This window comes from Mesoplodon mirus (genome assembly GCF_964341445.2).
Source record: "Mesoplodon mirus genome assembly, chromosome: 14".
In the NCBI taxonomy this organism is placed as follows: domain Eukaryota; kingdom Metazoa; phylum Chordata; class Mammalia; order Artiodactyla; family Ziphiidae; genus Mesoplodon; species Mesoplodon mirus.
Window position 1 is genome coordinate 12,516,657 of NC_138990.1, and position 53,063 is coordinate 12,569,719.

Consider the following 53,063-nt stretch of genomic DNA (forward strand, 5'->3'; position numbering starts at 1 on the left):
CACTCCTTTCACCGCTGAAGAAGAATCCATTGCATGGATACATATTTTGTTTATCTATTCACCGGTTGATGGACATTTCGGTTGTTTCCACCTTTGGCTATTATGAGTAATGCTGCTAGAAATATCCATGCACAAGTTTTTGTATGGACATATGTTTTCAATTCTCTTAGGTAGTACAGCTAGGAGTGGAATTTCTGGGACATATGGTAACTCCATGTTTAACTTCTTGAGGTACTGCCAAATTTTTCCAAAAGCAGCTGTACAAGTTTACATTCCCTCTAGCAATGTATGAGGATTCCAGTTTCTCCATGTCCTCACTAGTATTTGTTATCCTCTGTTTTTAAAAAATTATATCCACCCTAGTACATGTGAAGTAGTATCTAATTGTGATTTCTGTATTTCTCTAATGACTAGTGATATTGAGAATATTCTCATGTGTTTATTGACCATTTGTATATTTTCAATGGAGAAATGTCTATTTAGATACTTGGTCCATTTTAAAATTGGGTCATCTTTTTTTTTTTTTTTTTTTTTGCGGTACACAGGCCTCTCACTGCTGTGGCCTCTCCCGTTGCGGAGCACAGGCTCCGGACGCGCAGGCTCAGCAGCCATGGCTCACAGGCCCAGCCGCTCTGTGGCATGTGGGATCTTCCCGGACCGGGGTATGAACCTGTGTCCCCTGCATCGGCAGGCGGACTCTCAACCACTGCCCACCAGGGAAGCCCTGGGTCATCTTTTTTATTGTTGAGTTGTCATACTTCTTTGTATTATTTCTATACTACTTATCAGATATATGATTTGCAAATATTTTTTCCCATTTTGTGGGTTATCTTTTACTTCCCTGGTTGTGTCCTTTGAAACACAAAAGTTTTTAATATTGATGAAGTCTAGTTTATTTTTTTCCTTTTGTTGCTTGTGCTTTTGATGTCATATCTAAGAAATCATTGCCTAATCCAAGATCATGAAGGTTTACAGCTATGATGTCTTCTGAGTTGTGTTTTTTTTTGTTTGTTTGTTTTTTTAGCTGCAACTCTTACATTTAGGCCTTTGACCCATCTTGAGTTAATTTTTGTATGTGGTGTGAGAAAGACATCCAACTTCATTCCTTTGCATGTGAATATTTAGTTCTAGCACCATTCGTTGAAAAGACTATTCTTTCTCCCATTGAACTGTCTTAGCACCTTGTCAAAAATCAATTGATCATAAATATGATGGTTCATTTCTGGAGTCTCAGTTCTATTGCCTTGATGTGTATGTCTATTCTTATACCAATGCCATACAATCTTGGTTAATATAGCTTTGTAATAAATTTTGAAAACAGGAAGTGTAAGTCCTCCAACTCTGTTCTTTTTCTAGGTTGCTTTGGCTATTCCTGATCCTTTGTATTTCCATATGAATTTTAGGTTTGGCTTGTCAATTTCTGCAAAAAAGGCAGCTGAGCTATTTGATAGGGATTATATTCAATCTGTAGATCAATCTAGGGTCTATATTCATCTTAACAATAATTATCTTCCAACCTATGAACATGGGACGTCTTGCCATTTATTTGGGTGTTAATTTCTTTCAGATGTTTGGTAGTTTTTGGTGTACAAATGAACTTCTCTTGTTGAATTTACTCCTAAGTATTTAATTCTTTTTGATGTTGATGTAAATGGAATTATTTTCTTCATTTAATTTTCAAATTGCTCATTTGTAGGGTCTAGAAATACAATTGAGTTTTGTATATGGATCTTGTTTCTGGCAATCTTGTGTGAACTCATGTATTAGATCTAATAGGTTTTGTGGATTTCTTAGGATTTTCTGTATGTTAGGTCTTGTCATATGCAAAAAGAGATAGTTATATTTCTTCCTTTCCAATCTAGATGCCCTTCCTTCTTTCCTTCCTCCCTCCCTTCCTTCCTTCCTTCCTTCCTTTTGACCCCTTAATCCAATGTTGAATAGAAGTGGCAAGATTAGATCTTTGTTTTATGCTTGATTTTAGGGAGAAAGCTTTCAGTCTTCCACCACTAAATATGATGTAGGCTGTGGGTTTTTCCAAAGATGCCTTTTATCAAATTGAGGAAGTTCCCATTTCATTCGTAGTTTTTTGAGTGTTTTTACAAAGAAAGTGTTGTTTTGTCAAATGCTTTTTCTGTGTATATTGATATGATCATGTGGCTTTTATCTTTTGTTCCATAAAAAATGATTATATTGGGCTTCCCTGGTGGCGCAGTGGTTGAGAGTCCGTCTGCCGATGCAGGGAACACGGGTTTGTGCCCCGGCCCAGAAAGATCCCACATGCCGCAGAGCGGCTAGGCCCGTGAGCCACGGCCACTGAGCCTGTGCGTCCGGAGCCTGTGCTCTGCAACGGGAGAGGCCACAACAGTGAGAGGCCCGCATACCGCAAAGAAAAAAAAAATGATTATATTGATTGAATTTTGTGTGTTAAATGAATGTAGACTTTTTAGGATAGATCCTACTTGATCATGGTGTATACAATAGTATATACAGACAGTCCCCAACTTACAATGGTTCGACTTATGATTTTTCAACTTTACAGTGGTGCAAAAGCGATACACATTCATTAGAAAACTTACTTCAAATTTTGAATTTTGATCTTTTCTCAGGATAGGGATATGAAGTATGGTAGTCGCTCATGATACCGGGGAGCAGTAGTGAGCTGACGCTCTCAGTCAGCCAAGCGATCACAAGGGTAAACAACCAGTACTCTTATAACCATTCTATACCCAGGCAGCCATTCCATTTTTCACTCTCACTACAGTATTGAATAAATTACATGAAATAGTCAGCACTGTATTATAAAATAGGCTTTGTGTTAGATGATTTTGCCCAACTGTAGGCCAACGTAAGTGTTCTGAGCGCATTTAAAGTAGACTAGGCTAAGCTATGGTGTTTGGTAGGTAAGGTGTATTAAATGCATTTTTTTTTTTTTTTTTTTTTTTTTTTTTTTGCAGTACGCGGGCCTCTCACTGTTGTGGCCTCTCCCATTGCGGAGCACAGGCTCCGGACACGCAGGCTCAGCAGCCATGGCTCACGGGCCCAGCCGCTCCGCGGCACGTGGGATCTTCCCGGACCGGGGCACGAACCCGTGTCCCCTGCATCGGCAGGCGGACTCTCAACCACTGCGCCACCAGGGAAGCCCCATTAAATGCATTTTTGACTTATGGTGTTTTCAACTTACAGTGGGTTTACTGGGACATAACCCATCATAAGTCAAGGAAGATCTATAATCCTTTTTATATGTTGCTGGATTTGGTTTGTTAGTATTTTGTTGAAGATTTTTTCATTTCTATTCCTAAGAGATATTGGTCTGTTGCTTGCTTTTCTTGTGATGTCTTTGTCTGGTTTTGGTATTAAAGTATTAATAGTGACCTTATAGGATGAGTTGGAAAGTGTCCCCTCCTCTTCTATATTTTGGAAGAGTTTGTGAACGATTGGTGTTAATTCCTCTTTAAACATTTGGTAGAATTTACCAGTGAAGCTATCTGGTCCTGGGCTTTTCCCTGTGAAAATATTATTTATTATTAATTCAATCTCCTGTTAGATCTATTCAGAATTTATCTTCTTGAGTTAGTTTCATCAGTTTTGTGTCTTTCTAGGAATGTGCCCATTTCATATAAGTTATCTAATTTGTTGGCATATTATTGTTCATCAGGTTCCCCCATAATCCTTTCTATTTGTGCTATAGTAATGTCCCTCTTTCGTTCCTTATTTTTTCTTGATCAGTCTAGCTAAACGTTAGTCAATTTTGTTGATCTTTCAAAGCGCCAACTTTTGGTCTCATTGATCTTATCTATTGTTTTTCTATTCTCTACTTCATTTATTTCCACTCTAATCTGTATTATTTCTTTCTACTTACTTTGGATTTAGCTTGTTCTTCTTTTCTAGTTTCTTAAGGTGGAAGGTTAGGTTACTGATTTGAGATCTTTTCACAATATAGTCATTTAAAGATACAAATTTTCCTTTAGGCATGACTTTAACTGCTTTCCATAAGTTTTGGTAAATTGTGTTTTCTTTCTTTCTTTATTTATTTATTTATTTATTGGCTGTGTTAGGTCTTCGTTGCTGCATGCAGGCTTTCTCTATTTGTGGTGAGCGGGGGCTACTCTTCGTTGCAGTGGGCGGGCTTCTCATTGCAGTGTCTTCTCTTGTTGCGGAGCACGGGCTCTAGGCACACGGGCTTTAGTAGTTGCAGCATGCGGGCTCAGTAGTTTTGGGTTGCGGGCTCTAGAGCACAGGCTCAGTAGTTGTGGCGCACGGGCTTAGTTGCTCCATGGCATGTGGGATCTTCCCGGACCAGGGCTCGAACCCGTGTCCCCTGCATTGGCTGATGGATTCTTAACCACTGTGCCACCAGGGAAGCCCTGTTGTGTTTTCATTTTCATCTCTCTCAAAGTACTTTCTAATTTCCCTTGTGGCTTCTTTCCTTTGGCATTTTTAACTTCCACATACTTGTGATTTTCCCTGATTTGTTAATGATTTCTCGTTTTATTTCATTGTGTTCACAGAACATCTGTAGTTTGATTCCAATCATTTTTAATTCACTGAGGCTTTATGGTGTAACATATGGTTTATTCCTGAGAAAGTTCCATGTGCACTCCAGGAAAATGTATATTTTGCTATTGTTGGGTGGCGTGTTCTATAGATATTTGTTAGATCTAGTTGGTTTCCATTGTTTTCTATGTTCTTGTTGATCATCTATCCATTATTGAAAATGGAAAGTTGAAAGCTCCAATTCTTACTGTAGAATTGTCTATTTCTCTCTTTAGTTCTGCCAGTTTTTGCTTCATGTATCTTGGGACTCTGTTGCTAGGTGCATTTGTTTGTAATTGTTATATCTCCTGATGGATTGATCTTTTTAGCATTATATAGTGTCTTTCTTTGCCTGTAATAATTTTTTTTCTTAAAGCCTATTTTGTCTAATATTAGTATGGCCACCTAAGCTCTCTTTGAGTTACTGCTTGCATGGTATGTTTTTTCCCCATCCTTTTACTTTCACCTGTTTGTGTCTTTGAATCAAAGTGTGTCTCTTGTAGATAGTATAGAGTTTGATCATGGTTGTTTTTTTTTTTTTTTGATCCATGTTGCCAATCTCTGCCTTTTGATTGGAGTGTTTAATTCATTTACATTTAAATGAAATTACTGATAAGGTAGGATTTGTGTCTGCATTGTGCTACTTGCTTTGTAAATGCCTTATTACCTCCCCATCCCTTCACTACTGCCTTTTCTTGTTAAATATATATTTCCTAGTGTACCGTTTTAGTTCCCTTGTCCTTTTTACTACATATTTAAAGTTATTTTCTTAGTGGTTAATGTGTCTTGGTGCGGATCTCTTTGAATGTATCCTACTTAGTTTATTGAACCTCTTGGATGCATTTTAATGGTTTTCATCAAAGTGGGAAAGTTTTTGACCACTACTCCTTCCAACGTGTTTTCTGCCCCCTTCTCTCTCCCTCCTTTCTTTTAGGATTCCTGTTACGTATATGTTGGTGTACATACATGTTTCTGGAGTTCTGTTCATTTTTTTCATTCATTTTTCTTTCTGTTCCTCAGACTGGATGATCTCAATTGAATTCAGATTCACTGATTCCTTCTTTTGCCAGCTCCAACCTGCTTTTCAACACCTCTACTGAATTCTTCATTTGCATTATCATACTTTTCAATGCCAAAATTTCTTTGTTCTATTTAAAAAACAATTTCTCTCTTTAATGATGTTGTCCCTCTGGTGACACATCGTTCTGTTGTCTCCTTTAGTTCTTTAAACATATTTTAAGTAGCTGAATTAAAGTTTTTATGTAGTAAGTCCAATGCCTGGGCTTCTTCAGGTATGGTTTCTATTGACTGTTCCTTCTATGGGCCATACTTTCTTTTTTCTTTGCATGTCCCGAAAATTTGTGTTGAAAATTGGAAATTTTTAATAATATGATGGGACTTTGGAAACCAGACACTCTTCCCTCTCCAGGGTTTCTTGTTGTTGTTCTTTATTTAGTGACTTTTCTGAACTAATTCTGTAAAGCCTGTATTCTTTAGTGTGTGGCCACTGAAGTCTCTGCTCAGTTAGCTTAGTGGTCAACTAATGATTGAACAGAGATTTCCTCAAATGCTTAGAACGAGTACATCTCCCAGTCTTTGTCACAGGACTGTGTGTGTGTCTGTCTGTGTGTGTGTTGGGCATGCCTTCATGCTCAGGCAGTTTACAGCTCTGCCTTAGTCTTCACTTCCTGCTTGTGCAGATCGTCCTAATCAGACAGAGGTGAAAGCTGAGGGAATTCAGGTCTCCCCTGGGCATGTGCACAGCCCTACACCTGTGTGTGGCCTTCCATAGTTTTAGGAATATGTTGAAACTTTTCAAAACGTTTTATGGACATCTCATTCCCCATCTTTCCCTTCTAAATTTTTTGGTCAGCAGCTTCTTTGTTCCAGCTGCTAAAGCCATCTCAGTAAGTTGAGATGTTAAACAATTGCTGCTGATTATTTTTAACAAATGCACCCAGGGAAAAGGCTGCTCACACTGGGCACACTCTGAGATAGGTCACATAAAATAAGCCCTAAGATGGGGACTTACACAGAAGTCCTTAGTGAAGTCTTAGTAAGGACTTCTTGAACTTCTAGCTATTTGGGGAAGGAACCTCACTTCAGAAGTCCCTCTACCTCCATGTTTAAAGCACACATAACTCCTTCACAACCAGGGGTCTCACCTCAAAATCTGCAGAATGATTCAGACAATACACATGACATGTGAGACATGATGGACTGGATTTTGGCAGCTGAGATTATTTCAATGCTTCACCCTGGAGCAGCTCATCACAGTTTCAAAGGACAATCTGTTGGCTTATGCATTGAGTAGCATTCTGGGGTCAGCAAACAATGGCCACATATGTGCTTGTTTTTGTATGGCCTGTGTGCTAAGTTTTTTTGGCTTTGTTTTAATATTTTTTAAGAGTTGGGGAAAAGAAAGAAGAATATGCAAAGGAGAACCAGTTTAGCTTGCAACGCCTAGAATATTTACTACCTGGCCCTTTATAGAAAAAGTATGCCTACCTCTGGGTAACAGAATCATGCATTCAAATAACCAGTGATATCCTAGGACAGTCAACACTCATAATAAGGTGACAGAACCAAAAGGCAAAGAAATGCTTGAAATATGATTCCTTTAATGCTCCAGGCATTTTAAACATTCATAAAATCGCCTTGTTTCAGAAGTCATTTCCTCTTAGGTACAGATTCTGTGTCCAGGATCAGAGACAGTTTTCTCCATGGCACCCATGTGCTGTGGGGACCCACTCTGGCATCTAGTCTTCTCTGGCAGAGACCCCACCACCCACAGCAGGGCTGGATGCACCCCTGCTTGACACGACCTCCGTTCTTAACGGCAACACCCTCTGCAGCATGACTGCTGCTTGCGGGTCCTGCGATCCCATCCATTTCCAGCACTACCAGATGTCCCAAGTCTGGGATGATCACCCTGAGGCACTCGTGAAACATCACGTCAGCTGGTAAGTCCACCAGCACCTGCTCCACTGCATCAGACAGACACCGAGGTACTTCCAGGTCCTGGGGCAGTGGAGTTGATAGTTACCAAGGGAGTCCAGAGGGAGGAAGGGGATTCTCTCTCAATAATTTGTTTATAATCTTAACACGTATTTAGCAGATTTATAAATTCATGTCTGTTTATATTTGCTGACAAGGCTTCACAAACTGTTTAAGTAGATGAAAGCACAGCTGAGTTTCCAAAGGCTGTGACGGGGACGGCACTTGCTGTATCACGTCAGCATCCGGTCATTCTTAAAGGAATGCCTAGCCTTCTAAAAGGAATTTTTTTTTAAAGCCCTAAACCTTATCTGATTCTTCCAAGGTAATAATGTGTTTGTCCTTCCTTCTCAATCAGTGGTTCAAGGCATCTCAAAGCATGCTGATGCCTGAGGTTCTGACTTAATGGGTCAGGGGTGAGGGAGGGGGAAGGTGTGGACACCAACATTCTTTAAAAGCTTCCCAAGTGATTCCAGCAAATAGCCAGCATTGAGAACCTTGGTTCTAGAGGTTCTCCAGCCTTCCTAATCGCATGTGTCCTCACTAAATGCCCTTGAAGTAGTCCCTGGGTCAGGCAACAAGCTCTTCCATGAGATAAGAAACTAAGGCACAGAGAGGTTCACGGGCTCCTCTGATGCTGTGCAGCCAACGACAGAGTCAAGATCAGAATCGACACCTCCAGAAAACACCACCTCCTTCCCCAGCAACTGGAGACACGAACACAGACTACAGGTATGAAGACTGACTGGGGGCGAGGCATGACCACCTGTGTCAAGGATATCATGGAAGGATATGGAACAGTTCTGAGCCAACCATTCCACCTGATCAGAAATAAATGCATAAAATAGATACTTATTTGAAACCATGCGAGGAATGAAGCAGAATTTTCTCTTTAAAGCCTTCCTTCCCTCACATATATTGCTATTGATTCAGGTTTCTTAGAAAATCCATCAAGATCCACAGACTGCCTACCTGGATTCTTAGCTCTGTCACCGTAAGAGACAATTCTCGAATGTCCCTGCAATTCAGGTCCAAAAGATCATCACAAATCTGCGTTCGCGTGTGATAGCACTACAGAAACCTCCACGCTTTCCCCATCACCCTACACTTTCCACGTAGGTGTGCACCTCACCATGACCTGCTCAGAAGCCCGCAGCACTAACCCATCAGCTGTGCTGGGTCTTCACAGTTCCCTTAACAGGGTCTTATTTTGCTCTGGATGGAAACTTCATTATCTATATATTCTGGGTAACCGCCCACACGTTTATTTTGTAATTCCAAACACCCGGGAGGGCCGAGCCAGCTGGCCCCTCCTCCACTTCAGCCTGGACATCACTCTTTCACATCCCACACGCACTGCTGCATCCACTGAATCATTTCCATCATGATTCCTTTTTTCACTGTAAGCTCCCACATCTCATCATGTGTGAGGTGTTGCTTTTTCTCCTCTTTGTAAAAAAAGTCTCCCCTGGCTGCAGAACTGTTTTCTCGTGCCACGTAGAGACGAATAACGGAGCACACACGTGCCAGAGGGAAGACCCCGCCGCGCCCTGGGGAGGAGGGAGCCTCTTCAGTGGGTCTGCTGTGATTCCCAACGCACCGTTCACTCATCTTACAGTGGACACAGATGGCATACGGGGCTTCCTCTCGCTAGTGACATGGCCTCCTGGAAAGTCTGCAGAAAATTCGTCCATCCTGTGAGTAGAAACTACATCTAACGGGACACCCGTTAACCTCTGCTGACTTAAGAGATGCTGAGTGCGGCTCTGAAACCACATCTTCCCCATTTTAAGAGACTCTCCCACTCAGGCGAGACACACACTGATTCAGAGCCTCTCCGTGATGTCGAGAGAGGCGCAGCAGACGGAGAATCTTCCCTGGAACACAACCTGCCTGTCCAGCTCCCACAGAAGGTGCTAGAAGAGCAAGAAAAACAAAATGGGGAGGAGCCCCCTGGGGTGGAGGGGAGGGGAATTCTACCCTCTCCTGACCCCTAGAAGGGTTTTTACAAAAGTTAAATCCCCCCCCAGAAAAACAGAACGAAAGGGAACTTGGCCAAAGGGCATGTAGAATTCTGGTTAAAACAAAGAGAACTGAGAATCATATTTCAAAGACTCCCCCCCACGCAACTATTAAGTGAAGCAGGACGTTGTGTTTTTTCCTCTCTCATGCTTTTTGGATGCTTACGGATTTGCAGCAAACTTGCTGCTTGGTTTCTAAAACATGCAGAGAGCAGGCTGAGGGCAGCGTTTGCTGTTTGGTGCCCAGCCTACGCCAACCCTGGCCAGTGACCAGCCAGATGCCATCAGGACCAAGAGGAGCAAGCCCCCCGATGGCAAGGCAGCGTCCGCAGAGCCCAGCACCCAGGACAATCGGTGCGCGCTTGTCCAGATGCCTGTGGGACTAGCGGGGGACACGTTGGCAACCTCCCAAGTGCTCTCACATCCCGCCCCTGCCCCAGACAGGAGGCTGTAGCTGGGCACAGAGCTAAGGCACTAATGCAGCAGGTGGACAGACACCAACCAGATCCAACGGCTGCCACCCCGGGCAGGAGAGGCGCTGCTCACAGCACTACGTTAGGATAAAAATCAGATTTTTCAAAGGCTGAGAACGTAAAATAAGCACATCCCTGTTTTTGCCCCTCAGAAGAATATCCTGCTCTCCCATTGGCGAAATTTGCTGCAGTTTTCGAATCTCAGTAGCAGTGCCAAGAGCTCCACCTGGGAACCCCTGGGCAAACAACCACTCCTCGGGGAAGCTGCCTTTTCTTCTTCCAGCGCGTCTCTGCGGGTTGTCTCTCTTCCTCCTGTTTGGCTTGATGATGAGCGACTCGGACACTTCTCCTTCCCCCGGGGCAGCGCCCCCTCGTGCTTCTTCCGAGGCAGCTTCGAGCACCTCCCTCGGTCACAGCTTGATGAAGGCGGCCGGCTGGGACGGCTGCTGCGCCGAGCCGGGGGGCGGGAAGAGGCTGGCGATGGCTATGTCCACAATGCCTTGGCACAGCTCCGCATAGAGCTTCCTGAAACGGGTTCAAAGAGCTATTACTGAGGATGCTTATCAAAGCGCAAGCGAACAGTCAACGCTTTTTTCACCAGGATCTGCCCTAGAAATTCCACCTCACGTTTCTAAGACTGGTGTCTGCTGACCATACAGATCCTGCAGGAGGTACTGCAGGAAGAGAAAGCAGCCACTCAACAGGTATTTCTGGAAGGTCTTGCAGGTGAACAGACAAGACGACTCCTGCTCTGACTTGAACTGCAGGGGAGACAGGCGATTCCAAAGAGAACGGGGGCTGTCTTGCCTGTCTGGGGTGGGGGGACACCTGGAGGCACAGGCTCTCCCCAGGGAAAGTGCCCACGTGGTGTGGCTGAGGGGCCTTCAGGAAAGACTCCCCGGAGTGACAGCTCAGCCGAGACCCCGAGAGGAAATCACGTCGGACAGAGAATGGATGATGGGATAGGAAACAGGATGAAGGAGGGGGAGCCAGACACAAAGAACGGGGGAGAGATGCGGAGAGAAAGGAGGGGGGTGGGGAGAAGGAGAGACCTGGGCGAGAGAGAAGAGGCGCAGTGCAGATGGAAGGAGTGGTACCCACTGAGGAGAGAGAACTCAGGGCATCTGGGGAACTGGACCATCGCGGTGCGAGGCTAGGGGCCAGGCAGGGGCCAGGCTGTGCAGGGTTCTGATGCCACGTGCAGGGGTCTGGACTTCAGCCAGAGGCAATGGAACCACCATAGCAGAAAAGCTAAGGAGGAAAACCTCCCATCCAGTCTCTTCAGAGAAGCGATGAGGCCCTCTAGCTCCCCACTCACTGCCTATAGGATTTTCGCCTGTTTCACATGGCAGCACATGAGGCCCCCAGAGCCAGCTCGCTCAGGACTGTCTCTAACACAGGGAAAAACCAGAGACATACGGTCCAAAGAGAAAACCCACATTTGGGATGATGCTCCAGGCCTGATGTGCCTTCCCAACTGACTCAAGACACATTTGGAATCCAGGTGGCTGGAGCCAAGGGTAGGAGCCCAGGCCAGCTCAACCTAGAGGAACAGAGGTCTTTACTGCCCTGATTTCCAGAAGATGCTATGTCCCAATCTCCATCAGGTAGGACATCTTCACAAGCGAATTCCCATCCCTCCTGATGCAATGGCAAATCTCTGCTGTCATCCTCCCCAACACAGAAACTTTCTCCCACCCCCCCCATCCCCTTCTACTGCCCTTGAAGCTGGAACCTGTATGTTCTAACCTCTCGTAAGGCCCTCTGGGAAGAACGCTCATGCAAAGCCATGCTTCCACTGTGTGTCTCAGGAAGTCCTAACTGCCAGCTGACCTTCATCTTTCCTGCTGGATGTCTGTTCTCCCCTCTCCCCTCTCCCCAGTCCCCCAGTCTCTGCCCCTCTGTCTGTGAATCAAGTCCCATTTTCAACAGTTTGGTGTGGCCACACCACTCAACCTCCCACTTCTGAAGGGATAGTGACCAGGAGGTCTGCAAGGGAGTGATAGCGGCTACTAAACTTGGGACTTGGCAAGTCACCAAGAGCCACAACCGTCAAAATACACCGTGTTTGGTGTTTCGTGATGCTTGTCATTAGCCACCTCGGGAAGGCATTTTCCAAAGGGGATGCTGGGGGGAGGGGAGGATGCAGCTTCAACCTGGTCAACTCATATCTTCAATATTTCTGGTGTAGGAGGTACCTGACATACAGGCAAGAGTGGGCCTTTGAACGTCCTGCTCGTTTCCATACAGCAAGATGAGTAAGTCCTATTTTAACATGTACACAACAATGGAAACTGTGGTTCCTGAATAAAGACTTCCCGGGACTTCCCTGGTGGCGCAGTGGTTAAGAATCCGCCTGCCAGTGCAGGGGACACGGGTTTGAGCCCTGGTCCAGGAGGATCCCACATGCCGCAGAGCAACTAAGCCCGTGCACCACAACTACTGAGCCCGTGCACCACAACTACTGAGCCTGCGCTCTAGAGCCCGCGAGCCACAACTACTGAGCACGTGTGCCACAACTACTGAAGTCTGTGCACCAAGAGCCCATGCTCTGCAACAAGAGAAGCCACTGCAATGAGAAGCCCGCGCAACGCAACGAAGACCCAACGCAGCCAAAAATAAATAAATAAATAAATACATTTATTTTTTAAAAAAGGCTTTCCTTTGACTACGCCATCATGCCATCATCTCCATCGACCCTCTCCCCACCGTTCGTCCTTTAGGAAGCAAGGACCCAAGAACACTCCCCACTCAAAATCATGCACCTAAAAGATAGAATCTGAGGGACTTTCCCAGTGGTCCAGTGGTTGGGACTCCTCGCTTTCACTGCCAAGGGCCTGGGTTCAACCCCTGGTCGGGGAACTAAGATCCCACAATCTATGAGGCTTGGCCAAAAACAAAAAAAGAAGGAATGTGTTTCTTTTCTATTGCAGTACCTGTAACGGTATGATTCATAGAATAATTAACTGGGCGGGGTCTGTCTCCCTCCTCCAGCCGACTCCTTGAGGACACTCATGTTTACATGCTCCTAAAATCCCCGCTGTCTCCCTGGACCCCACTGCTCGCATCAGGACTCTGAACGAAGGGAATCCAACAGACAGTGAGTGACTGTGTGGGAGCCGCTGAGATGGAGCCCAGAGCAGACAGTGAACCCTGATGCCCAGGGGTTTATCACCAGAGGCCTCTGCTGGGCTCCAGCATGACCTGATCCTGCAAAGCACCTCAGAGAGCAGGTGAGTTTCCACCAGGTGGGTGGGTGCTACTGTTGGGGAAAGAGGTCAAAGCCACTACCCGACGCTCCAGATGAACTAAGAAGTTGCTGTTTCTTTGACCTCCCCAGCCTTCAATCCTTACACGGAACTAAAGAGGCACATTCACCTTTTCCAGTCCAGAGACTGGAGGTCCACCCTTGAGCCAAAGCCCTGAAGAGCAATGGTAAACAAAGGGTCCAACCTCTACGGAAAGTGTTCAGTTATGAGGGCCTGCACCAGATTATCTGTATCTTGACCTAGGATAATTTACGCTTGGAATCAAAGAGCTACCCTGGAGGGCTTCCCTGGTGGCGCAGTGGTTGAGAGTCTGCCTGCCAATGCAGGGGACGCGGGTTCGAGCCCTGGCCTGGGGGGATCCCACGTGTCGCGGAGCAGCTGGGCCCGTGAGCCCCAATTACTGAGCCTGCGCGTCTGGAGCCTGTGCTCCGCAACAAGAGAGGCCGCGATAGTGAGAGGCCGGCGCACGGCGATGAAGAGTGGCCCCCACTTGCCGCAACTAGAGAAAGCCCTCGCACAGAGGCGAAGACCCAACACAGCCAAAAATAAAAATAAAATTTTAAAAAAAGAGCTACCTTGGAGAAAAAATGCTTAGTGAACATCTCATAAGCTTCAGGAATAAACTGAAACAGAATCACTTTCACCCACAAGACAGTGGGATTATTTTATTACTTTCTTGCCTTGTATACTTGAATGCCTGACTGCATTTTAGATTCTGGTCCTTGATTCACCATCAAGACATGATGGCATCCTTGTCTTTAAACACTTCAAGCTGCCATTTAAACATCCCCAGAGCTCTTCACAGTAAGCAAACAGAACCTGCCTGCTCCCTGAAACCCCAACCTGGCTGATGTGTAAGTTTGGGCCTAATGATAAAGAAATTCTATGCATCGAAGCACCAATGTCATCAGGGAGTATTAGGAAGATAGAAAGATGTCTCTATGTACATAAAACCTAAGCGATTACTGAGTCAGGTGAATAAGAGTGTTAACCAGGCACACACACTATGTCCATCCAACTACTATTTGCAGACTAGGATGTGCCAGGCACGGTGCTAGGTGCTGGGACTCCAAGGAGAACGAGAAAAACAAGGCTACTGCCCTCACGGTGCATACATTCTGTAAAGAAAACAAAACTGGGTTGATTTGATGGCCATTAGTGTAATGAAGTAAACTACAAAGGCTCTGGCTTTGTAGAAAATCAAAGATAGGATTGTTCAAGACTTGTAGTTGCCAAGGGGAGGGGGGAGGGAGGGATGGATGGGGAGGTTGGGGTGAGCAGGTGCAAACTGGTATATACAGAATGCATAAACCACAAGGTCCTACTGTAGAGCACAGGGAACTAGATTCAATATCCTGGGATAAACCATAATGGAAAAGAATAGGAAAAAGAATGTCTATATATGTATAACTGAATCACTCTGCTGCACAGCAGAAATGAACACAACACTGTAAATCAACTATACTTCAATAAAATAAATTTTTAAAAAAAGATGGGATTATTCAGGGAAGGCTTCCTGGAGATGCCATTTTGACAGAGTAGGCACAGCCTTGGTAAGACTGGGTTGCGGGGGGAGGGTGAGAGCAAGCCAAAGGCCCCACAGCAGGTAAGCGTCATCAGGGAAGCGATGCTCTGGGTGAGGCTGGAGAGGTAGGCGGGGCAGTAGCCCTGCAGGTGGAGGGGAGTCAGGTTTCGGCCCCACGCGCAGGGGGAAGGCTAGAGAACAGCAGGGCCTGGTTTCCGTTTATCACTCTGGCTGCTCAGGGGAGAACGGACTCCACTGGGGCAAGAGCAGGCGCGGAGACCCAGTTAGCAGGCTCTGTGCAAAAGCAAAGATGGAGGACGACCTTTGGGAGAGCAAGGGCAGCGGGCGGGGGGAGCAGGGGGCTGGCGAGGCTGGAAGCAGAACTGAACAGGCCCCGATGGACAGAACCCGAGGGTAACGGAAAGGCGGGGGCAGGGTCTCGGTCACCTGGAAAGCAGGGGGCCTGGACATTCAGTGAGATGGGGGACGCTGGCCGGGTGGGGCGCCTACTGGACATCCACACACATCCTTGCAGGACGCCGGGAAGACAGGTGCAGATACTGGCCTGCAGCTCCAGGCTGCCACGTCATTTGCTGGTTTTAAAATCCTGGAGTGCAATATGGACTTGGCGGGGGACCTAGAAAGAACAGTTTCTGTGCAGCGGCCAGGATGCAAGGCAGCCTGGAGTGGACCAGAGCGTGGATGTGGACCGAGGACCAGGAGACAGCGTGTGCACGTGTGGCTTCTCCAGAAGTGTGGCCTGAAGGGAACAGGGAGGGGGGGGCGTCCCGGGAGCAGGGTGGGACATCAGAGGAGGGCTTTTCCTAATCGCTGGGGAAATCTGCTGAGCACCACATGCTGGTGGGAACGATGCAGCAAAGAGGGAGAAAGCAGATGAGGAAGGCATCCTCATCCCGTCCTCTCGCCTGGAGGGAGGGGATCAGGTCCAGAGCACAAGGAAGGGACAAATCTCTGACAGGAAGGACAGGAGAAGACGGACACCCCTGTGGACTTGGTGAAGGGAGGATGTGAAACCTTCTGCTCTCCTCCCCCCTGGTCTCCTTAACTTTCCTTTCTCCTTCAGATCTCGGTTCAAAACATCACCTCCCACGGGGACTTTTTGCTCAATTATATTACCTTCTAACATCTTTTACCCTACGAAAGGGTGTGTCCCAGTTTGTAATCTATATTTGTCTTGTCCTTTGTCTCGCCCAGTCTCCCTCCAGGGGCCTGGGTCTCTCTGCTCAAGACTGTGACCCAGAGCCCAGTCCGGGGCCTGGCAGGTTAGGGGTATCTAACAGGTATTCGATAGCTGCAGGCACGGATGAATGAGACGGAATCCCACCTGCCAGGTCACAGCCACGAAGCAGGAGGCAAATGACAGAACTGCTTATGTGTTAACGCTGCCCCTTGGAGGTGCAGGCCTTTTTCCTACGCCGCCGGAAGATCACCTCAGTTTCTCCAAGACGTGGACGTGGGGTACCGTGATAGGGTCTTGACACTAATGAACGTGGATCCTCAGAAGAACCAACAGCCTTTGAGGATGAAGTCCAAATGACTCCCTTACACGTAAGGCCTCCCACAGTGGGGCCCCAACTCACCTTTTCACCCTCACCTTTCCTTAGCCCCGGACACTCATGCCACGCTGCAGCCAGGCTCCTCCCAGGAGGAACAGAAGTCCCCCGAGGGCAGGGTGTGTTCATCTGTGCATCTCCTAGAGCCTGGCCCAGAGCAAGGTCCCACTGGATTCTGGGTTCCCTCCCCCTTAGCACACATGACACTCTCCTCTTACGCCCCAGCCTCAGCTCCACGATGTCCATGGGACCTTCTCAGACCACTTCCTGCCCAGGGAGCCTCTGAGCTGCTTGGTCATCACTTCCTCCCTGACTCACAGGGCGCGGCTGACTCATCACCTTGTCACAGGAGAGGGTCTCCGCTGGTAGCACTAGCTTTGTTTAGAACTCTCACGGCATCCACCACCCACAGGTGCTAAGTGCTCAACACGTACAGGGAGGAAAAGGGATAGGAAATGACTCAGCGAAGCCCCCTGCTGGCCGGGCTCCTCCCAAAGCCCTCCCGTCGCTGGTACATCCTCCTTGACGGCACTCAAAGGGTCAGTGGTTGGACACCCAGGTAACAGGAGCTCACCACCTTGCCAAGACAGACTACTCCCCCTGCAGAACTAACTTCCCACGTGTTTTAACCCAAACCCTTCTCTTCCAGGGACTCAAGGAGACTAGGACTTTGTGCATTCGCCTCCCAACCCCCATTTTTAATTTAATTTTATTTTTAAATGCATTAAAAATTGTGCTAGTCTCCTTCGCTGCACGGACTTCCAACTGCACGAAATGCAGTAAATCTCATTTTCGATAAAAGCAAACAAACAGACAAAAACCCAGTGGTGTTCAGGCTTACTGAGCACAAGCAGGGGCGCCGTTGACTTCAATGAGCCAGACCTTCAGCTCCTCATCCACCATGAAGTCGAAGCCGAAGAGCTGGAAGCTCTGGTAAGGGAGGTGTCGGGTGCTGATGGCGGGCTCCACGCTCATGAGGCAGCTCCTGCAGGGCAGAGGGGGCGCTCGCTGAGGATGGGGTGGTCCAGGGGGAAGGACCACTGGGAGAGGTGCTGGGATGATTTTCCGTCGAACGTGCTGATGAAAATTAGGCTTTGGCTTAATTCTCTTTTTTAAGTGTATTACCAATAGATTATTCAAGATGATGTGACTTATTTGTTAGAAGACTCTGCCACCACTCTTGTTCTTACAAGTAGTGGCTGCTTTCCCAGCAAGTGCTGAGTCACCGTGGTCCCTACAAATGCGGACTCCTCCAACAGGTGGATTGCAGCCACATTTGTTTATAATAAGCAAAACATTTCTCCGTATTTTTGCTATATATATATATATATATATATATATATATATATATATATATTTTTTTTTTTTTTTTTTTTTTTTTTTTTTTTTGGCGATACGCAGGCCTCTCACCGTTGTGGCCTCTCCCGTTGCGGAGCACAGGCTCCGGACGCACAGGCTCAGCAGCCATGGCTCACGGGCCAAGCCGCTCCGCGGCACGTGGGATCTTCCCGGACCGGGGCACGAACCCGTGTCCCCTGCATCGGCAGGCGGACTCTCAAGCACTGCGCCACCAGGGAAGCCCTATTTTTGCTATATTAAAAGAATGGACCACCATTTAGGGATGAGCAGAATTTGCAAAAAGAATGCTGACTCCATTCATTTCTTTCACTAGCTCCAGTTCAAGTGCCAAATAGTTGCTTTTAAAGCTTTATATAATGAAACAAGATATTGAAATACAGAATAGGATTTATGATTAGGATCAACGACTGTTTGCAAAAATTGGAGGATTTTAGTGACACAGAAAAGTTGAAAGTGAATCTCAGAGACATAATGAAAAAGTACATGATGCCTGAGGTCAGGCTGCTGAAGCCGGAAACTCGGACAGATTTTTTAACCTCTTTAAGCCAAGTGTTGACTTCATTGTCTGTAAAGTTGGGATAAAAATACTACTTACTCCCAGTGCTGAGATGGTTCAATGACATAATTACATAAGGAACTTGGCATGACTTCTGGTAGCTAGGAAGCATCTAATAAATGTAAGCATATTTTATGAATTTATCATTAATTATGATAATCATGAATCTATTGTTTATGAATAATAAAGAACTGTTATCTAGTACAACCATCCCAGAAAAAACCTATTCCATTTCTGTTTTACAAAGCTCTCTTCACTGATTTTTCCCTCAACTAGATGTTGGGGCAAAGTATTTATCTTAGTAAATGCAATATATGTTGTGATGACTCTAAGATTACCAGAGATAGCTGTCCTTCTACACAGCTGTATATTTAGAAGGAAAAAGATGTGTCCTAAAAAAAAAAAAAGAAGAAGAAGAGGAAGAAGAAATAGAAGGGGACTTCGCTGGCGGTCAAGTGGTTAAGACTCCGCACTTCCAATGCAGAGGGCGCGGGTTTGATCCCTGGTCGGGGAACTAAGATCCCACGTGCCGTATGGCCAAAAAGAAAAAAGACGTGTCCTTTTAAGTAGCTTTTGGCTTATGACTTTAAAAGAAGAATTGAGGCGGGCTTCCCTGGTGGCGCAGTGGTTGAGAGTCCGCCTGCCGATGCAGGGGACACGGGTTCGTGCCCCGGTCTGGGAGGATCCCACGTGCCGCGGAGCGGCTGGGCCCGTGAGCCATGGCCGCTGGGCCTGCGCGTCCGGAGCCTGTGCTCCGCAGGGGGAGAGGCCACAGCAGTGAGAGGCCCGCCTACCGCAAAAAAAAAAAAAAAAAAAAAAAGAACTGAGGCTTCTGTGAACTTGGCACCAGGGTCGTGCTCCCCTCAACCTCCCTCCACCCCAAGCATCAGTTTCCTCCTTTTTTTTTTTTTTTTTTTTTGCGGTACGCGGGCCTCTCACTGTTGTGGCCTCTCCCGTTGCGGAGCACAGGCTCCGGATGCGCAGGCCCAGCGGCCATGGCTCACGGGCCCAGCCGCTCCGCGGCACGTGGGATCCTCCCAGACCGGGGCACAAACCCGTATCCCCTGCATCGGCAGGCGGACTCTCAACCACTGCACCACCAGGGAGGCCCCCTCCTTTTTTTCTCGAAGAGGAAAAATTTTCTATAGATGTGTTTAAACCTTTAAAAATCACTTTGGACAGTTAGTCACTTAAGAACCAATTGGAATAAAAATTTCTTCTCCCATTCATCTCTAACCTGCAAGCCACATAGCACATTTTTTTCTATATTTCATCTCTATTCTACGAAAGAATACCCTTAACTTTTGTTTTTGTTAAAATGCCCTTTAAAATATAATTTAGAAAAAAATTTTAATTTAATAGGTGCTCATGATTAAAAAAAAAAACAATAATACTGAAGGATAAAAATTGAAAGAAACATTACACTCCAACACTTACAGGAAAAACTGAAAGCCAGAACCAAATCAAAACAAAATATTTTTTTATCTGCTGGGAGTTCAAGTTAATAATTCACTTTAAAGAATTTTTTTCATCATCAGAGACTTTATATAGTACATCTTTTTTTTCAGCTGGAGTGGGAAGTTTGGGGGAAGCTAGCTGGGGAGAAAAAGAACATGAGAGCCGTGAGGAGCGTTAATAGCACCAAAGTAGCAATACTCTCTGAAGTGCACAGAACAATGAGGAGGAGGGGGTATAGCAAATATCAAATAAATCTTTTGCCTAAAATATGAATTCTTTCTTCAGTATACTTGACTTATCTGGTGTCAGAATTCTAACCACATATAATCCCTGAAGAAATGGAGCTCTGAGCCCCAAAATTATTCTGTTAGACTCTGTGTAAGAATACATTAAGGAAAAAGGCTCAGTCATCATGACAGGGTGGTAATGACAGGGCAGATAAACAGACCACGGAACAGAATAGAGATCCCAGGAACAGACCCTCACATAAACGGCCCCGATTTATAACAAAGGCACACCAAAACGCAGTGAGGAAAGGACAGTCATATGTACTAGTTACCTGGGGTCAATAGGATATACTTGTGGAAAAACATGACACTTGACATATAACAATTCAGATAGATTACAGGTCTAAAATATAAGAGAGAAAACCCAGAGGTCCATCAACTCCAGAAGGGATAAACCGCGGAACATTCACACAATGGAACATGACATAGAAACGATATTGAAAAAAGCTGAACACAAAACAAGAAATATAGTGTAATTCCATTTACATAAAGTTTAAGAACAAGCAAAAGGAATCTATGGCATTAAAAGTCAGAAGAGTGGCTATCTTCGTCAGGGAGTATATATTTGAGGGAGCTCAAGGGTGTCTTTTGGGATGCTGTAAATGTTTTATATACTGATTTACATTATGATTAGGTGAATGTATGCATAATTAAAAATTCATTATGCTATGCATTTAAGCTTTGTGAACTTTACTGTTTGCATGTGATACCTCAAAAAAATCTTTACTATTGCTATATACCTGAAACTAACACAACATTGTAAATCAACTATACTTCAATTAAAAAAATAAAGTAAAATTTAATTTAAAAATATTTACTAGATTTAATACACTGTAGTAAATGAATAATAACATTACAAAATTATTTCCAGGCATATTAAGAAACAGGACCAAGAGGGAAAAACAGACAACAGAAACAGACTTGTAAGTCAGGGGTTGGCAAAATTTTTCTACAAATGGCCAGACAGAATTATTTTAGGTTTTGCAGGCTATATACAGTCTCTGTTGCAAATTCTTTTATTTTTTCACAACTGTTAAAAAATGTTAAAAACCATTTTTAGTTCTAAGCTAAACAAAAACAAGCTGTGGGCCACATTTGGCCTGCAGGGTACAGTTTGCTGACCTCTGCTATAGGTAATTCAGGATTTGGAGTTATCAGACAAGGACATTAAAGAATTGCCATTAATATGGTCAAGAAAATATAAACCATAAGTAGGAGAATTTCACAGAGAATTGTAATCTAAAAAATAAAAGAGTCAAATGGAAATTCTAGAATGAAAATGCACAATAACTAAAATCAAGAACTCAGATGTGTTTAACAACTTTTAACTTTTTAAAAGCTATTAAAAACAGGTTTTAATAGCTGAAAAAAGAGATAAAAATGACATACAAAATCCACAGGAGAAATGTGAGACAGTGAAAAGGATTAATATCCATGTAATTAGAGACTTGTAAGGAAAGAAGGACCAGGACAAAAGCCACAATTGAAAAGATAATGGCATAAATATTCCAAAACTGATCAAAGATATTAAGCCACAGATTCAAGAAGCACCATGAAAACTGAGCAGGAATAAGTACCAAAAAAACTATACCCATCTTATAGTAGAATTTATAAAATCAACAAGAAAGAATCTTAAAAACAAAGAAAAGATACATTAAGAGCAATACTAAGATTTCAGCTGACCTAACAGAAACGATGGAAGTCACAAGATAATGGTCACCTTCAAAGTGTTAAGTAAGTTAATTGCTGATCTTTGTTTTCAAAGCAAATGTCCTTAAAAAATGATAAATATATTATCAGATAAATAAAAACTGAGATAATTCATCACCAGCAGACCTTACTTTAAAAGCACTAAAAATTAGTTTTGTAAGAATAAGGAAAGTGATTCTAGACAAAAGCAAGGAAATGTAAGAAAAAAAGAGAAGTAACATAAAGGGTTAAAATGTATGGGGAAATCTAACAGGATATTAACTATACAAATAATAAAAATAATGACTTATGATTTTAAAATATATGTAGCACTAATGACTACCCATATACTTACAATTCAATACCTTTAAACCCCCTCCTTGGGTCCCTCCTACCTCCCCTCCAGAGTTAACCACTATTTTGAATTTTGTGTTTATCATTACTTTGTTTCCCTCTAGATTTTTACCACATATGTACATTTCTCCAAATAATGTACTACTTAGTTTTGCTTGTTTTTCAATTTATATGAACAGGACCAATTTGTAATTTTTTACTTGACATTATATTTGTATAATTCCAGTGAAAAAAGTCCTTCAGGAATAAGGTAAAATAAAGACATTCTCAGATGATGGAAAATTAAGAGGGCTTATCACCAGCAGAACTGCTCTAAAAGAAATGCTGAAGTCTGAAGGGAAATGAAACTTGGAACTTTAGGACTGAAGGAAGAGCAAAGGAAACTGCAAATATCTGGGTAAATGTAAAAGAATATTTTTCTCCCTTTATATTTAAAGTGGGTTTCTTGTAGAGAGCATACAGTTTGGTCTTTTTTTTTTTTAATCCAACCTGACAATCTATCATATATTAAGTATGTATATAATAAACCCTGGAGTAACCACTAAAACAAACAAACAAACAAAAATACAAAGAGATATAGCCAAATACTCAGTAGAAAAATTAAAATGGAACTCTAAAAAAGTTCAAATAATTCAAAAGAAGGCAGGAAACAGGGAAATGAAAAACAAACAAAAAAGAAGGGACAGACAGACAATGAATAATAAAATAATAGACATAAATCCCATCAAGTCAGTAATTACTTTAAATTTAAATGGTATAAACACAATTAAAAAACAGAGATGATGATGAATTGGGCAATTGGGATCGACATGTATACACTGATGTGTATAAAATTGATGACTAATAAGAACCTGCTATATAAAAAAATAAATAAAATAAAATTCAAAAATTCAAAAAAAACCCAGAGATGATATATTGGATTAAAAACAAAAGAAAACAAAATCCAATGATACAATGTCTACCAAAAGCCCATTTTAAATATAGAATAGAATAGAGAAGAAGGGTAAAGGGATGGAAAGAGACATACCATTAATCAAAAGAAAGCTGGAGTGGCTATATTAGTATCAGACAAAATAGACTTTAATAAGAAATTATTACCAGAGATAAAGACAGAAACTACATAATGATAAAGAGGTCAATTCCCCTCAAAGAGATTAACAATTCTAAATGCATATGCACCTGACAATAGATCTTCAAAATGTACAAAGCAAAAACCTAATAAAACTAAAAGGAGGGATTTCCCTGGTGGCGCAGTGGTTAAAAATCCACCTGCCAATGAAGGGGACATGGGTTCGAGCCCTGGTCCAGGAAGATCCCACATGCTGTGGAGCAACTAAGCCCGTGCGCCACAACTACTGAGCCTGAGTGCCACAACTACTGAAGCCCGTGCATCTAGAGCCTGTGCTCCACAACAAGAGAAGCCACTGCAACGAGAAGCCCGCACACTGCAATGAAGAGCAGCCCCCCCTCACCACAACTAGAGAAAGCCCATGTGCAGCAAAGCAGACCCAACACAGCCAAAAAATAAATAAATAAATTTTTTAAAAAAAGAAAAAACAACTAAAAGGAGACACAGATAAATCCATAATTATACTTGGAGACTTTGATATTTTACCTTTCAATAATGTACAGAACAAGTAGAACAGAAAATGATCGAGGATGTGAAAGACTTGAACAACACTACCAACCACCTTTGCCTAAAGCGCATTTATAGAACACCCTGCCCAACTATAGCAGAATAAACATTATTTTTAGTGCACGTGGAACATTCACTAAGATGGACCATATTCTGGGCCATGAAACAAACTATAACAAATTTTAAAGATGTAAAACCATACAAAGTATTTTCTTTGACCATAATGAAATTAAAATTCCTGGAAAATCCCCAAATACTTGGCGATTAAGCAAAAATTTCTAAATAACACCAGTCAAAGATGAAGTCACAAGGGAAACTAGAAAATATTTTAATAAAATGAAAACAGTCTTCCCTGGTGGCGCAGTGGTTAAGAATCCACCTGCCAATGCAGGGGACATGGGTTCGAGCCATGGTCTGGGAAGACCCCACATGCCACAGAGCAACTAAGCCCACACACCCCAACTACTGTGCCTGTGCTCTAGAGCCCGAGAGCCACAACTACTGAGCCCACGCGCCTAGAGCCCGTGCTCCACAACAAGAGAAGCCACCACAATGAGAAGCCCGCGCACCATAACAAAGAGTAGCCCCGCTTGCCACAATTAGAGAAAGCCCATGTGCAGCAACAAAGACCCAAACAGCCAAAAATAAACAAAAATTTTTAAAAATAAAAATAAAATGAAAACAAAAACATGACATAGCAAAATCTGTGGGATGCAGCTAATGAGTACTTATAAGAAAACTGATGGCCTTAAATGCTTATATTTTTTAAAAAACTAATTCTCTCCAATCAATGATCTAACCTTGCACTTTAAGGAAACTAGAAAAAGAAAAGCAAATCAAACCCCCCAAAAGCAGAAGGATGAAAATAATTAAGAACATAAATCAAAGAAACTGAAAACAGAAACGACAAAGAAAATCTATACAGCCAAAAGCTGACTTTTAGAAGAGATGAATAAAATTGATAAGCCTCTAACCAATCTGTCCAAGTGAAAGAGAGAAGATATAAACTACCAACATGAGGTAATTACCAACATAAGGATTAAAAAAAGGGACAGCATTACAGATCCTATAGATATTAAAAGGATAATAAAGGGATATAACAAATAATTTTTGTTCTTAGACAATGTAAATGGAATAATTCCTTGAAAGGCACAAACTCCCAAAGCTCCTTTAAGACACATTTAACCAAAAGAGATATGAGTAAGTTACCTTATTATATGTTTGATTTGTAGTAAGATACTACTTTCCAGGGTGATGTTCAAAGCACTTGTTAGGTACCGATTGAACTCCTCAAAGAACATTTCGTTCCCTTCTTCATACTTCCCATAGTTCTTTGAGTACTCCTTTTGAATGCAGTGATTAGTCAAATGGCAAGTTTTATCTTGGAAATTATCCACATGATACGGTTCTGAAGCAGTCCGAAGTACACCCTCTCTATAGAGGTAGATATTATACTGATGATCCACCAAGACCCAGCTTCTGCAAGTCAATAAAATATTCAGGTTACCCAATGTTTCTGCATATTATATATATCATCCCCACACCCTGATTTTTCTGGGAGGAAACAGAGGAAGGAGGTATGTTCTAAAATTAATCGAGGCAAGCCATAACAACATTGTAAAGCAACTATACTCCAAAAAACATTAATAAAAAAAAATATACAAGGCAAGCCATGGCAGTTAGCCAAGATAGTGGATTATCACCATAATGCGGCAAAGAAAACATTTCACCATAACGGACAAGGAGACTTTGATCCTTTCAAAAGATACAGCATTTCGAAGAGATCTGAGTGGCTTGGTTTTTATGGTTAATCTATGAAACCTCCAGTTGCCATGTTTGCTCCTTTAGTAATCTCAAGACTTTCTGCTGAAGCTGTTCTGACAGCACTGGTGTTCGAGAAGCAGCAAGTCACTGTGAAGGCACCTAAGTGACAAAGAGTTCTGGATGGGGAGATGACAGTAAGGCTCAGGGCAAGCTGGGGCAGTGCTTTCAGCTTTTGAAAGCACCATGCAACCTCCTTCTCCTTGCAGGTCCTTTGCTCGGAAAGGTAAAGTCCAAACCCCTGAGGTGTGCTCATGAAAACCTTAAAAAGTGGGACACATAGGCTTCCCTGGTGGCGCAGTGGTTGAGAGTCTGCCTGCCGATGCAGGGGACACGGGTTCGTGCCCTGGTCCTGGAAGATCCCACATGCCGCGGAGCGGCTGGGCCCGTGAGCCATGGCCGCTGAGCCTGCGCGTCCAGAGCCTGTGCTCCGCAGCAGGAGAGGCCACAACAGTGAGAGGCCCGCGTACCGCAAAAAAAAAAAAAAAAAAAAAAAGAAAATTCATCATCTTGATAACATTTTCTAGAAAGACAAAAGAGTGAAAGAAAAACAGAAGCTCGGTTCGGTTCAGCTGCACTCAACTTGGGGGACATTAAACGAAGTCCAATACTTCCCTATAATCCATGTCACCCTCCTCATCACACACCCCTGCATTTTTTCCAGATTTGTAAAACAAAAACGCCAGACACGGAAGCACTACCGGATGTCAAACTTGCGATGACCTGGCTCCAGAAGCAGCGGGCGCTCAAGGTATTTCTGGATCACGTGCACCTGGCCCTGGTTGTCTATGAAATCCAGCAGCTCCGCAGCGTCCGAGGAGATGAGGATGCCTTCCCCTAACAGGGCAAAAGCAAACCATAATCAGTCCAGTTCATCCCAAGAGGAAAAGCTCTCTGCAAAGCCAGAAAGGAAGTTCTGACAGCAGGTAAAAACCGACAGGAGGCTGTTACTGGCCGACTCGCTTTTCGTTCTCCATCCTTTCCCTCCTTCCATCTCTCTCACTCTCCCCTCTCCCCACAAAAGCACCAGGGTTATCCAACCCTCTCTCCATGTAGGATTGTAAACACTGTCATGGCAGGCTCCATGAAATTTCATTTTTATGGATATTCGAAGGGTCTAAGCATCATAAATAAAGGCCGCTCTACTTTTGGTCACTGGCTACCACAGTAAAGGCTGTATGCTGCTTATGACCAATAAACCGACTGGAAACGCTATATCTAGTAGAAACATCAGGAGGTTAGGGCATAAAGGCAAATGTACAAGAACATTCCTGCAGCGTTGTATTAGAAAAAACTGGATACATTCAAAGTGTCCATCAACCTAGAGACTGTCATACTGAGTGAAGTAAGTCAGACTTACTTCAGAGAAAGAAGAAATATATGATATCGCTTGTATGTGGAATCTAAAAAAATGGTACAAATGAACTTATTTACAAAACAGAAATAGAGTCACAGATGTATAAAACAATCTTATGGTTACCAGGGGTGAAAGGGCGGGGGGAGGGATAAATTGGGAGATTGGGATTGACATATACACACTACTATATATAAAATAGATAACTGATAAGGACCTACTGTATAGCGCAGGGAACTCTGCTCAATACTCTGTAATGCCCTATATGGGAAAAGAATCTAAAAAAGAGTGGAAATATGTATATGTATAACTGATTCACTTTGCTGTACACCTGAAACTAACACAACATTGTAAATCAACTATACTCTAATATAAAGTGTCCATCAATATTAGATAAACGATGCAATATCTTTTTAAACAGCTTTGAGATATTTTTCATATCCTACAAAATTCACCCTTTTAAAGTGTAAAATTCAATGGTGTTTAGTATATTCAAGAGGTTTGCAACCATCACTACAATCTAATTTTAGGACATTTCCTTCACCTCCCCCCAAACCCCATACCCACCAAGCAGTCACCCCCCATCCCTTCCTCACACTAGCTCCTGAGGACTACTAACCTACTTTCTGTCTCTATGGGTTTGCCTATTCTAGATGCTTCATATAAATGGAAGCACACAATATGGCGCCCTTTCTGGTCTGGCTTCTTTCATTAACATAGCGTTTTTAAGCTTCACCCATGTTATAGCATGTGTCAATATGCCATTCCACCTTCCTATGACTAAATATTCCATTGTATGGATATACCCCATTTTGTTCAATCAACTGATGGACATTTGGGTTGTTTCCACTGTTGCTTGGCTCTTTTTTTAAAAAATTTTATATTAGAGTATAGTTGATCTACAATGTGGTGTTAGTTTCAGGTGTACAGCAAACTTATTCAGTTATACATATACATATATCTTTGGATCATGAATAATGCTGCTATGAAGATGTGCATTGCAGTTTTCATGTGGACATATGTTTTCAACTCTTTTGGAAATATACCTAGGAGTGGAATTGTTGGTCATATGGTAACTGTTTAACTTTTTAAGGAACTACCAAACTGTTTCCCAAAATAGTTTGGTAATGGCTGTACCATTTTACATTCCCATAAGCAAAGGGCAAGAGCTCCATTTCTTCACATCCTTGCTAACACATGTTGTATTCTGTCTTAACTACAGCCATCCTAGTGGCTGTGAGGGAGGTGGTATGTTATTATGGTTTTGATTTGCATTTCTCTAACGACTTGTAATGTTGAGCATGTTTTCACATGCTTATTGGCTATTTATGTCATTTGTTTGTTTTTTGAGAAAGGTCTATTTAGATTCTTTGCTCATTTCTTAAAGGGTTATTTGTCTTCATTACTGAGTTATAAGAGGTCTTTATACATTCTGGATACAGGTACCTTATAATATGTGATTTGCAAATATCTTCTCCAATTCTGAACAGTTCCATTATTGCACAGAATCCTCATACTGCCCTTTCAAAGCCACAAGTACCTCCCCTCACCCCACTCCCCGACCCCTGGTAGTCGCTAATCCATTTTCCATTTCTATAATTTTGTCATTTCAAAAATGTTACATGAATAGAATTATAAAATATGTGATCCTTGGAAGTTGTTGTCTTCTCTGATACTCCCCTGGAAATTCATCCAAGGTGTTGTATTTATTAACGGTTCATTCTCTTTTATTACTGGGTAGTATTCTATGGGATCAATTCATCCCAGTTTGTTTAATCATTCACCTGTTGAAGGACAGTTGAGTTGTCCGCAGTTTGGGCTATTACACATAAAGCTGCTATGAACAATCATGTACAAGTTTTTTTGTGAATGTAAGTTTTCATTTCTCTGGACAAATGCCCACACGTGTGGAGTTGCTGGGTCATGTAATTTCAGGTTTAGTTTTATAAGAACTTGCCAAACTGTTTTCCAGAGTGGCTCTACCAATTTAAATCCCCACTAGCACTGGAAGGGTGATCTAGTTTCTCCTGACCCTTGCCAGCATTTGCTGTTGTTACCGTGTCCTATTTTAGCCATTTTAATGGGAGTGCAGTGATAGCTCATTGGTTTTAATCTGCATTTCCTTAATGGTTAATGATACTGAAAATCTTTTCATTTGCTTATTTTTCATCTGTAGAACCTTTTCGGTGGAATATGTTTTCATGTCTTTTGCCCATTTTCTAATTGGATTCCCCCCCCCTTTTTTAACTGTTGAGTTTTGAATATTGTTTGTATATTCTATATAGGAATCCTTTGTCAGATATAAGGCTTGGAAATATTTTCTCCCAGTCTGTAGCTTGTCTTTTCATCCTCGTGGCTGGGTCCTTTACAGAACAAAAGATTTCATTTTGATGAGGTTCAACTGATCAGTTTTTACTATTATGGATTGTACTTTCAGTATCAAGTTTAAGAATTCTTTGCCTAGCTTTATCTCTTATTTTTTTCTGAAAAATTATAACTTTATATTTTACATTTAAGCCCACAATCCATTTTGAGTTCGGTTTTGTATAAGGGGTGAGGTTTATGTTGAGGTTCATTTTCTTGGTCTATGGCTATCCACCTGCTCCAGCACCATGTTGAAAAGTCTCTCCTTCCTCTATTGAATTGCTTTTGCACCTCTGTCAAAAATCAGATGGTCATAAATGTGTGGGTACATCTCTGTCCCACTGATTCATATTTCTATCCCGTCCACGAATACCACAGTGATTATTGTAGCTCTACAATACAGTTTGGGATCAGGGACAGTGTTTCCTCCCACTTTTCTTCTTCAATATTGTGTAAGCTATTCTAGGGCCTGTGCCCTTCCCTATGAATTTCAGTAGAAGCTTTATGTTTACACAAGAACCTTGCTGAGGTCTTGACACCAATCACCTCAAACCTATAGAGCAATTTGGGGTGAAGTGACATCTTTACTGTGTTGAATCTTGCAATCCATGAACACGATATGTCTACCTGTTTATTTAGGTCCTCTTTGACTTCTTTCATAGTTGTTTTGTAATTTTGAGCAGATAGGCCCTGTACGTGTTTTGGTAAGTTTATACCTAAGCATCTCATTTTCTTTGGGGTGACTGTAACTGGTATTGTATTTTTAACTTTGGCTTCCACATGTTCATTGTTAGTATGAAATGAAAAAGATATGAAATGAGTTCACCGTGATTGAATCTGTCTTTGCCCATATGTAAAAGAAACTAATATGAAAAAATAAAAATAATTATGTTAGGAACTGGGTAAGGCTACGGGTAACTTTTCCGTTTCCCTTTAATGTTAGGTTTTCTTTAATGATAATACTTTTTAAAAGGAAATGAAATTGGGTCATATGTAGAGATGTGGATGGATCTAGAGTCTGTCATACAGAGTGAAGTCAGAAAGAGAAAAACAAATATCGTATATTAACGCATATATGTAGAATCTAGAAAAATGGTACAGATGAACCTATTTGCAGGGCAGGAATAGAAACGCAGATGTACAGAACAGACATGTGGACCCAGAGGGGAAGGGGAGTGTGGAATGAATTGGGAGATTAGGGTTGACATATACACACTACCATGCGTAAAATAGATAGTGGCAACCTGCTGTATAGCACAGGGAGCTCAGCTCGGTGCTCTGTGGTGACCTAGTTGGGTAGAATGGGGTAGCGGGGAGGAGGGAGGTCCAAGAAGGAGGGGATATATGTATACATATAGCTGATTCACTTCATCGTACAGCAGAAACTAACACAACATTGTAAAGCAATTATACTCCTATTAAAAAAAAAGTTATAGGGCTTCCCTAGTGGCACAGTGGTTAAGAATCTGCCTGCCAATGCAGAGGACATGGGTTCGAGCCCTGGTCTGGGAAGATCCTACATGCCGCGGAGCAACTAAGTCCATGCACCACAACTACTGAGCCTGCACCCTAGAGCCCATGAGCCACAATTGCTGAGCCCGCACGCCTAGATCCCGTGCTCTGCAACGGGAGAAGGCACTACAATGAGAAGCCCGCGCACTGCAACAAAGAGTAGCCCCCACTCGCTGCAACTAGAGAAAGCCTGTGCGCAGCAACGAAGACCCAACACAGCCAAAAATAATAAATAAGATAAATAAATTTATTTTAAAAAAGTATCTGTCTCCTTACTTTCTTCCCATTATTTTTCCATCTACTAGCATTAGAGATATTAATTTTCAATTAGAAATAGTCCATAAGGAAATTGCATAAAGAAAATAAGGTTGGAGCATACAAGATGGGATATGGCCAGATTGCGGAGAGCAAGGCATAAATAGGTGACAGGGGTAGAAATGCAATTGATTTTTGTGTGTTGATCTCATATCCTGTGACCTTGTTGGACTCACTTTTTAGTTCTAGGACCTCCCACCTACTCTTTCTTTTCATATTTATTTATTTATTTGGCTGCGTCAGGTCTTAGTTGTGGCATGCAGGGTCTTCATTGAGACGTGCAGGATCTTTTAGTTGCAGCGTGCAGGATCTTTAGTTGCGGCATGTGGGCTCTTAGTTGCGGCATGCGGGATCTAGTTCCCTGAACAGGGATCAAACTGGAGCCCCCTGCATTGGGAGCGTGCAGTCTTAGCCACTGGACCACCAGGGAAGTCACCCCCCTACACGTTAGATTTACAGCTCATCTCTACTTGGGTCTCATGCTTTCAGTAAAAATTATTATTTTTTCCTATATATATATATAGGAAGCTATATATATATATATATATATATATATATATATATATATATATTTTTTTTTTTTTTTTTTTTTTTTTGGTGCGGTACGTGGGCCTCTCACTGCTGTGGCCTCTCCCGTTGCGGAGCACAGGCTCCGGACGCACAGGCTCAGCGGCCATGGCTCACGGGCCTAGCCGCTCCGTGGCATGTGGGATCTTCCCGGACCGGGCACGAACCCATGTCCCCTGCATCGGCAGGCGGACTCTCAACCACTGCGCCAACAGGGAAGCCCTCCAATATATTTTTAATTGAAGTACAGTTGATTTACAATGTTGTGTTCATTTCTGCTGTACAGCAAATTAATTTAATGATTCATCTTTCCTCAAAGCCAACCCCGTTTTCAACTACCCCATTTCTATCACTCCCTCCACCACCTGGTTAGCCTCTTCAACAAGAAACAGCAAATCAACTTGGGAAACATTCCTTCCTCTCTTTTTGGATGAACATAATTCATTCTGTTTCATTTCCCTTAAGAACCGCACTCAGGTTCCCTGGTTCCTCTTCATTCTCACTTGCCAGTTCTTCAGATCAGACTTCAGTCTCTCCTCCTCCACAGCACCTTGCACACTCTTTTTAGAATAATCATCCTAAAACACCATTTTCCTACGAATGCCCTGAAACTACCCATCATCTTATTTCCTAACATAATTCTTTTCATTTTTTCATATTACCTTCCTTTATGTAATATGGCAAAGACAGGTTCAATCAGAGCAAACTCACCTCATATTCTTTTTTCACTTCATACAGTCAATATTTTCACTGTATCTGCATTAACTTCCCAATGTTAGTGCCCAAAGAAATATCCTATTGTGTGGATGTAAAAAATGACACGTTTACTGACTGCTGGACAGTGGGGTTGTTCCTAAATACAATTTTGCTATTACAGGTAACACAATGGTAAATGTCTTTGCTGTAGATCACCCTCGTTACTTTTTAACTATCTCCCTGGAGTAAATTTTCAGGAATGAGATGAGTGAGCCGAAAGCAAAGGAACTCTTTCTGGCCCTTGCTCTGTGTGATCCTATTGCTGCTCCAAAGGGCTGTGTATCACCACGGGGAGGGAGGAGTTCACAACAAACTCAGCAACACAACCACTGAAGGGTTTTGTTTTCTTACTTTGTAGATGTAAAATGATACATAAAATCCACATTTATTTTCTAAGTTTTGTATACCAGGGTAGCATGTTTCCATGCGTTTGTTAATTGTGTTTCTTATACCGTTTGTTTCTATCCTCACTAACTACACCTGGAGGATATTTGTTTATATCCTCACTAAGTTATGAAGCTGGGGTCTTCTAGGAGCTTCAAGGTCGCAGTCACAATGGTTTTTTTGGTTCTTTGTTCCCATCTCAACATTTAGCTAATCTGGAAATAAATGCATCATTAGCCTTCTTTCTGACTAGACTATGGGTCCCTGAGGGCAAGAGAACCATGTCCGCCTCATTTATCTCTTTATCTCCCTCCAAACGTTCATTACTTCTCTTCTTCATTCATCCATCCATTCATTCATTCACTCAATACATATATTGAACCTTTGCTGCATGCCAGGTGCTGTCCTGGCCCTAGAGTCAGGGCTGAGTACAGATGTGACATGGTCTGATTGTGCTCTAACAGGATCTCTGTCTGCTGTATTTTGTGTAGACTCTGGAGAATGGCCAAGAACAGGAGGACAGGGAGCAATGCTCCAGGTGACAGGTGAAGGTGACTCAGATCCAAGACGGGGGTGGAGGTGGTGAACAGTGGCTTGATCTGGATATAGGGTGAAGTTAAGCCAACTACACCCAGCATGTCGTAGGCACTAAGTATTTGTTTAACAAGAATAAAAGTCATTCATTCAGCCTATTGGTTTCATTTTGTAATTCCCAAACAAAACAAATCCACACCACTTATCTCCTCAACTCCTAAAGCAATATGTCTTCTTTGTTTGGCATTTTCTTCTCTCTTTATGACCTCCCTCTGCTACTGAGAATCACTCTATACCTTGTGTTGGTGAGGGTCCAGGGACCACCTAGGTGAGACCACCGCCACGACCTGACAGATCCTTCTCCCCAGGGCCCTGCCTCGCTCATGGTTCTCGCGCCAGTCAAGTCCATGACACAAGGACACATGATAGCCTCATAACGGCCATCCTGATTCCAGCCCCGATCCAAAGGAGGAATCTGGAATACTGTGGATGACTACTTCCTCTTTCAATTCCCCCACTTACTATTAGAACAAAGCTAGGGGACTCTCCTGGAGAAGTCCCAGGAGGGGAGGGAGAAGCAGGTGAGGTACCTGGCTTGTGGCAAGAGTCCAACTCTCCCACTTTCAGGAGATTCCAGGTGATGCCCTCCTGTCTCACGGTTGGTGGAAAAGAAGGTGAGATCCACTGGACCAGGGACAGAAATGAGTACCAATGGCCAGATGGTTTTCCAAGGCAATAAAAGAAGAAGTAAGTTCAAAATGGAGTGGTTTTTAAGACAGCCTATGATGGCAGTTACAGAGAGGGACTGTGTCTATGTGATCATTACATTGGCAGCTGCCTACATTTTAAGCCTGAGTTAGTATGACATACCTCATGCCTTCCCCGCATTCACTCAACATACATCTATTAAGTGCCTATGGGGAGGGTACAGAGATGAACAAGACAGAAAGTCTGTGTTTATATGGAGTGTGCAGGATTATGGGGGAGATGAACAGATAAACTAATATGTAATAGAGTGCTGGGAAGAGGTTAGTGCGAGGATGGAAAATAAAGCAGGGGAAAGGATAGAAAGCAATGGGCACAGAGGTTATTTTAGATCAGAAAAGCCTCTCTAAAAAAAAAGAAAAAAGAAAAGCCTCTCTGACAAGGCAACATCTGAGCTGAGAAATGAAAAATAGTCCGTGAAAGCTCATTCCAGGTACAGAGATGAATTTAGGGTATTTCAGGGATGCTAGGCAGGTGTTATGGCTACAGTACAGGGAGCAAGGCCAAGAATAAGAGATGAGATCAGAGATACAGGCAAATATCAACTGACGGAGACTTCCAGCAGGACTCGAGTTTATTCTAGTTGCCTTGGGAAGCCAGCTGGTAAGTCTTGAGGGGGGAGTAACATGATCGCGTTTCTGTTTTTAAAACATCATTCTGTCCAAGAGCAGGAGAGCTGCTGTGAGCAGGTGCTGCAGTTACACAGAATAGAGAGAAAAGGAGCTTTGGTTTAAGTGAGAGCCGTGGAAATGGCAAGAAAAAGTCCACTGCAGGCTTTACTTTGAAGGTACAGTTAGCAAGACGTACTGATGCATTAGGTATAGGCTGTAAAGCAAAGAGCAGCCAAACAGGACTCCTAGTTTTGGGGCTTGAGAGGCTGGGTGAAAAGTGGAATCATATACTCCATGGGAAGATGGAGAGAGGAGTAGGCTGGGGCGGGTGAAGTTGGGAAGGAAATAAAGAGTTCTATATCAGACATGTTAAATTGAAAATGCCTGCTGTTGGATGTGGAGCTTAAAGGGAAAGACCTCAGCTCGAGTTTATTCTATTTTCGAGCTACTTCCATTTTTTTATTTTATTTTACTTTATTTCACTTTTTATTTTATTTTATTCTATTTTAGCTGATTTGGAGATCCACGTTTCTAAGTCACCAGCACACAGATATTTTAAACTACGTCATGAAACGAGGTCTCCACCCTCGAGGATTCAGATTAGAATAGCCGCTCATCTAAAGACATCGTCTGAATGTAACAAAACACAATGGGAACCTACAGGGAAGGGAGACGGGGCAGCAGAGCCGACTCACCTTTGGCTCCGGCTGATGACTTTGCAATCCAAACGTTGCCCTCTCCATCTTCTTTCTTTCTATTATAGGAAGCCAGGAAAAATTCTCTCTCATCTGTCCTTGAGCTCTGGATGGGCGGGTGGATTCCATTCTGAGCTGGAGCAACTGGGGTCTTGAGGTTAGTTGGATAAATCACATAGGACTCGGGGAACCATGTGCAGGACTCAGCCAGTTCTGGGCTGGTCTTGACGAGCCTGGCAGATGACAGAGGGTCAGTCTCTCTTCTGAGTACCCTCAGTCCCTCTGTTCAGAACAGCCAGTGCTTTGCCCCGGAGCTCTTGAAGGAAGCAGGGCACGACCAGGGCTAGGTCTCCTTTTTATCCCCCTCACGGGGCAGACCTCCAAGGCACCACAGGGCAGCTCACAGCTGTTACCCGCGACCTTATAGGCATGCTCCAGTGAATTCAAAAGGGGCTTAATGTCCAGAACTTTAGCTCCTTTTAAAATGCATCTCTAAGGAAACTTAATTTGAAGAAATCCTGAACCGACATCTTTTCACCAAACGTGCTGTAGCTGAGCTAGACCCACCCTAAAAAAACAAAGTGGAGAACTGAGGAAACTATTTGGATTACTAGCAAAAATAACCACCTTGGCCCAACTCTGGAGAGAAAAGGCTAATACTCAGGAATCTGAATTATCTAAAGACATTTTCGTTCTTCATTTCTTGCTTTTAGCTCAGCCTGGCTTCAGTGACAGAATAAAGGAAGAATCTTTCTAATGGAACCTGGGACTCCAGTGGTCATAACTAAACACACCTCCTGCCCCCCCTCAAAAAAACCCCATAATATAATGGAATATAAAGAAAGGCCCTGGGCAGGCACTTAATAAACACAAAGGCTTCACACTGTATCTCCTCTCCAATCAGACCCCTGGGGGGAGGTGCTCGCATCACGTTTCACAGATGAGGCACTGAGTCACAGAGAAGTGAATTTCCCAAGATTACAAAGGTAGCAAGAAACAAGCAGGATGCAAGCCCTGAATCACTTCCATGTCCTAAGTCTAAACCTATCCTTGGGAATTCCCTGGTTGCCCAGTGGTTAGGACTCCAGGCTCTCACTGCCGAGGGCCCAGGTTCAATCCCTGGTTGGGGAACTAAGATCCCTCAAACCGTGAGGTGCAGCCAAAAAAAAAAGAAAAAAGAAAATAGAAAGAAAAACACCTACCCTTGCTCCCCAGGAATCAGAGGAGGGAGAAACCTGCCCAAAGACATTCACAAGCCTCCCCTGAGCTGCACTCCCTCTTCTATCTAGAACAGAACTGTTAAAGCCTGGGTTATGATTCATCAGCAAAACCCAGCCTATGAGCCAATGGCAGAAATAATGAAAAGAAACTTTAAACTGAGATTTTAAATAAAGCTATTTTTACGTTACAAGCAATGGAATTTAACTTAAAGAACTCAAAGGAACAAAAAATCAATACATTTCAAACTCACTGACCATTCAGCTCTATCTGCACTGTCCAATAGGGCGGCCACTAGCCACGTGGAGCTTCCAAGTGCTTCCGAGCACTTGAAAAGTGGCCAATGCAACTCGGAAACTGAATTTTCCGTTTAGTTTTAATTTAAAAGCTGAAGTATTGTAAAATGTTTCCACCAAGCAGAACATTACTGTTTCGGTAGATGACGTTTTCACTTTAACCACCACGTGACCTCAGATGTTGTTGTTAGAGCGTGGCGTGCATGTCAGGCGCGTGTGCTACTTCTGGAATTAGACATAAATGCATCACTGTTCTACTGGGGGACAACAGATGGATTCAGCTCATGTGAATTTTTTTCCAGGCACTGATGAAACATTATAATGTGTTCATTATGCACACAGCCAAGTTGCAGTGATAGCTAGGTAAATCATAATTGGTAAATAACGTATAATTAGTCTCCTAGTTAAAAAAATGAGTATGGACAAACTTTTAAGTTTAAAACAAAGGCATTCTACTGACACGGAATTGAGTGGGGATGCAGAAGCTAGAACTATGACCAGACAATAAAGAAAAAAATAAGCACTAGAAGATGTGTCACAAATTTCCTAAAAAATGGCAATTACAATTTGCTGTGGCAGGAAAAATGAAGTTTGTTGTGTAAGGAGACATTTTCAGCAAATACATAATGAATTTGATAGGTGTTTTCCTCTTAATAGTCTAAAGAGAAGCAATGGAATTAGTGGCGGAAATCAGAATTAAAAACTCAACAAAAAAACTTTAAACATATTTTTCTTAGGATCTGAGCTTGTAACTTTGGTCAGTTATAAAGTGGCTTGGATTCTTACATACACATGCAAAACGAACATCCTTTTAGATGGAAATGTGGTAACAGAAATTACTTTGAGGAAAAGACTAAAAAGATATTTTATAAAAAGTGAACAATCTTTAGTTAAGCCATCAATAATTGCCCGTAGAGTACAAAGCATTTCTAACAATATTAAAGATTGATTCAAAACTGGAAAGTTTTGGGCTTCCCTGGTGGCGCAGTGGTTGAGAGTCCACCTGCCGATGCAGGGGATACGGGTTCGTGCCCCAGTCCGGGAAGATCCCACGTGCCGCAGAGCGGCTGGGCCCGTGAGCCATGGCCGCTGAGCCTGCGCCTCCGGAGCCTGTGCTCTGCAATGGGAGAGGCCACAATAGTGAGAGGCGCGTGTACCGCAAAAAAAAAAAAAAAAAAAATTTAGTACTTTGTATGTTTTGCCTCAAAAGATTTGCAAATATATGAAAAAAATATTGTCAAATTGCAGCCTAATATAAACTCGTGGTGAGGATATTTTCTAATCTTTTACATTTGTCCAAGAAGAATTTCATCTACATGTGACAAGTCAGCTTCTATCATAACAGACATTACTTCAGCTAGGTTGGGTTAAAATCTAGATTTACTGGGATTTTAATAGACTGACGTTTGCTTTATTGCTTTATTTTGTTTTACCATACGTATTGGAAACATTTGCTTCATTGCATGATACATATTGAAAACATTTGCACTCAGTATGGATACAGTTGTTAAAATCGTTCAGTATATGCTTGCAAATGCTACAATGGTTCGCAGGTATAGAACCATGAAAGAAACACAAGATGATGAATTTAATGATCCTGTGTTCTTTGCCAGTGCTCACTGACTGCGAGATGGAAGTTTTACAAGGTTTCCCTGTACTGTAAACTCCAATTCACATTTTCTTAAAATAAGAGGAATGCTTGTCAAATCATTCTTTTCATGCAGCTATTACTTCATTCAATAATCAAAGATAAAAAATGCAGTGTGGTTTACATTTTTTCACCTAAAACCACGTTGCATATGAACAAGCTAAATTTAAAGCTCCAAGGAAGTTGGAAAAAAAGATCTTACTTATGATGTAGACCAACAGGTGTGAGAATTTATGTTCCAACTTCATAATATAAGTCAAAAATAATGATTTTACATAGTTTTATGATTCAGTATGCATAAGATTTTCCTTGTAATAGACAACATTATGCAAACTGGCTGCAAAAACTAAAGAAAAATTTGAAGAACACTTTGTTGATAATGATAAATTTAGAGTTTCTTTTCAATTTATTCAATACCTCCTCTGAATTCAATATTAATAATACTGAGTTGAAACATGAGTTGGTGAATTTACTTAACTTGGACAGTTTTTAAAATGATATGCTTTTTGGGGCTTCCCTGGTGGTCCAGGGGTTAAGACTCGGCGCTCCAATGCAGAGGGCCTGGGTTCGATCCCTGGTCAGGGAACTAGATCCCACATGCTGCAGCTAAGACCCGGCGCAGCCAAATAATTACATAAATATTAAAAAAAAAAAAAGACATGCTTTTGCTTCAAAGTCAAATCAATTCTTCTAATGTTATGAACCTGCTTTGTCAACGTACATGTGAATATTAAAGGAAATTATATTTTGGTATTTAATAGTTATTGAAAAACTTCTACGTATGTCAGAATGACTTGTGTATGTAAATCTACCTTTTCAACCATACATTTTTATGAAGTCTAAACATAGGACTTCCAATGAAAATTTAATATCTGAGCTTAGTTGTGCTATAAATGTAAAATATACACACCAGATTTTGAAGACTCAGAAAAAAGAAAGAATATATCTCATTAGTTGTTTTTAATATTAATTACATGACATTTTGGATTTATTTGGTTAAATAAAATATATTATTAAAATAAATTGCACCGGTTTCTTTGTACGCATTTTAATGGGGCTACTGAGCAATTTAAAATGACGCACGTGGCCAGCAGTCTGTTTCTGTTGGCCAGCGCTGGTCTGTAGAATGCCCTTCGTCTGAAGCCCTCATTTCCGGTACAGAACCCAGTCCAGTTTCTACCGGAAATCTCTAGCATTTGTTCCCTTTCCAAAAAAGGCCCATTAGGGAAGCAGCCACAAATGGAGGTTTAGTCACATCTCACATGAGATGTGAGAAACGCTCACAAGAGGAAAAGAAAGCTCCAACCAGGGCCAGGAGGACAGCCCTTGAGTGCTCTGAGACTATGGCCATGGGGCCCTGATGAATTTCTAAAGCTCCCGGAAGTGACAGGCGCTTGCTGTACAGGGTCCAGCATGGAACCCCATCGAGGCCCTGGGAAGCCTCGAGGGATGCCCAGGCACACCGCCCACAGGGCCCATTTGTACAGATGAGAACCATCCTGGCTCAACACTAACTGCTACGGCCGTGGGCAACCTGGCTGTCTTCTCTGACTGCCACCTGAGATGACATTTTTAACTTTCTGGAGCTCTTTTGAGCCATACAAACTATGGGAGAGAGACAAAATGACAAAGGTAATCATCCCCTCCTGGAATTACTACAGTCCCTTGCAGGACACCTGAGAGACGAAGATAGCTTATGAGAATGATGACAACCCCTAGTCTGCATAAGTCATGTCGTCATTTATAAGGTGCCATGGCAGACCACGCAGCATGCTGCAGAATGGCAAAGAGCAGGTGTGATCACCTCCGTCCCCACAGATTCTGAGTGGCACCGTCCAAGGTCACAGAGGTCCGGACACCTATTCAGACCTGCTCATGCCTCCAGCTCTGTACTCTCTTCACCCTATTATAGCTGCCAAGTATGCAAATATAGAGAACATTACTTTTTACAGCACCCTCTGCTTTCTGCTTCAAAAACAGAATTCAACCTCTATCTTTAGGGAAAAAAAAATCATCATAGAATAAAGAATGAGTAAGCATTTTATAAAAATTTCTAAATGGACAATCTGGATAAATAATCGTGTCCTACTTCTAGTTCTGCTGGAACAACTGTTCGCACTCTAAACGTGTAAATATGTAAGAAGACTTCAGAAAGCCTCGTTCTCCTTCAGGATAGCTGGTAAATCATGAAAATCCATCACAGGACTAAGTGGATACATAAGTTAGTGGGGGCAGTGAGTCTGAACAAAAAGGTGGAAATATTCCTATCAGCACTCAAACTAGTAAACAGCTAGAGCCCGGAAAGCTGTGTGACTGGGGAAAAGAGCATTTGCTTTAGGTCAAGTCTTCTAGTGTCTTCTTACCTAAATGATTCGTTTGGCTACACACACATGTTCACTAGCCACTGTGGAGGGAATGCTGGAGACCTGATTTTAGGGGCCACACCCACCTTTCATTTATACAGTGTGAACTCTGACACGCGCATTATTCCGAGCCTTTATGTAAAGTAACTCAACTAATCCTCCCAACAACCCTGAGGAAGCTGCTATTATTATCCTCATTTCACAGAAAAGGAAACTAAGGCATAGCGTCAAACGCTCACTCTGGGTCACTGTGTTACATGCTTTACACGCATCACAGCCTCTTTATGAGGGATGCACCGAGGCTTAGAGGCATCAGAAAATTTGCCCAAGCTGCTGAGAGCTGAAATTAAAACCCAAGCTGCTGATCCTAGATCTTAATCACTGTATAAGGCTGCTTCCTTCCACCTTATGACACGGTTCTTTTGGCACCTGGCTGTAAGCCCACTGCTCAGAGATGGGTGGTGCAGTAGACACCGGTATATTCTGCCCAGGCGTCCCTTCTTAGGGACCCCTGGCTGCTGAGCTTTGGCTGCCAAGGGCTTAGGCACGCCTCTTCTCCAGGGACCAGCCCTGCCTAGAAGCGCTGGGGAAGCTGTGTCCCGCCCACAGCCGGTGGCTGGGCGACGTCAGAGTAGAGAACATCGAGGGGCTGTTCACTGCTGTTCAAGCTCCATGGAGTCAGGCAGAGGCGAGACTTCAGCTGAAACCACCTCCTCGCTTCGTGTCTCCCCCAGATGCCCTGCCCTTGGTTCTGAGCGCATTTCTCCTGCAAGCCCTCCCCTTATAAATCACTTATGCCAGAAGCCCTGTCTCAGGCTCTGCTTCTAGGGAGCCTCAACTTAAGGGACAGACAGGCACGTGCAGCCAAGTTTGGACTGTGACTAAAGCTGATCTTTGCTGGCTTTTTAAATAAAAGTGTTTTCTCCCTTTAAAGACGATCTCACACTTTTGCTTAAGTGCTTCAGGATGAAAGCTCAAAAGGTTCAGGTGAAAAATGGAAAACACGGGTCTTAAAGAACACTTACTTCACTAAAGAAGCTTTGCGACACAGTTTGTCAGCTCCCCTGTAGTAATTCACCAACTGCATCAGGCCAGGCTCATGACCTGTGAAGGGAATAAGAGGCTCAGAAGGGAAACAGACAATTTCTCAAGTGGGAAATGACAATGTCAGCACCAGCACGCAGGAGGGAGAGCAGGGTCATGCTTAGCTTGTCTTTCTCCCCTTTCAGGACTGGGTGTTGGAAAGGGAGCGATTCAGTTGCCCGGCCCCTCTACGTCCCTTTGCTCAGCATCTCACTGGCAATTCTCACCCTCCCCAGAGAGGCTATTATGATACCGCCATCGTAGGTCTGCCAAAGACCACTGCTGCCTCTGTTTTTTCTTCTTTGGGTGGGAGAGTATTTTCTATTTCTCCCCTCCTGGATTCCCACTGCACCCCACACTTGGCTTAACACATATGGATTTAGTCATCTCTGTATAATAAGGACTTAAAAACAGTCAGGCTTTTGATGTTGCTACCCTTGCTTTCTACAGTCATCAAGGAAGGCAGGAGAACTACGATCCTGCTGTTCTCGAGCATGTCTCCCTGTGCAAGCTTCTAGGAGGGCCACTAGAAGCTGAGGGGAGGTAGTGGAGAGGCCGTGTCTGTAAATTCAGAAGCCCTGAGGTTGTTCTGTGTGTCCTTTCACAGGGAAACCCATTTTCAATAGATTGTACTGCATGCCCCCTCCTCTTTAAAATTAGGGCAAAAGGATACAAATAAAAACAAAAGTCTCAATTTAAAAAAAAATTTATTATAGTATAGTTGACTTACAATACTGTTAGTTTCAGATGTACAGCAAAGTGATTCAGTTATACATATATATATTTCAGATTCTTTTCCATTATAGGTTATCACAAGATATTGAATACAGTTCCCTGTGCTATCCAGTAAATCCTTCTTGTTTATTTTTTATGTAGTAATGTGCATCTGTTAGTCTCATACTCCTAATTTATCCCTCCCCCCACTTCCCCTTTGTTAACCATAAGTTTGTTTCCTATGTGTGTGTCTGTTTGTTTTGTAAATAAATTAATTTGTACTATTTTTTAGATTCAACATACAAGTGATATCATATAATATTTATCTTTCTCTGTCTGACTTACTTCACTGAGTATGATAATCTCTATAAAAGCCTCAATTTATGTTTAACATCTTAACAAAATGCAGTTTTCAGCAACACAAAAGTAGAACCCAACAATGGGAGCTTGAACTGAAGATGCCAGAGGTAAGAATAATTCATCTGAGAACAGCATACAATCAAAAAGTTTCAGGTGCTAACTAGCTCTCACCATCTCCCTGGACAGATGGACTGGTTCACACCTGAACTACCCACCTTCACATCACCAAGGCAGCAGCATTCTTTGGCCTTTATCCGCTGGGCCATCTCCTTGGGTTTCGAACTGTGTGAAAGGTAAATATCCTTAACAATGAAGGCATATTATAACCATCTGGCTGTGGGATGCTAGTTTTTTTGTTTTGTTTTTCTTTTTGTTTTCTTCTTTTTTTTAAAGATGCTAACCTTTTAAAAAATGTTTACTTTATTGAACTATGGGGGTTTTTTTGGCTGACATTCTTTTTAGAATTTTTCTTTTTTTAAATTTTATATTGGACTATAGTTGAGTTACACTGTTGTGTTAGTTTCTGGTATACAGCAAAGTGATCCGGTTATACATATGTAATAGTTTGAATCTGCTAATCCCAAACTCCCAATCGGATGCTGTTTTCTTTCCCATAAAAACCAAATGTTTCCTGAGCAGTTGCTGACTTCATGGTACCTGCTTAGGATTTGGACCTTCTAGGATTCTGCTCTGAACCCTAATCCTACACCCTAGTCCTGAGCCCCACAGCAATGTCAATCACCCCTGCAAAGAGCCATTTTTGTCAGTTTTTAATTTTAGGATTCCACCTAAGCTCTTTGAGCCAGGCACTGAGCAGTCCAAAGAGGAAAGTCAGGCAGGCAGGGAAGCAGACAGAGCAAGGAGGAAATAAAGGTTCTCAACTTGAAGCAGGTTTTCTTATTTCAGGGAAGGTATTCTTCTGGCTGAGGGCTTCCTGGGGAGACAGTTTAACAAAAGGGAATCAACCTCCAGGCACATTCTCTGTATTCGAAGATTTCTGGGGGTTGGAATCAGCCCTTCCATGGAGTCCCCAACACACATCATAAATTTGTATAACAATAAAAAGTTGTCCATGGTCTCATTTCAAAGAAAAAATATCAGGAAGGCTAGGCTGAAACCCCCTCCATTCCTCAAATCATTACGATTCTACAGGCTCCCACCCGACTGTGCTCTGTCAGCTCACCAAGGGCTAGTCAGTTCCAAGTGGCTATTTTCAGTCTTTGCCTGTTCAACCTCTCCAACCCGCTGACCACACCTATTTCTAAAAACTGTCTCTTCTCCTGGACATAGAACACTGTTCTCTCTGGGATGCCCTCCAAGGCAGAGATGACTTTTCCTCATTATTTTCTCCCCTTCTATCTTTGGCAGTACGATGGGGTGCCCACCCCAGGGGAATTTTGGCAGGGCCCACGGCGACCCCGAGTGAGGCCGCAATTCCGGATGACTGTGCAGGGAGGAGAGGCCGTGAGACTATGTGCAGGTCAATGGGATGTAAACGGCAGTGATCTGCACAACTTCTGGATTACGTCATCTAAAAAGGAGCCCTTGGTCCTCTCCTTCCCCCTGCCTCTTCCTACAGGGGAAGATGTAGACATGGGGGTGCCAGCTTCAACCGTGTGAATGAAGGGAACTCCCTCGGAGAGAGTAGGGCAGAGAAACCTGGGTCACGTAAAATCTGCATTCAATGCGCAACTGTGAAAACGTGTTCTTTAGTGAAACTAAGGGAAGGTCTAAAATCAGACACCCTTCCGCCCTTCCCCAGGCTGGGCTCCCTGCTGAAGCTCCCGTTTTCGGAATCCAGAGGTCTTTTCCAAATCCCCTGACGCTTTATCTGAGCCTTCGGGGAGCTGAATCCTCAGGGTTTTCAACACACACAAGCTCCCCTTCCGAGCCAACACAGACAGGGCGGAATCCCCGGTGGAGGAAATTTGCAAGATGATTCCAGCCTGATGTCAGCCGCCGGCTCCGCGGAGCCTCTCGCCCGGCCCGGCGATCTGCCCAGCCGACCTGCCCGATTTGGGGGCGTCGGGACCGGGGAATCCGGGGAACGCGCGGCATTGGCTCCCCGCTCCCGAGGCCGACGCCCCCGGGGCTGCAGGGCCGGGTCATTGTCAGGAGGCAGCCGCCGTCCCGGGGGCCCGCACCACCACTCCCGCCCCGAATTCGATTTGGGACCCGAGAAGGCATGAAAAACGACGGGCTTGGCCCTTTAGGGATGCATTTTTTTATCCGCCCGAGGAACGACAGAGGGGAAGGTTTCTGACCTTAAGACAAAAGCGCTCGTTCTACCGGGAGGAGCGGGAGGGCGCGAAACGGGGAAGCTCACCCAGTCTCCCGAAGGGCAGCCGGTTCCTTTCTCCCAGCATCAGGTTGAACCTGGGGTTGTCCCGCCGCAGCCTCTTCCAGTGGCCGGTGGCGAGCAGCAGCCGGGAGACCTCGGCGTAGACGCTGCTGTTCTCGTCGCGCACCACGAAGGTGTACATGGCGAAGGGCCGCGCGACCGGGCCGCCCCGGCAGCCGCCGCAGGAACCAGCCGGCCAGTTGGCGGTTCAGCCTAGGAACCGCCCGGGGGCCAGCCGGGATGCGGCCCCGCCGACCCCGCCCCGCACGCTCCGGCCGCGCCGCCGCGCCCGGTCCCCGCGCAGCTAGGGTTACCCTGGCGGCCCGCGCCCGGGTGCCCGCGCGTCGGCCCGAGCGCCGAGTGCAGCCCGGACGCCGCGCCCACCGCCGGCGCAGCCCCGCCTCCGGCCCGTGATTCCGCGCGGCCAGCCCGGCGGCGGGCGGGTGGGCGGGGGAAGCCTGTGAGCCGGGGGCGGGCCCCGCACCCTCGCTGAGCCGGCTGCCGGCGGCGGAGGGTGCGGGGGCTGGAGGAGGGGCGCGCGGCTTGATCCGCAGCCTCGGGAGCCGGTCCCCAGAGGGACCGGAGAGTGGGGCAGTCCTCCCGAGCCCCGGGTCACTGCCGGGGGCGGAGGGGGGCGGCGGTGCCAGCGGAAGATCCCTTTCTAGGGGGTTTGCTCCGGTAGCTTCCCACCTACTATTTCAAAGGGACGTTTTATGGATAAAACCAAAAAGTTCTACGGCCCCATCCTGTGTCCAAGATGCGCTTCTTTGGCTTTCCTGCTTAAAGCCGGCGGAGAACCAGAAGCGTTCCGGTGGCTGTTGGTTTCCCTTTGGGTCGAATGCTCCTTTCACCTGCTGAGACCTCCTGCGTGGCACACAGCCAGGGGGTGACTTCAGATTCCGCAGGGCGCTCGCACACAGGCCCTGGGGAGCCCTGGACTCCGCCCTGCGGTTTACCGGCGTTGGGTCACTCGCTTTCTCTTCTCCGGAGCAATTTCCCCTTCCGAGTGTGTGCATGGCGGGGTTCTTCAGAGCCCCTTCGGTCCTGATCTCACTCTGACTTCCTTTTAGGAAACGATTTTTGGTGCATTTGAGGGACAGCGAAAGGACTCTATCAGATTTCCCGTAAACTTCCTACACTTCCCCATAAGATAGCCGCATCAGCCACGCGCCTCATATCTTTTACTCTTCTTTAGAGAAAGAGCATCCTGGGACGTCTCCCCATCCTGCTCTCCCAGTGCTCATGGTGTCTAATTAGCATATCGTAAAGGCGCTCTCCTCTCTCCCATTTTGCCCACGTTCCCAGCGGCGAGTACTCGCCTATTCTACGCCCAAGCCTCCAGCTCGGCAACCGCCTGGAGGCGTTCACTGTCGGTGGTAAGCTCGCTCAGAGGAGGAATGCGGCAGACTCGGGAGTGCCGGGTTGGTTACATTTCCTCACCCCCCCCAACCCCGCCCCCAGCAGTCAGACATCCAGGAAGAATAAGAGTTGGTAGAGGGCTTCCCTGGTGGCGCAGTGGTTGAGAGTCCGCCTGCCGATGCGGGGAACACGGGTTCGTGCCCCGGTCGGGGAAGATCCCACATGCTGCGGAGCAGCTGGGCCCGTGAGCCATGCCCGCTGGGCCTGCACGTCCGGAGCCTGTGCTCCGCAACGGGAGAGGCTACAGCGGTGAAAGGCCCGCGTAACGCAAAAAAAAAAAAAAAAAAAAAGAGTTGGTAGATAGTCCTCCAGCGAACAAACCGGCAGGGAGGCATATATCGTGCACTCTACTTCGAGGTCATCTGCAGAAGTGTTCCAGTTGTCCACAGCTTGTAACCTGTTCATTCACACACCTTCTCTTGTTGGAGTCCTTCCTTTTCCTGGTTTACTATCCCACGTCTCTTGGGATCACTTCCCAAATAAACTACTTGCTCTCAAATCCCTGTACCAGGGCCACCGTTTTGGGAACCTCAGGCCCAGACATTGTACCTGCTGCTCTTCACAGCCAGTCATCCCGGAAGTGACCCCCACTTTCATCGTGCCCCCCCTTCCTCTTCACTCACTCAGCCCTCCTGCATCACCCACTCACCCCGGCAAGCTGGCTTCTCTCTCTGCCACTCCGCAGCCACGGACGTCATTAGGAACATCAGCGACCTCTGAATTTCCAAATCCAGTAGTACTTTTCTCCTTTTTCTCACCTACACTTTGTAGTGAACATCTTTTTTGTTTGTTTTAGTTCTTGTACGGCACCCCTTTTCTTAAGAATAGAATCCATCTTTCTTCTTGGAGTCCATTTTATGTGATTCTGTTGGGATTGACACTGTCCATTCTGGGCACAGGAAAATGAACATCCAGGCTTGGCCCAACAGGACTACTCCACCCCTTTTGCCATTGTGATTGGTAAAACATAGGAGAGTGATCCAAATTTGACGAATCTGATTCTCCCCGGGATTTTTCTACCTGAGCTATGGAGAAAGACTCTCTCTTTTTTTCCCCAACTGGAGTTGCTTAGCTGGAAGATTGTGTGGGACAGCGTGCAGCTCTCTTGCTATCTTACAGAGGGAACACCCTGTCTGAGAATTCAGCTTCCCATCAATTATCTAAGCTTTCATCTCTATTGTCATCTGTTTCATCTATGAAACTAGAAAAGAATATCAAATCAAATCCAAAGTAAGTGGAAGGGAAGAAACAATAAGGGAAGAAGCCAAGGAAATAGAAAACGGAACAATTTTTGAGAACTGACAAGGCAATTCTAAAATTTACATGGTAATGCAAAGGACCAAGAATAGCAAAGACAATCTTGACCAAGAAAGTTGGAGGACTTAACACTACCAGATATCAAGAACTGTAAAATTATAATATTTTATATATTTGCATTAGGCCTGGCCATGTGGATATATAAACATCTTCATTACTACATGTAAATGAAGTACTGTGCATTTCTTCCTAGTCTGGACCTTAGAATTTGCACTTGCCTTCTCCTTCTTCTCTTGGAGGCAGGATACACAGTCAATAACAATATTGGGACAAAACGTTGTAAGACGTTTACCAAAACTCATTATATGCTGCGTTATAAGGTAAGCCTCAACAGATTTCAAAGGACTGATATAATTCTGAGCACTTTCTCTGACTGCAGTGGAATCAAGCTGCTTGGACATCAAGTAAAACCCTTCAATAGCCCATGAGTCAATGAAGAAATCGCAACAGTATGAAAAAAAATTTTTTTAACTGAATGGTAATAAAGATATGGTGTATCAAAACTGGTAGAACACAGACTAAAGCTGTGCTTAAATGGAAATTTACATTCTACAGTACATATGTTAGAAAAAGAAGAAAGACTGAAAATCAATTATCTAAGCTTTCATCTCTATTGTCATCTGTTTCATCTATGAAACTAGAAAAGAATATCAAATCAAATCCAAAGTAAGTGGAAGGGAAGAAACAATAAGGGAAGAAGCCAAGGAAATAGAAACCGGAACAATTTTTGAGAATTGACAAGGCAATTCTAAAATTTACATGGTAATGCAAAGGACCAAGAATAGCAAAGACAATCTTGACCAAGAAAGTTGGAGGACTTAACACTACCAGATATCAAGAACTGTAAAATTATAATATTTAAGCACAAAGCTATAGTAATTACGAAAGTATGATTTTGGTACAAGGAGAAACAAATAGATCAATGGAAAGAGCCTACGCATATATAGTCACTTTGTTTAGAACAAAGGCAACATTGCACATCAATAGGAGAAAGGATGGACTTTTCAGTAAATGGAGCTGGGTCAATGGATATGCACTTGGAAAACAAAATTAATCTTGACCTCTACCACACACAAAAATCAGTTGCAAAAAGAAAAATATTAGTTGCAGATTCATTGTGATATAATGCATCTAAATGTGAAAGGTGAAGCAATAAACCTGCTAGAGGAAAACAGAAAGAAGAAAAATCTTTATGATCTTCCGCTAGATAAAGATTTCTCAAAAATCTCTATGAATAAAGGAAAAAACTGATAAACTGGCAACCTTAAAATTATGAACTTTTATTCATCAAAAGACATCATCAGGGCTTCCTTGGTGGCGCAGTGGTTGAGAGTCCGCCTGCCGATGCAGGGGACACGGGTTCGTGCCCCGGTCCGGGAAGATCCCACATGCCGCAGAGCAGCCGGGCCCGTGAGCCATGGCCACTGAGCCTGCGCGTCCGGAGCCTGTGCTCCGCCACGGGAGAGGCCACAACGGTGAGAGGCCCGCGTACCGCCAAAAGAAAAAAGAAAAAAAAAATTGTATCTTTGAAGAATGGAATAATAATGTGACATTGGTGAGGATTAAGTGACATGTGAAACGCCTAAGGCATGCCTGGCATATAATCAACTCTTCATAACTGGGAAGTTACCAAGTTTGGATGTTGCGTGTATGTAATAGCCTAAAATAACATTTCCGTTAGAAGGAAAACAGAGTCTGTAGGGCGAGGATATCCTTGCTGGTGAGCATGAAACCTCCGTTTCCAAGTCTTCAAGATGAGCAGTCTCCAGACACAGAGTTGAGATGGTGATATTCAACTTCACACACCTTTTAACACTCTCTCCAGCCCAGATGCTCAGCCCGCACCCCACAGCAGCCAGGGCCCCACTGCATGTCCTGGCACTGCCCTTTTAAGGCAGTGAGGTGAGCTCTGGACAGGACAGCTCCCTCCCCATCAGATTCCTGCCAGACTCTGAGAATGGGCTGGGTATGCAGCCCGTGAACACAGACGAAGAAGAGACCTACATCCAACCATGGAAAGGATCATACAGAGCCATGGAAATGGGACCAGTAGAGGCCAGGATGTACTCACAATTATGACTATGGAACAGAAGGATTGGAGGAAGCTACAAAGTTTGTCAATGGTTGGTAATACCAGGATTGGGTTTTTTGCATTGCATTTTATGTCAAGAGGTGTCTGCTGATGAATAGCTTCAACATTGACTGAACCAATCTGCTCCAACAGTGTCGCACTCTGCTGTTCTCACCCAGCTCATTCATGCAGCCGAAGGACACCAAAATTGACGCACTAGGTTGTGAAGTCCTTGGAGGAAGGCACCTTGACTTTCTCATCTTTATGTCCATCCAAATATTTCTCAAAACTAGGACAAAAGTATTTTCCATTTGAATGAACTTATTAATGCTAAGATTACGATGACTGATGTGTTGGTATTTCTAGCAGCATTGGTGGTTGAAACAGAGACTCTGGAACACAGGAAATGCCTTCTTCTCAAGGCATGAACTGCTCATTCAATATTTAACAAATCCTTGTTCTAGACATCGCTTGAGGCATGAAGGACACAAGACAAAGTCCCTGCCCTCGCAGAGCTTCTGTTCCTGGGGAAGCTTGTATTTTACTGGATGCAGTGAGAGGAATTTTAACTGGAGGATCACACATTCCCACAGTCTCCGCAGCTGCAATTCTGGGTTGGGGTGACAGATGTAAGGGACAACAATATCTTCTGGAAACCTCACATCTCACCATGTAGGAGGAAGCCACTTATGTCCATGTGGCACCTAAGTAATTTCTCCTCTTATTTCCTGTTCTTTCTGGGATGAATACAATGGCTCCCACGCAGAGATACAGGAAAATAGAAAATAACTCGGAGAGTTGCATTCACAGGACATTGTGAAATCTCCGAGAGTTACAGGGTACCAATGACTGAGGTGACATCCATGCCTCCTATCTAGAGGCCTCCGATGGAGGCCACACTCTCTTTCTGCCTGGGTCAGGTTTCTGCCATGTGATGCCTGCTTAGAGTTTGCACACAGGGTTACAGGCCTGTGAATAACAAACTTAACTAGATGTTGGTGGCATCTTTTCAAACAAAGACATCCAGGAAGTAGCCACTCAGCATGCCAGAAAATAATTAGGTTTCAAGGGGGAAAGGCTTAAACTGTAAGAGGGCATATGCACAGAGTTTTAGGAAAAAATATGTCAGACTGTCCTTAAACTGTGGAGAAACTAAGGGCATCTCAGTAAAGAGAGAAAGTAACATATATGTCAGTTTCCAGTGTTATTTATCTCCCAGAGTGGGGAATGGTGACAGAGAAAGAGGGCAGGAGAGGAAAAAGCCAAGCTTGCACTGCACACACATCACCAGTCAAGAGCTGTCCCATTTCAAGGGGGTTGTGGTAGCCAGCCTGTATATTGGAGCCAGAGATCCCCAACTCCTGGTACTCATACCCTTGTGTAGTCCCCTACCATATTATACCTGGGTTGGTCTGCGTGACAGATAGAATATGGCAGAAATCATAATAGACCATTTCCAAGATTAGGTTTAAGAAGACATTGTAGCTTCTGTCTTGATCTCTCTCTCTCTCAGTTCATTCCCTCTGGGGAAGCTAGCCACATGTTTGAGCATCTCTATGGAATGGGCCACATGGCAAGGAACTGAGGCCTCTGACCAACAACCACAGGAGTGACCTTGAAAGCAGACCCTGCAACCCAGTCAGGTCTTCAGATGACTGCAGCCCCAGGTGATGGCTTGACTGCAACCTTGGAGAACCAAGGACCACCCAGCTAAGCTGCTCCTAGATTCCTGACTCTCAGAAACTGCACGATAAAACAAATGTTTGTTGTCTTAAGCTGCTAAGTTTGGGGGCAATTCATTAGGTAACAGTAGATAACTAGAACAGAGGCATTTTCCACAAAGTCTGGGAAATTAACAGATGCAACTGAAAATGATAGTTGAGTCAGAGATTAGTGCCAGGAGTGCCCCAGGCTACCTGTGCTTTGGCTAAAGATAGTTCCTGTTATTCTAGCTCAGAGAATAGGATGAAGAAGAGTGAGTAGCAACAGAGCTTTCCAAATGACTCCCTATAAAACTGGCTTTTAATCGGTCGGACTGAGGGGGCTGAAAAGACGGGAGATGTTTCAGTATCTGCACTCAACTTCTAACAGCCACCCATCAGACCCAACACAAGGGACAACCCTTCTGGTTAGCCTCCTTGGCCCTTGACACTCCACCCCTTAGAGTAATACACAATGATGAATGAAGCTGAAGCTCCCCAAACCCAGAGAGGATGTTCAAGAAAGCCAAACCAAAAAGGGAAAGAGAGTCAAAGTCGGGGCCAAAGCTGGGAGTGTTTGGCCAGGAAGACGAGAGCGAGCCCATTAGAGTCTACAGTGATTGAGGATGGGGCTTGGATAATTGCCTAGAAAGGGCTTCTCTCTCATCATCTTAGTTGGCCAGGGCGTGAGTGGATCAGGTGCACCCCAATGCCCAGCACTGACACCCAGCCCAGATGTCTCTGGAACTAACCTTCCCACTGGATCCCAGCATGGATTGTGCACAGTTGCTCCCAGTGCAGATTCATTTCTCTGGAGTTCTCTGACTGTTGCCAGCTTTCGGCATGGTTTAGAGGCTGGAGGCCTAGACTCTTTCCACATCTCGCCCCTCTACTGACTGTCTTTGTAACTCTGAGCAAGCAGTTTTATTTTACCTTTCCAGACTGTAGTGTTCAAGCCTGTAGCATGAGGCTGTTTGGCTTGTCCATCTCAGTGAAGCCAGACCTATGTCTGGGTCTTTGGCATCATAGCTTTGGCGGCTGGGGGTCTCATTGGGTCATGACCAGCAGATGGTCCATGAGAATGGATTCGAACATAAGGATGCATTTCTCTCTTCTGTTTTGCA

General features: G+C 44.0%; 1 protein-coding gene across 2 annotated transcripts; it reads right to left on the reverse strand.

Annotated features, from left to right (window-relative positions):
* Positions 1-7,134: 7,134 nt before the first annotated feature.
* On the reverse strand, positions 7,135-45,780 carry TTL (tubulin tyrosine ligase). 2 transcript variants are annotated; one of them, XM_082642866.1, is made up of 7 exons: positions 45,418-45,780; positions 41,960-42,038; positions 35,410-35,642; positions 26,254-26,389; positions 24,941-25,210; positions 17,234-17,377; positions 7,135-10,549 (listed from the first exon to the last, which is right to left on the reverse strand). In XM_082642866.1, the coding sequence occupies exons 1-7, from the start codon at positions 45,572-45,574 to the stop codon at positions 10,435-10,437; spliced, it is 1,134 nt and encodes a 377-aa protein (XP_082498992.1). In that variant the 5' UTR covers positions 45,575-45,780; the 3' UTR covers positions 7,135-10,434. The 2 variants fall into 2 exon arrangements, with proteins under 2 accessions (XP_082498992.1, XP_082498993.1); XM_082642867.1 differs by lacking the exons at positions 7,135-10,549; positions 17,234-17,377 and adding an exon at positions 18,346-18,419.
* Between the last annotated feature and the right edge of the window lie 7,283 nt (positions 45,781-53,063).

Bases quoted from the DNA above. Each gene is read 5' to 3' on its own strand.
- TTL (XM_082642866.1), bottom strand. From the start codon at position 45,574: ATGTACACCTTCGTGGTGCGCGACGAGAACAGCAGCGTCTACGCCGAG. The intron at 26,390-35,409 runs GTGAGTCGGCTC...TTGCCCTGTTAG, and splicing joins GTCATCAGCCGGAGCCAAAG to GGGAAGGCATCCTCATCTCC. The intron at 10,550-17,233 runs GTAAGCCTGAAC...AACCCGTTTCAG, and splicing joins GGCGCCCCTGCTTGTGCTCA to GAAGCTCTATGCGGAGCTGT.